The sequence below is a fragment of the Brachypodium distachyon genome, chromosome 3 (assembly GCF_000005505.3).
Source record: "Brachypodium distachyon strain Bd21 chromosome 3, Brachypodium_distachyon_v3.0, whole genome shotgun sequence".
Taxonomy (NCBI): Eukaryota; Viridiplantae; Streptophyta; class Magnoliopsida; order Poales; family Poaceae; genus Brachypodium; species Brachypodium distachyon.
This window is the reverse complement of record NC_016133.3, coordinates 34,580,684-34,647,394: the sequence shown is the minus strand read 5'-3', so window position 1 is coordinate 34,647,394 and position 66,711 is coordinate 34,580,684. Positions and strand designations below refer to the sequence as shown.

General features: G+C 43.7%; 9 protein-coding genes, 2 long non-coding RNA genes and 1 other non-coding gene across 21 annotated transcripts; 4 read left to right on the top strand and 8 right to left on the bottom strand.

Annotated features, from left to right (window-relative positions):
* Positions 1 to 10,981: 10,981 nt before the first annotated feature.
* LOC100833187 (cytochrome c-type biogenesis protein CcmE homolog, mitochondrial) lies at positions 10,982 to 12,173 on the bottom strand. Its single transcript, XM_003574240.4, has one exon. It carries the CDS (start codon positions 12,009 to 12,011, stop codon positions 11,229 to 11,231), a length of 783 nt encoding a protein of 260 aa, XP_003574288.1. The 5' UTR covers positions 12,012 to 12,173; the 3' UTR covers positions 10,982 to 11,228.
* Positions 12,174 to 13,741: 1,568 nt separating this feature from the next.
* On the bottom strand, positions 13,742 to 16,378 carry LOC100832877 (arsenate reductase 2.1). Of its 3 annotated transcripts, none has more exons than XM_003574239.3 (4): positions 16,262 to 16,378; positions 15,943 to 16,072; positions 15,715 to 15,853; positions 13,742 to 14,160 (listed from the first exon to the last, which is right to left on the bottom strand). In XM_003574239.3, the coding sequence occupies exons 2-4, from the start codon at positions 16,026 to 16,028 to the stop codon at positions 13,990 to 13,992; spliced, it is 396 nt and encodes a 131-aa protein (XP_003574287.1). In that variant the 5' UTR covers positions 16,029 to 16,072; positions 16,262 to 16,378; the 3' UTR covers positions 13,742 to 13,989. The 3 variants fall into 3 exon arrangements, with proteins under 3 accessions (XP_003574287.1, XP_010234968.1, XP_024318011.1); XM_010236666.2 differs by having other exon boundaries at positions 16,201 to 16,331; XM_024462243.1 differs by having other exon boundaries at positions 15,943 to 16,333.
* On the bottom strand, positions 16,178 to 16,338 carry LOC112272158. Its single transcript, XR_002965852.1, has one exon. It is a non-coding gene; the product is annotated as a U1 spliceosomal RNA (small nuclear RNA).
* Positions 16,379 to 16,405: 27 nt separating the features above from the next.
* On the top strand, positions 16,406 to 23,085 carry LOC100841855 (E3 ubiquitin-protein ligase RFWD3). Of its 2 annotated transcripts, none has more exons than XM_010236665.3 (13): positions 16,406 to 16,907; positions 17,778 to 17,826; positions 17,933 to 18,022; positions 18,094 to 18,138; positions 18,821 to 18,856; positions 20,418 to 20,471; positions 20,544 to 20,645; positions 21,106 to 21,216; positions 21,325 to 21,455; positions 21,551 to 21,590; positions 21,999 to 22,061; positions 22,145 to 22,326; positions 22,436 to 23,085. In XM_010236665.3, exons 1-13 carry the CDS (start codon positions 16,636 to 16,638, stop codon positions 22,929 to 22,931), a joined length of 1,671 nt encoding a protein of 556 aa, XP_010234967.2. In that variant the 5' UTR covers positions 16,406 to 16,635; the 3' UTR covers positions 22,932 to 23,085. The 2 variants fall into 2 exon arrangements, with proteins under 2 accessions (XP_010234967.2, XP_003572036.3); XM_003571988.4 differs by having other exon boundaries at positions 16,408 to 16,907; positions 17,748 to 17,826.
* Positions 23,086 to 25,377: 2,292 nt separating this feature from the next.
* Positions 25,378 to 26,455, bottom strand: LOC104584184. Its single transcript, XM_010238347.3, has 2 exons — positions 26,451 to 26,455; positions 25,378 to 26,263 (listed from the first exon to the last, which is right to left on the bottom strand). The coding sequence occupies exons 1-2, from the start codon at positions 26,453 to 26,455 to the stop codon at positions 25,627 to 25,629; spliced, it is 642 nt and encodes a 213-aa protein (XP_010236649.3). The 3' UTR covers positions 25,378 to 25,626.
* A 30-nt stretch (positions 26,456 to 26,485) lies between these two features.
* Positions 26,486 to 28,687, top strand: LOC100841547. The gene is made up of 4 exons (XR_731607.3): positions 26,486 to 27,139; positions 27,290 to 27,500; positions 28,131 to 28,225; positions 28,322 to 28,687. It is a non-coding gene; the product is annotated as an uncharacterized LOC100841547 (long non-coding RNA).
* A 1,359-nt stretch (positions 28,688 to 30,046) lies between these two features.
* LOC104583691 lies at positions 30,047 to 35,670 on the bottom strand. Its single transcript, XR_731608.3, has 5 exons — positions 34,872 to 35,670; positions 34,162 to 34,362; positions 33,967 to 34,065; positions 33,479 to 33,538; positions 30,047 to 31,280 (listed from the first exon to the last, which is right to left on the bottom strand). It is a non-coding gene; the product is annotated as an uncharacterized LOC104583691 (long non-coding RNA).
* Positions 35,671 to 35,817: 147 nt separating this feature from the next.
* LOC100832358 (zinc finger protein GIS2) lies at positions 35,818 to 38,789 on the top strand. 7 transcript variants are annotated; one of them, XM_010236663.3, is made up of 4 exons: positions 35,818 to 35,964; positions 36,428 to 36,648; positions 36,837 to 36,926; positions 37,940 to 38,789. In XM_010236663.3, exons 2-4 carry the CDS (start codon positions 36,539 to 36,541, stop codon positions 38,547 to 38,549), a joined length of 810 nt encoding a protein of 269 aa, XP_010234965.1. In that variant the 5' UTR covers positions 35,818 to 35,964; positions 36,428 to 36,538; the 3' UTR covers positions 38,550 to 38,789. The 7 variants fall into 7 exon arrangements, with proteins under 7 accessions (XP_010234965.1, XP_010234963.1, XP_010234960.1 ...); XM_010236661.3 differs by having other exon boundaries at positions 35,819 to 35,964; positions 36,424 to 36,648; XM_010236658.3 differs by having other exon boundaries at positions 35,819 to 35,964; positions 36,424 to 36,648; positions 36,834 to 36,926.
* A 348-nt stretch (positions 38,790 to 39,137) lies between these two features.
* LOC100832062 (methylsterol monooxygenase 1-1) lies at positions 39,138 to 42,500 on the bottom strand. Its single transcript, XM_003574236.3, has 5 exons — positions 42,004 to 42,500; positions 41,175 to 41,497; positions 39,785 to 39,932; positions 39,674 to 39,706; positions 39,138 to 39,496 (listed from the first exon to the last, which is right to left on the bottom strand). The coding sequence occupies exons 1-5, from the start codon at positions 42,331 to 42,333 to the stop codon at positions 39,425 to 39,427; spliced, it is 906 nt and encodes a 301-aa protein (XP_003574284.1). The 5' UTR covers positions 42,334 to 42,500; the 3' UTR covers positions 39,138 to 39,424.
* Positions 42,501 to 46,296: 3,796 nt separating this feature from the next.
* LOC100841240 lies at positions 46,297 to 50,275 on the bottom strand. The gene is made up of 8 exons (XM_003571986.4): positions 50,048 to 50,275; positions 49,869 to 49,948; positions 49,655 to 49,696; positions 49,501 to 49,542; positions 49,002 to 49,085; positions 48,747 to 48,834; positions 46,941 to 47,038; positions 46,297 to 46,838 (listed from the first exon to the last, which is right to left on the bottom strand). The coding sequence occupies exons 1-8, from the start codon at positions 50,214 to 50,216 to the stop codon at positions 46,809 to 46,811; spliced, it is 633 nt and encodes a 210-aa protein (XP_003572034.1). The 5' UTR covers positions 50,217 to 50,275; the 3' UTR covers positions 46,297 to 46,808.
* Positions 50,276 to 50,766: 491 nt separating this feature from the next.
* LOC100831758 (putative magnesium transporter MRS2-G) lies at positions 50,767 to 53,724 on the top strand. Its single transcript, XM_003574235.3, has 4 exons — positions 50,767 to 51,355; positions 51,439 to 51,884; positions 52,506 to 52,790; positions 53,098 to 53,724. The coding sequence occupies exons 1-4, from the start codon at positions 50,782 to 50,784 to the stop codon at positions 53,380 to 53,382; spliced, it is 1,590 nt and encodes a 529-aa protein (XP_003574283.2). The 5' UTR covers positions 50,767 to 50,781; the 3' UTR covers positions 53,383 to 53,724.
* A 227-nt stretch (positions 53,725 to 53,951) lies between these two features.
* Positions 53,952 to 58,101, bottom strand: LOC100831153 (probable protein phosphatase 2C 72). Its single transcript, XM_010236657.3, has 5 exons — positions 57,618 to 58,101; positions 57,056 to 57,466; positions 56,189 to 56,556; positions 55,468 to 55,704; positions 53,952 to 54,551 (listed from the first exon to the last, which is right to left on the bottom strand). Exons 2-5 carry the CDS (start codon positions 57,378 to 57,380, stop codon positions 54,294 to 54,296), a joined length of 1,188 nt encoding a protein of 395 aa, XP_010234959.1. The 5' UTR covers positions 57,381 to 57,466; positions 57,618 to 58,101; the 3' UTR covers positions 53,952 to 54,293.
* Between the last annotated feature and the right edge of the window lie 8,610 nt (positions 58,102 to 66,711).

Sequence of the window (66,711 nt, the reverse complement as noted above, 5' to 3'; positions counted from 1 at the left end):
GGGGAGAGAAATCCAGCTGAGAGCTTGGTGTGTTCTCTTCCCCTGCCCCTCCCCTCCATTTATATAGGGGGTGGTGGCCAGGGTTAGCCCCTCCTCCAAGGAGCGGCTAGGGCCGGCCAGGGGAGAGAAAGGAGTCCCGGGACTCCTTCCCACGTGTGGTCTCCCCATGTACGTGGTTTCCACCTCGTGGTGGAGTCCCCCACGGTTACCTCTCCCGAGATAATTAATTAGATTGCTCCAATTAATTTATTACGGGTCCTCTAATTAATTTCACAGGAATATTCTGGAACATTTCAGAACCTTCTGAGAACTTCCAGAACCTTCTAGAATATTCCCGGTCAATACTGAAAATACTCCGAACTTTTCCGGAACCCTGAAACAACTTTTTCATATATAAATCTTTATCTCCGGACCATTTCGAAGCTCCTCGTGACGTCTTGGATCCCATACGAGACACCGAATCAATATTCGATATCACCATCTATTTATCTCATCGAACCCTAGCGACATAAAGTGTTTAGTGTGTGACCCTACGGGTTCGAGAACATGTGGACATGATCAATATCAATAACCAATAGCGGGACTTGGATGGCCATAATGGTTCCCACATATTCCACGAAGATCTCATCGGTTGAACCACGATGTCGAGGATTCAATTAATCTGGTATTCAATTCCCTTTGTCTCGCAATATATTACTTTCCCAAGATTTGATCGTCGGTATCACCATACCTAGTTCAATCTCGTTACCGGCAAGTTTTCTTTACTCGTACCGCAATATAATATTCCCGTGACTAAACACATTAGTCACATGCTTGCAAGCTCATTAAGATGTTATATTACCGAGAGGGCTCAGAGATATCTCTCCGTCACAAATCCCAATCTTGATCAATACAACCCAACAAGCACCTTCCAAGATACCTGAAGAACACATTTATGATCACCCAGTTATGAGATGACGGTTGATGTCCACAAAGTATTCTTCCGGTACTAGGAAGTGGCATGATCTCATGGTTTAAGGTAATGATACTTGACATAATAAAAACATTAGCAATTTAAACTTATGTGACACGATCAAAAGCTATGCTTAGGTTTGGGTTTGTCCATCACATCATTCTCCTAATGATATGACCTCGTTAATAAATGACAACACATGTTTATGGTTAGGAAACCTTAACCATTTTTTAATCAACGAGCTAATCTAGTAGAGGCGTATTAGGGACACGGTATTTGTTTATTCATCCACACAAGTATTTAGTTTCCTGTCAATACAATTATAGCATGGATAATAAATATTTATCAAGAACAAGGAAATATGATAATAAAAAATTTATTATTGCCTAGGGCATATTTCCAACAAAAAATAATCCCTTTTCGTCCCTAGATTTGAAAGTTCACATTTCCTAGACGTTTGATGTGGTGTAAAACAAATCTTGAACTTTACGGAAGATCCGATTTCCACGCTTGAGCGAGTAGATTCAACAGCCAACTTCAGGACCTCTGAAGCTCTCAGCCCCTCTCATCGATTGAACAATCTTCTTGCTTGTTTCCCTCATGTGCGGCACAAGTTTTTAAAACCGGACCGACTGCGGTTTGGCCGGAAAAAACCAGAACCGATGCCTCTGCTGGTCTGTTAAGAGAAAAAGACCAGAGAACTGAACCGGAAAATATTCCGGTTTAACCAACGGTTTGCTTCGAACCGAGGAAAAACCAGGTTAAACGGTCTGCACCAACCATCAATCCACAAATTGTTCTTTGCTAAAACAAGGAACTGCCTCTACTTATTTCTTTATTTCAGTATTAAAATAAATCTATATATTAGTTTCCGGTTCAACTGTTGAACTGAGTGAACGAGCTGTTGGACTAGTGAACCAGTGAACCGACCGCCTCAGCGGTTCCGTCACAGGTCCGATTTTTAAAACTACGGTGCGGCATGGCCAGCCTAAGAGCTAGCAGATGGTGGTGAGGTGGTGTGGACGTTAGTGCTTACGAGCAAGAGCCTATTCGATTTACAAAATTTTGAAATCACGAGAATAAAAAAATAAAGGATTGGAATGTCACGCACACTTTAATCATTCAGATTTTTCAACAAGAATCCTTAGGAATTAGGTCAATTTGGACACAATCCTTAGAAATCTATCATCACTATTCCTATGAAACGAATGCTACACATAGAAAAAAAATTAAGGATTGAAATCCTGTCAATATCCTACAGAAATTAAGGATTAAGAATCATTGTAACTGATCTACAAAGTTGTTTTGTTTTGCACCAAAAGAAAACATTTTTGACGAAAATTGAACTTAGTTGGAAGCTAAAGGACCAAAAGTGAACCTTTTTCACCTTGTTCTCCGGTAGATGTTGTGTCGCCAGGTTTGTCAAGAAAATGCCATCACAGGGACATGACATGATTTGTTTTCAACCTACGCTGAATTGGATACTCATCTAAGTCTCGCATCTTTCAAAGACATAGAAACAGAAATAGTTGCAACAAACGTGATCATGTCTCTGTACTAGCACGATCTGGGTGAATATAGTTGATCTTGAGAATACTACATTGAACACACTTCGTTGCTGATAATAAATAAACCCCTGATCAGCTTCAAATGTCAACTTAATTTTAAGGAAATTGGAAAAAATCCCTGGGAAACAACAAGCCCAATCTCAATCAGCTGACCATCTCGAGAAGCTGATCTGCTATGCGGAAATGTGATGCTGCAATATCATCAAATTGAGTACCACCAGCTAAAAGCATATTCAAGCAGTAGCTAGCGGATCCAAACTGAGAAACCTCCAAAAACCATGCCTTTTTAATCCAACTCAATGTTCATGCATGGTTAGCAAAGCATAACAGATCTCCACCAAATGAAAAGATCACAAGTAAGATTTAGCAATAGATGTTCATACCACCACATTCATACTGATTCTACATGAAGCTTGGAGGAATCTATCGTGTGTTTTTGTTATAATTCAGTCTAGACACCTAGGAGCTTGTTCACAGAATAGCTCATGTTTAAATGTCCGCTCACATGTCATCAACTCCTGGGTAAACATTGTATTCAAGCAATGAGGGTGGAAGGTAGAATGAATTGAAAATATTGTTGAGAATAATTATTTATGATCAATTAGGATTAATTATTAGTTAATTAATGATTAATTAGACAGTTAGTTATGTAACTGTTCGTGTCCCAAATTTTCCAAAACTTGGGACGTGAAGGCAAAAATTTGGGACACCAATGCATGTATTGGTGCCCCTTCCCCTTATATAAATATATCTTCAATCAATGGAACAAAGACAAGAATTTCATTCTAACACGTTATCAGCCATGTTTTGTTCTACAATCAAGGTGAGGATCATGCCAATCCACAATCTGCCCATACGTTTCCTAACCATTCTTGAGTTCTTGGGCCACCACGGTAGCAACCGGCGGGGAACTTACCGTCACCGGAGCACCCCACGCCGCCGGTGGGCCCCGCGACGCCGGAACCTTGTGGGCGGCCGCCGCTCACGCCCGGACCGCCATGCGCTGTCGGCCCTCGTTCTGTCGGCTCTTGCTCCGTCGGCCCCCGCTCCGTCGGCCTCTGCTACACCGGCCGCCACACCGTCGGAACCTGTGCCGCCGGCCTCCCCGGAATACTCCCCATCCATGGAGTGGATGCTATCAGGGCCGGCGCCGCCCATGATTGGTGAGGACGACGACTTCATCGTCGCCCTAGCGCCTCCACCACCGCCCCTCTTCTGTCCCGTGCATGGATTTGGGCCATGCCCGACAAGGGACGGCACGGCGCCCCCACCTCCATCGCCCACTCCGCCAGCGTCGATCGCCCGTGACGCGCCTCTGGCCGCCCCCGGCACGCCGCCGCCCGTGGAAGCCTTGCCGCCGGCCAACGATGATGAAGACGCCGGGGAAGTGCTCGATGCCGTTCACCCGGAAGGCCGACGCCTCCTCAAGAAATTCACGGCCGCCATCGCTCCAACCACGCCGCCCCGGCCGCCGACGGGTGGGACCCGAAGGCTCTCGGCCTCTCCTCCTCCAACGAGGGGGGGGGGGGCATTCCCCTAACGGTGCCGGCAACACGGTGGCGGGGGAGCAGCGGAGGCAGCAGCATGAAGACAGCGGGAGTTGGGGAGAGCGGCGGCAGCGTCGGGGCAGGGAAAAACCCTAACCCTAACCGCATGCGCCCCCCCCCCCCTTATGCACCTAACCGCCCGCGCCCCTCCCTCAGCCCGACCTGGGCCGGCCGAAAGGCCGCCGAGGCCTAGGCTCATGCCCGCGCCCGCGCTCTCTTTCCACTGGCAAAAAGCCATTTTGCAGAAAAGCCCGATTAGTGTATCTATTTAATAGTATTGTTTTACATACCTATAGGTCCCTGCACTTATATTTATTTAGATTCCAGTGGTTTTTAGGATATATTCTTACTAAAGACATATTCCTATGTAAATGTCAATGTAAATATTGTCGTGTTCATTGTGTTTGTATGATATGCATCCCATATTACATGTGATATTTACACCTTGCAATTGAGGTCTTTATTTCTTGCATTTTTGTGAGTTTTGTTTCAACAATTAAGTCCCAAAAATGGCACCAAAAATGCCCAAATTAGACTTGATTCAAGAAAAATCTCCACTAGTGATAAGCAAAAAATTATCACCATGTGACTACCTCAGTTTAATATATGCGTATCACAAGGTACGATAGACTTTCAATAACGGTAAAATGCTATATGGCGTTGAATGTTCCGTGGGAACATACACCTTATTGAAAGCAGCGAATTATTTCACGTAGTGCTGAGAGGTCTACATTGTGTCGAATACGCACAATGACTACCTTCAACGTGCTATTCCAATATTAAATAACACAAGGTGCTACAGTCTTTCAATAACGGTAAAGTGCTACATGGCGTTGAATGTTCCGTGGGAACATACACCTTATTGAAAGTAGCGAATTATTTCGCGTAGAGGTGAGAGATATACACCAATAAATCGGCGATTATCTTCAAAGTGTTATTTGAGGTCTACACTATATGAATTTAATATTGATTAAATCTCATGCATTTTCTTGCAATTTAATTACAACAATGACCACAATATTTCGGCTTTACTTACTAGTAATTGACAAAATCCATGGTTTTTCAATCCCATGTAGGACAAAATGACCGGGAAAGAGTTGGAAGAACTCGCCCTCGACGGTCGCAACTATCCAACTTGGGCAATGGACGTAAAAGTGAGCCTTGCGTCACGCGGTCTTTCAGCTACCATACAACCTCCTCAAGAGGAACAACCGCCAATCACAGATTTATACAAATATAGTGCCTTATATACTATAAGGAACCATATCCATGCTGATCTCAAATTAGAGTATCTCATGTAAGAAGATCCATACACATTATGGCTTGCCTTTCAAACTAGATATGAACAGCAGAAGGCCGTGATTTTGCCTGAAGCCACACATGAATGGACTCAACTACGCCTACAAGATTTTAAATCCATTGGAGAGTTCAATCATGCCGTTCATAAAATTTATTCAAAGTTGCAATTTTGCGAGAAGGAACCTTCTGAAGCGGAAAGGATCGAAAAGACCTTATCCACTATGCTTCCGGCCGATAGGATCCTCCAGCAACAATATCGTGCACGCCAATTTACTAAATATTCTGATCTTATCCATGTTTTACTTCAGGCCGAAAAGCATGATGAACTTCTAATGAGGAATCATCATCAGCGTCCTGTAGGCGCTGCACCTTTGCCTGAAGTACATGCTAATTTTCAGAAAAACAACAGGTTCAATGGATCGAATAATCAACCAAACAACTTCAAAGGCAAGCAAAAGGGCAACAAGAAAAACAAGTCACGTGTACAGGAAAAGGGGAAAGGCAATTTCAAACCACAATACGACAAATCTAAAGTTTGTCAAAAATGTGGGTGCTACAAACACATTACAAAGAAATGCCGTACCCCTCGTCATTTGGTAGATCTGTACCTACAATCCGTAGGACGCAGCGACCTGCTCATCAAGGACCAAGATTTGAATCACACTTCAATTTCCAATTCGACAATTCCAAAAAAGCCGGTTGTTCGCATGATATCAAAGAAGAACCAAGCAACAACCCGACAATCCGATCGTCCGAGGATCTAATGAGCACGGAGAACATGATCATTGAATTCACTTCAAATGATATGTTTGGAGACCTAGAATAGTTCATTTATCTCCGAAATAGATATTATCTATATTTACGTTCATAAATATTGTTGTAAATAAATTATAGTGACTGTTGTCACTACACTATAATATTACATTATTGTATCAGCATTTTGATACCTACATATTTGACATATGTATTGTAAATTACGATATTGTGTTATCAATTTAATGCATAAATAAATTTGTATGTATTCTATATATCTATTAAGAATGATATTAAAATTTTTCCTTTTCCATATATAGTTTTCTACGGGAGTCAATCCAAAATGGACGAAGAACTTTGCCTTGTGGATAGCGCCACCACAAACACTATACTTAGGGAAACAAAATATTTTCAAACCCTTACTAAAACGCAAGGGAATATTTTGACAATCGCTGGACGTGATACATTAATTGTTGGTTCTGGACAAGCCATCATCACACTTCCTATGGGTACACAAGTAGTAATCGAGGACGCTTTATTGTATCCTGATTCAACTCGTACTCTAATAAGTTATAGGGATATCCGTCAAAACGGGATTCATATTGAAACACATGATGACAACAAAGAGGAATTTCTCCTATTTACAAAAAGTAAAGGATATGGCAAACAAATTCTTGAAAAAATTCCTTCTTTATCATCTGGATTGTACTATACATACATAAAACCTGTAGCCCATGTTGCGTATAAAATAATTTTTCAGAATGCCAATACATTCCAGACTTGGCATGATCGCCTTGGTCACCCTGGCATAGGGATGATAAGGAAAATTATTAATAATTCTGTTGGTCACAATCTTAATAAAGCAAAATTCACAGAATCTCAGGATTTTGTATGCACAGCATGTGCACAAGGCAAGCTCATTTTAAGACCTTCTTATCTTAAAATACCAGCGGAACCACTCCAGTTCCTTGAACAAATTCAAGGTAATATTTGTGGCCCTATCCAACCATTGTCTGGACCATTTAGGTATTTCATGATCTTAATTGACGCATCTACAAGATGGTCTAATGTGTGTCTACTTTCCGCACGTAACCATGCATTCGCAAAGATAATGATCCAAATAATTAAATTAAAAGCTCATTATCCAGAGCATCGAATTAAAACAATTCGAATGGACAATGCCGCCGAATTCTCCTCACGCGCCTTCAATGATTATTGCATGGCATTAGGAATCGAAGTTCAGCACTCAGTCCCATATGTCCACACACAAAATGGTTTGGCTGAATCTTTTATTAAGAGAATTAAATTTATTGCAAGACCTTTATTACAGAATTATAATTTACCAACAGCTTGTTGGGGTCATGCGGTTATACATGCCACTGATTTAATTCAATTGCGACCAACTGCATATCATACTACTTCTCCCCTTCAATTAGTACATGGAAATCCACCAAGTATTTACCATCTGCGAAAATTCGGTTGCGCTACATACGTACCGATCTCACCACCACAACGTACATCAATGGGACCACATAGAAAATTAGGGATCTATGTGGGGTACAAATCACCGTCAATTATCAAGTACCTAGAACCTCTCACAGGGATCTATTCACTGCCCGGTACGCTGACTGTATTTTTAATGAGGATCATTTCCCGGCATTAGGGGAAGAATTAAAGTACCAAAACAAGAATGCCAGGAAATCAATTGGAATGTCCAAGACATTTCCGCCTCAGATCCACGTACTCAAGAAAATTGAACAACAAGTTCAGAAAATTATAAATTTGCAACATATTGCAAACAATGTACCAGACGCATTTGTTGATTACAAATGTGTAACTAAATCCTATAATCCTGCACAGAATGTACCAGAAAGAGTGGAGGTACCTATAAAAACCACTCAACCTCCTGCACCTACCGTTCAAAGGAAGAGGGGCAGAAGTACGACAACTAAAAAGGATCTAGCTTCCAGCAAGCAACAAAAGGAACAAACGAAGGAACCGCGGCAAAGAAAACAGAAGAATAAACCTTTTGAACTTCCTTCAACAACAACAAATGTGAGTCAACATTTGATTGACTGAGATCAATTGGGTAATATACACCCAGTGGATAGCCAACATCCACAACCCAGCTCAATAGTGCATTCAATTACTGATGTTAGGATATCAGAAAACCTGGACTTAACCGCAACGGGAAATCACGAACAGTCACCAAAGGTAAACGAATTCCACAAATTATTTAGATACTGAAGAAACATATAATAGAAAAACTACATTCGTCGACACTTATTTCTTAACTAAGATTGCAAACAACTTTTTAAATGATCATGATCCAAAGACCATAGCTAAGTGTGAAAAACGCTCCGACTGGCCTAAATAGAAGGATGCAATTCAAGCAGAAATAGCCTTCCTCAATAAAAGGAAAGTATTTACAGAAGTAATATCTACACCTCCAAATGTTTTTCCAGTGGAATTCAAATGGGTTTTTGTCTAGAAAAAGAACGAAAACAATGAGGTGGTGAGATACAAAGCAAGGCTAGTAGCACAAGGGTTCACGCAGAGACCCGGCATTGATATCAATGAAACATATTCTCCGGTTATGAGTGGAATTACTTTCCGATATTTAATCTCATTGTCTGTTCAAAATCGTATATCTATGCAGTTGATGGACGTCGTGACTGCATATCTTTATGGGTCATTAGATTCGGACATTTACATGAAGTTTTCCGATGGAATCCAAATTCCGAATACTAAAGCAAGACGCAACATGTACTGTGTAAAGTTGAATAAATCTTTATATGGTTTAAAACAGTCGGGTAGAATGTGGTACAATCGACTAAGTGAGTTTCTCATTAAAAAGGGTTACTCTAACAATGATAATTGCCCATGTGTATTCATCAAGAAATCCAAAATAGGATTTTGCATTATCTCTGTATATGTTGATGATTTAAACATCATTGGCAACAAACAGGATATTGATGAGACTCGTAATCATCTAATGACGGAATTTGAAATGAAAGATTTGGGTAAAACCAAGTTCTGCTTAGGTTTACAACTTGAGCAATTTTCTTTGAAAATATTGGTTCACCAAGCTACATATATCTAGAAAATCTTAGAGAAATTTAACATGGACAAATCTTATCCAACTATCTTGCAACAAAATGGGGAGATAAATATCTTGCAAACCAAATCATGTGATAATCTCGTGGATTTGTTTACTAAGTCCTTACCCAACTCCACATTTCAGAAATGTGTATATGGGATTGATATGCGACAACTTAAAAATTTGCAAACATCAAGGGGAGTATTCACCTGAATTTAACCTGTACATAACATCATATTGCACTCTTTTCCTATTATGAGTTTTACTTACTAATTTCTCATGAAAGATTTTTAATGAGACAATATTAACATGAGATTATATGTCATATTTTCTATTTTCCCCACCGAGGTTTTTGTAGACAATATACAAGACATATATGTTGTCCACATAATTCAATATGAATTATCATGAGACAATATTCAAAATATGTTATACCATTTTGTCCTTTATTTTCCCATTGGGTTTTTAAAAGGAGTTTTCATAACATATCAATATTATTATTATTTCCTCAATATTTTTCCCACAAGGTTTTTGGAGAAAATTATATGTTACAACATTCCATGAAGATTCAAGACTATATAAATCAACGGAGCAAATTGATCAAGGGGGAGTGTTGAGAATAATTATTTATGATCAATTAGGATTAATTATTAGTTAATTAATGATTAATTAGACGGTTAGTTATGTAACTGTTCGTGTTCCAAATTTTCCAAAACTTGGGACGCGAAGGCAAAAACTTGGGACACCAATGCATGTATTGGTGTCTCTTTCCCTTGTATAAACATATCTTCATTCAATGGAACAAAGACAAGAATTTCATTCTAACAAATATATTCTGCAGAACAAAGCTGAAATTGCTGTGACCAAATATTTCTGATCTTTATTCAGGTTGTTATTTGCGCAAAAAATAAAGCACACGTTATAACATTATCAGGTGAGATGTGAGTTAGACTAAGTCATTTCCTGCCAGCCAGTACATTGGTACCAATTCAGCAATTCTTGCAAGATACCCTGACTTTCCTGCCAGCATATTGGTAGCAAATGCTTGCAAGAACAAGGTAAACCCTGATTAGACAAGTCAAATACTGCTTCTTAACATTACTTTTTAAACCAAACCTTAAATAATTGTCCACTATGCGAATAAGGTGAAATGAACATTGGAAAGTACAATCTAGAGGTCAATTTGATTCTAGTACTAGCAAGGATTAGGATTGGAAAATACAGTCTACTCATGTTATCCCAATAGTACAGAAAACAACAAAGTAGTCGATTCACTTCTTACCCTGAATACTTTAGGTACGCAGTCGCAAACCTAGCAAGCTGAATTACAATGAAAAGGTCAGCTGTGCAACATAAACAGACATGGACACCGTGTAACTATGTAAGCTTTCTGTGTGATCTCATCAATCAGTTACACTGGTCCTGGTGGTTCAAGGTTACGAATGAACTATGAGGTACATGATCATTAATACAAAGAACATATGGCTCAACTATCACATACTGAAGCATACGTACAGTAACACACAATGCTACCATTGAACAATCTGTCGCAAATTCACAAGCCAGAATGTAGGGCTCACTTGCAGCATACATACCAGCTTTAGTTTAACCCTTGAAGGGCCCAGATGGCACCAACATGCACATTTGCATACAGTCAATTAGAATTTCACATTAACCCAACAAAACTGCATAATGGGTTCTCAGTTCTCACTACAAAGTAACCCAGTAACTGCATTATAAAAATCTACAGTACATATAGCAATTGTTACCAAAATAATAAGTATAATTGCAATTGTTACCAAATTTCTTACCAAAATATCATTTCATCAGTTTTCATTATTCCCCTAGCCAAAATTCCCTTTTTCAGGGCTCAAAAGTACTACTTTCAATTACAACAGCTTCAATTGAATCATGCTGCAGAGAGTCCCCAACTCATTCGGACAATCAAATCTATCTATGCCTCAATCGCACGCACTTAAGATCTAAATCGTAAAGCAGAACGCAAGATCTTACGAGCTTGCCTTGGTTCCATCGACCGCAACCGCTGCTGCGGTTGCTGTCTCCTCAGCTGCCGCGGCAGCCGCCTCGGCCTCGATCTGCTTCTTGTTGCGCTCGATGGCCTCGCCGACCTCCTTGGGCATGTACTTCTCGTCGTGCTTGGCGAGCACTTCGGTGCCGCGCAGGAAGCACTCGCCCTCCCGGGCCTTATCGGAGACCTTCCTCCCCGCGCAGTCTGCGCGAAGGTCGTCGGTGAGGGGCTTGAGGAACCCCTCGACGACGACGGAGTGGCCCTCGCGGAAGAGGTCCGGGAGCGCGCCCTCGTAGCGTACGAGGACGTCGGTCACGAGGTCGGTGACGACGAACTCGATCTCGGAGGAGGAGGAAGAGGGGTGCGCGACGGAGCCTTCGAGGACGAGCCCGCCGAGCCGGCAGCGGGTCTTGGACGGGTCGCTGGCGAAGCGCGCGAGCGCGTCGGTCGGGGTGAGGTAGAAGACGAGCTGGTCCTGGAACGTGGCGAGCACGGTGACCACGAACCCGGCCGCGCAGCCGAACGTGAGCGCGTAGGTCCAGAGGCGCCGGCTCTGCAGCTGCCGCGCCCGCGCGCCGATGTCCGCCGCCCGCTGCCGCGGGGCCGCGCCCCGCCGCGTCGCGGAGAAGAAACGCGCCGGCTGGAGGAAGGGGGCGAACGGGGCGGCGCGGGTGACGTGCGCGGCGGGGGTCGGGGTCGGGGTCGGGGTGTGGAGGAGGGCGGAGAGGAGGCGGCGGGAGGGGAGGAGACGCGAGAAGGCCATGGGGGCGTGGAGGGATCTGGAAGGCGCGGGGCGGGAGGAATTGGGGGAAAGGCGTGTGTGCGCGGTGCGCTCGCCTTTGGGTCCGGATGGGTGGTCGGCGGCTGATCTTCTTGCTGCGCACGGCACAGTGCGCCACTGCGGCGAGGTCAAAGGGCTGTTGTTGCGAATGGGTCATGCGCTGCCCACATTTTTAGGCGCTATGCTATCGTGCAATTCAGTAACCGCAAAGCTTTGAAATGTTGTGAATTTCTTTTGCAAAATTCTGAGATGTATGTGCTACACCATGACAATTCTCACTAAAATCCAATATGCAAAAGAGACAAATTTTCTAGGAATTGTACAGCTTACGTTACTACTCCGAGAAATTTGAATTCCTTACTTGCATTGCAGGCCTGTATTTTTCCCCATGCGACAGGTGTTCACAAATTTAATTGAACTTTTGTGTAGGATAAATGGATATGTTGTTGTCATAAATATTTACGCTTTTTCCCCTCACATTTTTTAATACTTTATCTTTTGTTGGTAGCGCTTAAGGGCATAAGCAAAGGTCGATTTTTAGTTGACTCTTATTTAGAACTTTTTTTTTAGGAAAAGATGGTCGATTCCGTCATTCGATTAGAAAAAAAGCACTGTACAAAGGGAAACACAAGAGTTTCCCAAAACGAACAAGAAAGAAAAGAAAACTCCAGGGGGCTAACCCCCCAAATCACACCGGAACATAGTCCCCTGGGTCGTCCGAACATGCACGCACCCTACCACTATACTCATCCCACACCGAGTAAGCCACCTGAAGAGCCGTCATGGCGACGCCGCGAAAAATCCTCCTGTTGCGTTCCTTCCATACACCCACCAGGTGTATATCAGTCTGCTGCTGAGCTCCTGCTTGGCCTTCTTTGGGATGCCAAGGATAAGGTCCTCCCACAGAGCATCAACCGAGTCCGCCACCGTAGCGGGGCAGGGGTGGGGGGTGGCGTCCCAGTCGTGGATGAGGCCCCAAACCTCCTTAGTGAAGGTGCAGTCCCGGAAGAGGTGTAACACCGTCTCGGGGTGAATCCTGCAGAGTTGGCAAATGGGGTTGCAGGGCCAGTTCCGGATAGCGAGGTTGTTGGCGGTGAGTATCTTCCCATGCAATACGGTCCAGTATTTAGAACTTTTTTTATGTGCATAAAAGAGAAATAACGTATACAAGAAAACTGGCGTTCCATCATGAGTCAAATTCTTTGCCGAGAGTCGACAATTATTATACAAATTCACGTCACTTATTTCTGAACGGAGGGAGTATTGTCTTATTGCCGACTCGAGGTAACCGGAGAGAGACTCTACTGTTGTGGATGCCGAGGCAGACATGAGCACGAGCTGTTGAAGTGACGCAAATAGAATTTCTGTGCAAAAAATTGAGTGGAAACAGTCACGCGGAGATGGCCTTGCATAACATAACAAACCCTTTAGATTTCATAAAGTACATTTAAGAATCTTGCCTGTCTTTTTTTTAAAGAAAATATGCTTATTTTTAGAAGAGATTTAGAAACTATAAAACTAGTTTTTTTTTGCGAGGAAAAAACAGCTTAGTAAAATACTGTTCATCAACTGCAAAGTAAGCCCAAATGATTAGAAAATGTGTTAGAGTTGCTTGTGTCCCCTTTCGACTTTTGAGAAGTAACAAATAAAAATTTCAGACTGATTCTTTTTGTAGACCCACATCTCATCCAACTATGTGCATCTACAATTTGTTTAGCGAGAAGATGCAAATATTTTAGGAAACTTTCCAGTACACTGTGCACTGTAGGAATACATATATCAGCTCCAAAAAAAGGGTATTACATATATGCGCATGTATTGTTCCAAGACATGCCATTGCGAAATCTAATGGGACTGTAATGTATGATCATCTCAACGAGGCGATATACGAAAACTGTACCAACTCGTCATTCCAAATCGGGTAGAGCTGGAACAGTTGGGTGACCCAAATCATCAAGACTCAAGAGCATGTGCCTTTGCAAGGAGCATCCTTGCAGTTGCAAACGTGCTGCCCTGAAATCTCCCATCCATTGAACCCACGTTCTAGCACCATGATGTTCTTTATCCCTGAATCTTCCTTGGACTCTGATAGATAGTCCGAGAACATCCGAGCGCAGGACGGACCACGCACCTGAGATGTGGTGATAGAACAGTTTGTAAGAACAACACACTTGCATATAAGCAAAAGTTATGGGTACAAATAAGAGAATTACTTTTTTGAAAGGGAAAATAGACAATTACTATGAACAGCAGATGCAAAGATTTGATTTTGTTTTATTCTTTAGCAGACCATGTAACAAGTATGATAATAAAATGCTGTTGCAGAATCAAAGGAAGTCACCATATCATGCAACAAAGTAAGTTCCAGAAGCAAAAATGACACAGCACATTGGTACTAAATCTTGGTAAACAAATGCCAAATTTAACACTAAATCTGGGTTGTGAGGTGGCTAGACGAACAATGTTAATTATTAAACACCATTTGTGTTAGAAACACTAGAAATTTCAGGGTATTGGCCAGGTGTTTGGCAAAGCATTAACCGTAGAAAGCAACAAAAGAAAAGAAAAAGTTCTGCTGAGACATGTTTTGCATTCCCACGACTAGGGTGGCTCAGGCTTCATCCATGCTCACCTGATAATAGTTTGAGTATGCTCATTGTTATCTTAAGTTTGGTGATGTGTGGGTCTCAATCTAATGTTTTACTTTCTTTCCAAACTTTGTAGTTCTTATAGGCAATTTTTGAAAAGAAATTAGTGGGATGTAAGTGAAATATCATATGATTGAATCATAAAACACATGTCCTATATACAAAACCACATCAAAGCAGAAATCAACCCCCTACAGGTAAACTAAGCCATTATTCACAGACTGATTCTTGCGAAGAGAAAAAAATCCACTGAAACATATATTCAGACACTCCAACATCAGTAACAAAAACTAATTTATCCAAATGTCTTGAGTTAACTGTAAATTCCTGCATTGAAAAGGTGGGGAATATTTTTCGAACGAACTGGACTCACAAGGATGCTGTAAAGCACAACCAATCCAAGGGAGATAGAAGACCTCCTTTTTATTTGATGGAGAGAACAAGACCTCCTGATAACATTTGATCCAAAACCTTATGGTTGGCACCAGGTAGAAGATTTGAAATCCTTTCCAATCGAAATAAAGCTCCATCGATAGATATGTCTATCCAAATCGTTGAAGATAATATTGGACAAGCTATGACAGATACTGATTATTCACACAGGTTGTCACAACAACAATTGGGCATAGCCTGATGACCTGATTCTCGATTGCAATCTTGAAATATCAAAAACTGAAATTAAGGTTTTACAAGTAGCATTTGAGACGACCGAAAACAAGTACGGAGTACAACATAGGCTCAAACGAACAAAGTCATAGGGTTCGAACTTCAAAATTAATGTCCAACTAGCATGGAGAACAGATCAACAGAAGGTCAGAAGACAACAAGGGCCAGATTTCCCAAGACACAATCGATTACATAAGCATAATCTCACATGAACACATGCTGTGACAATCGTTAAATCAACTACGCTCGGTGGGTGAGGCGACCGCGCAATGCTGTGTCGGGGATCAGATTCTCGTGGAATCGCAAGAGTCGAGCAGAGAGGCATATGGGAGATTGGGGGCTAGGGATGAGAGGCGGTGAGGGATCTTCACCTGGCTGAGCGCGCAGTGGAAGACGAGGGTGTCCTTGCCGCTAGTGGCCCGCACGAGCTCCGGCAGCCGCGCCGCGAAGCTTCCGCTGGCGAAGTGGTGCGACCCCGCGATGTGCGCCTGGTAGCTCCTCTCCTCATCCCTTCCAATGATCCAATCCCCCACAACACACAAAGAAAAATAACAATGAGCTCCCGAATCGGCAAAGGCGCATGGGTGAGCTCGTCTTACCTGACGTCGATGACGGCCAGCCTGTTGTTCCCCCGCGTCATCGACACTAGCTTCGCCGCCGATACACACGACACGCTCCGCGCCATGCCCCTGAATCCTCTTACCTTGAGACGACGGTGATTATGCCTATCTGACTTAGTTCCAGATAAAAGAGTTAGCAATTTTATTCAACAAAACAAAACAATAAATTTAGACATTGGGCCTCCAGGGACCAAGATTTAATTCAAGAGATTTGGCAGGGGCCGCGCGAACGCGTACCCCCTCTACCACAAATTACGACGTCCACTCTCCCACTTGGGGAGATGGTAAGCCAACGCACCCGCCAAGTGCAATGCGGGCCATTGACCTAGGCCACGGGCCTTCTTGATCGCCTGTCGACCCCGTCCAGGTAAGTATGTTGCAACGTGGGCAGGGGCGCTTATTATATAGCTCTCCTCGCCGGTACCTACTGCCTCCGCTAGCCGAGGTGGTACTAAAGGTCCTCGATCTTGTGCGCGGGGCGCGCTGCTGCATAGCCTGGCGAGGCTGCTTCTTTGGGCTGGGCGTTTCTCGGGCGGCCCATGACAAGGAGCCCGTGCGCACCAAAACTTTGCTCCCTTCCACGCGCGGGACGATCTTTTCGCCGCCGGCGCCATCGCGTCCAAACATTTTCCCCTCTCTCTCTTTCCGTGCCACTCTCCAATCCCGTTCCTCATGCCGGCGTCGGGGGCCATGGAGGGGGCGGGCGAGGAGGATGGGCCGGGGCGCTCCCACGAGGCTGTCGACCTCGTCGCCAACGGCGAGGCGGCGGCTCGTGAAGAAACTGCTCCCCCGGTGGTGCAGGTGAGCTCCTCCAGCTCGGGAGAGGAGGAGGAGGAGGAAGAAGAGGAGGCTGCGGGCGGGGATCAGGAGGCTGAGGGGCCGTGCGTCCCCAGTTGCCCTGTGTGTATGAACGCGTGGACCGCCGACGGCAAGCATCGCGTAAGGTGAGGGGGAAATTGTGCCGCGATCTGGTCGATTCTGCTGGGTAGTTAGTCGTTGCCGTGTGTACTTCTGAGCTTCTAGATTGGCTGGTATTCCTGCTGCGCTTCGCTAATTTCGTTGCTCTTTGGGATTAGCAGAAACCATATGGTCATTTTGCTGTGTCCCCCCTTAGAAAATGGGGCTGATGTGACTTCAGTGCATTGGATGGAGTTCATGTTTTAGGTGATAATGTATGTGTGCTGTGGTGCCTTTCTGAATCACGAGCTACCGCATAGTCATTGGGTATTTGGAGCGAGTGTCCACGAATGTAGGATCGCTATGTTGTTTGAACCCTCTGGATCTAAACATATAACTATATCAGTGTTGAAACTTGCGACTCGTGAAGCATGTGAAGCCAATGGTCATGGAACTATTCATCTTTGTCTTTTTTTCTTGTTGTGAAAGTTGGAATGTGTAATCCGATAGCCGTGAACCAGCTCCCTTCTGTTACACCGTGTCTTGCTTGTTGAGTACTAGATGAAGAGAACCTTGACTAGTTTAGATTAGCTGCGATTGTAAACATGCGACTTATATTCTAGCTATCTAATAAAGCTGGGTGCTGACCTAAAAGGACCATGGAATTTGGTTACAATGCAAATGGTCACTTACCATGCATTACTGTGACTGTTTTCAATTTTGTGTTCAAGAGCACCGAAGTACGTTTTCTCTGTCTTTTATTTTTAACTTTCTGGTTTTGTGGCATAGATCTATGTTCAACTCATTTTCGGCAGTCCCTAAAGCTGTAAAACAACTCATCATGGTGTGGCTTTTGAATTGCTAACTCTGTGATAATCTACTTCTAGTTGCATTCCTTGCGGGCATGTCTATGGCAGATCTTGCTTAGAAAGATGGTTAACACAGTGTGGGAACAAAAGTGCCACGGTATGTTGGTCAATAACTGCTAGTTCGGAATCACATATTCAAGTGTAATATGCACTTTTAGTGGGAGAAATAATTCTGATGATATTTATTGTTATTATGTAATCAGTGTCCTCAGTGTGGCAAGAGATATAGACAAAAGAACATTATCAACCTCTATGTACCAGAGATTGTTGTTCCAAATAATGATCCTGAAAAGGTAATTTTTCTTCTTTAATTTACCTTCGATGTATTTCTGACCATGTACTGAAGCTTGTTTGATTTATGCAGCAAGTATTGTCATTGAGAGATAAAAATAGATTTCTTGAGAACCAAGTAAGCTACTTTCTCTTTACAATCCACATCTTTTATTTCTAAGTTCTAACTGATATTAGGACTACTCCTTTTTCTTGAGGGGGATATTAGGACTCTGTACTGGTAACATGTTCACAACTTCTCATGAATCATGATTGTAATATCTTAGAGTACTCAATATCTTATGAATCTAATCACTAAGCTGGCTATTTGACTATTTGTTCTTCTGTATGAAGATTAGCTGCATCTTCGAATCAAGAGATTTTGGTAATACGACTAAATGTTTTTATACAAGTACACATGGTGGCTAAACTAATATATAAAAATAAAAGATTAAAATTTAACATGGACAACAATCCACTAGCAACATTGCGTACTGTGTGCCTACATATTCATTTCAGACATTCAAATAGAAGTTAGAGGGATACTAAAAGGGAAACTCAAATGAGCTCAGAGTAAACCACAAACCACAGGGATATGCCCCTTTTTGCTAAACTGATCTTCCCTGCCTGGTTCAGCAAGTGCCATTGTTTATAAGCTTTTGCATTGTCGTGAGAAAGATGTAAATTTTCTGTTGATGGTCTATAGGCTACTGCCATATTCCTTTATTTTAACAATCTTATACAGGTATTGAAATCATCAGAAGGTACACATTGCATATAACATTCACGTAAGCTTATGCTTTTTTTATGTTTCAATGCAGCAACAAACATTTGTGGAGGAGATAAAAGAGTACAAGGTACATGCATAACTTCGATATGGTATCACTATTAAGGTGTGAACAGCATTTTCATTGTGCAACCATGAACCATGCATACTATCTCTTCTCTACTGCTATAAACACACAGTTTACCCATGTCTCACCGTTCACTTACTGTAAACCGTCCGATCCAAACACTATCGACGTCGCAGATCCCCCCCTTCCTCGGGCGGCCCCAGGCCACCAGATCCCCCGACTTTTATGCCCACCGGAAACCAAACCCCCCGATTGATTCACTTCTCCCCATGCGGCTGCGGGTGCGAGCCAGCGGTTCCACCCCCCAATTCTTCTCAGAGCAGCGGCGGCGTGGGGTGATGGAAGGGCAGATTCGAGAGCGCAGAACCGCCGGTGCCTCGCCGAACGACGCGATCCATGCGACGCGAAAGCAGCGGCGGCGCAGGCCAGGCGGTGGGTCGCAAGAGGTCAATGACGGAAGCGCAGCGACACAGAATCGTTCGCCACACGGAAGCAAATGGTGGAACCTGACTACCTGAGGGTCAGTGGACGTCGATTTGGGAGGCTGTGGGTCAGTGGCGTCGCCGGCCGCCGGCCGGGCTCACGGAAGCCCGTCGCCCCGCTGATCGCCAAGAAATCATTCGGGGAAGCAGCACAGGGCTTAAAGATGCCGGTTTCAGGTTTTGGATGAATTGGAAGATGCATAGCAATGGCTTGGAGATGCAGGTTTGGAGAAGGGTTGTGAGTAAGAGAGAGAACACCGCGGCGGCGTCTCCAGGTCTAGCAGACACGTGAAAGAACATGAATCAATTTTTGTTGCACTGTGCTGGTCCAGCTGCCCAGGTCTCATCGGCTTCTTATTCTTCTTTTCCAGTTGTGCAACAATAAAAATCCAATGATCTTGTGTAACAGAGGTCCTCTCTAAATTATGCTTCTCTATGCCATGTTTTTTTTAATATGGCATAACTGTCTTTAGTAGATTTTGGTTGTCATTTCTTTCGTTCAGTTACCTATTGTGGTCCGTGGTTTGATATATGACTGTAGCCGAATGCAAATGCTTTTTGGAGATGATATATACTTATGCAAAGCTGAATTTTGTGTAACATTGCTACTGAAATTTCGTAGTCCCACAATCGCATCACATCATGACAAATTAATTCTTTAAAAACTAAGAAATAAGAAATATGATACCATTGGGTTTGATAGGCCACCAGATATGTGATTTTGATTTTTGCGGGTGGCTTCAAGTACTTGGAATTAATGTTCTTGAATCATAGTTTTGTAATCATATTCAAGTATTTACTCTGTGTAAGACCAGATGTTTAACGTGTGTTTCTACGTTTTGTTGTTCCGTAACATCGTGCAGGCTCTTTGCTAGTTTAAGTTGAAAAAGGTAGTGCACCAGTTGTTCGTAGTAGTATTGTGTATATTAAAACTTATTGGCAGTTTATTCATCTTAACAAATGCCTCCCTTGTATGTCTCCTTGTACTAAATTGCTAGTTTCTGATTAGCCTCGCAGAAAATAGACCTTTATGTTCAGTAGAGCCTCATATTTATTCCTTTATGTTTCCGTACGTCTTGCAGAGGCAGATTTTGTTGCAGCAACATTTAATAAAGGAATCAATCTCAAAGAGACAGGTAACATTGCTATATTTTTTAAAATTATTATCACGATTATACAGTATTTGATCTTAACATTCAATTGTATAGAAACTGGCGGAACAATCATCAGATGGAGGAGGAATGGTTCCAGAGTCAGTTTCACATAGAGCAGATGTTGGCAGTGGTGATCCTTGCAAATTTGTTCTACAGGTCTATTATTTTTTAAGTGTTGCTTGATTGTCTCATTCTATTATATCTTGCTTGGTATCCCAACTACCAAGCCATATAATCTTTTGATCTAATCAGTTTGTCTGCTCCTGACTTCGTCCTCACCTCGTAGACATAAGCACTGCTTCATTCATTTCATGAGACAAATGACATCAAATTTGTACACATGTTGAAGACTAGCAGGAGGAATAAATCATTTTACTCAATCTTAGGTTATCATTTCATTGCTGGCTATTATCTCCATGCATTTCTTTATAAAACTGCATCCAGCCAAAGCCAAATACTGGTTTGTTAGACGTAGTCAGTATGCTCGTTGGATGGTACAATTATTAGCTACTGTTGACCGGTTTGGTCCTTGATAGGCATTCCTTCCTAGATTTCCAATTCTCCTTTATGAATCAAAGGGGAGCCATGTTCTGAAGTTGGCAACTATATGTTGTAGAATGAGTATTTCCTTGATGGAGCTCGAGTCATGGGTATAGATGCATCCAGCCAGATTATATTAGCTTCTGGAAGGGCAGCTGGAGTTAGTGCTGAACATGTCATTACTAAGGTACAGAGCCAGTTTGCCTTATGATTTCAGGCTAGTTATTCTTCTTGCCACACATTTTGGTTGTTTATTCTTATTCACCTTATGTATCTCCACTCATTATTTCTACAGATCAGCATGTTTTCTAGACAAGAAATGAAAGTCCACCTTCCTCCCAATACTAAAGCTGTCAGGGACATTTGTATACTTCCTGGGGGCCTTGCTGTTTTTGCATCTCTAGGCAGGAAATTGTTGCTTTTCAGGTCTATCTGTAACATATGCCAGTTCAATTTCTCATTGTTTTTTTAACAATTTTTTGAACTAACTTTGACTTTTGTGCAATATGATTATATCACAGCATGACGACCAACAATATCGTCCTTCAATATGATCTACCGGTGATTCTTTGAACTTGAAGTTAACAAATTCGCAAGTAATTTTGTGTTCCTTCACATAATTATTTTTGCGATTAACTTCATTACAAGTACATATTTTTAGAGGAATGCAAGTATAATTTTCAAACTATAGACGGGTGTGCTTCCTTGAGGGTGTGGGTGTCCAGCAGGCTTTCGTTTTCTGTTTGGTTCTTGTCATATCTCTAGTTCTTGGATATTGAAAATGCAGCATGTGTTCACCACAGCATACGTTGTGTTTTTAAATCAGAAGATTTACATCGTGTGGCACTTGTTGCCGGTAGTGATGCATATAAGTTTAAGTTTTAAAGGTATTGAACATGTATTTTTTTTATGAACTACTCACATAGTTTATCCTGGCCTGTTAATCTTCTGTATTTTAATACCATGCAGGCTCCTGGCTGGTCCTGTTCAGGGGTTTCATCTGATCCAAATCACATCTATGCTGGATTACAGGTTGCCTTGTCGAAATCTCTCATGATTATTTTCGAATCTTTGCTGTTTGAAGGTTGACAAGAAACCTCTCTTCAAATTTACAGAATGGCATGCTTTTGGTGTTTGACACCCGTCAAACTAAAGCACCAATGTGTTCCTTGACGGGTCTATCAACACACCCAGTTCATACAGTCCACTCCGTGGTAGATGACAGTGGTTCCAGGAAGGTCATCTCTGCTTCTTCCATAGGACCCTGCATTTGGGATGTAGGTGGCAGTGAAAATAAGTATGTAGCAGGTTTAAAAAGTTAATGATTTGGTTGGTGCTCATGGTATGTGCAAACGTCGATATTGGTTCTTTGTGGTTCACATATTAAAACTGGGTCCTTTTTTCAGGCCCAATTTGGTTACTGGGATGGAAATCCATGGGGTCTGCATATCTCTTGCATGCACCGCTCCATCAAGTGATCTCCTGGTGGCTTCCTTCCGGCCAAAAGTCGAGCTATTGGGCGTTGGCGCTGCATCTCAAACAGCTATATCTCAATCACCGACGCTCTCGGGTTCAGGAAAGCTTGGGTGCCACGCCTTCATAAGGAGGACAAGCAGCACGTCCTTTGTCAAAGACGGCATCTGCAACGGCAATGTAAGCGAGTTAAGGATGTCGAAGTCCGTTATCATACCCTGCAGCGGAAGCAACCAGCACCTCTTCGCCTACGGTGACGAGACGCTGTCTGGAGTCCGGACGTGGCGGCTGCCTTCGTTTCAGACATTTACTGATCTCATCCCGCACCGCCGACCGATCCTTGATCTGAGGTTTGCAGAGAGCTCCACCGGCGACAGGTACCTTGGGTGCTTGAGCGAGGAGAAGCTGCAGGTTTTCAGAATTAGGTAGCATACAAATTGACTTTATCCTTCGTTGTAGTACTCCACTTTGTTGTACAAGCACAAACAAGCCTTGCTCTGTACAGTGTTTTCTCACACACACTTCTAGTACGTAAATCCATGCATGATATTTTGGGGGTAATATCCGTTTCTACCTCTATTTCTTTTTACTTGCATTCGCTTTCAACTTCTATTCTTTGTACTAAATCTGAGACTTATTATGCATCGGAGGAAGTTTTTCTTTTCTTTTCCTTGTAGTTCACTAATTATTATTTTTTCTAGAATACACCAAAAAGGTGTATTATATATTGGAAAAGAATACCGTTATGCGGCTACAAGCCCGTAGGCAAAGTAAAATTACTCCTCACTTACAACCCACTCTGGTCCCACTCTACGACCAACACAAAACTTAGTTCCTTTGAACAACAACGCTCTAGTCCAAGCATTCCCTTCGATTGTTAAGTTCTGCATGACTTTGATGAATTGAGTGGAGGCAGCATAAAAAACAATCGAGTTCCTATGTTTCCACAAGCACTAGCAGATCAAAGTTATACTAGGGTTCAGATTCTTGCAGTCTTTCTTGTTACTCACCTCCAGCCTTGTCCACCAGAGAGTCGTCAACCGAAGGCATCCAATTAATCTTTCCCCAAACCTGCAAACAAGAAGCCCAAACTTGTCTGGCAAAGACACACTGAAGAAGAAGATGGTCCACAGTGTTTCCTGCTCCTGGTCACAGAATGGGCACTTGGCCGGGTGAGGCAAGCCACGCCTACTCAACCGGTCCGACGTCCAACACCTATTCCAGATGGCAAGCCACATAAAAACTTTACACTTACTGGGAGCACGCGAGTCCCAGACTTCCGATGCCCCCGGCCTCAGCTCACGGCCATGGAAGGAGGCATAAGCCGACGCAGACGTGAAGTTTCCAGAGCTGCTCCACTTCCATCTGAAAGCATCCTCCTGTTCATTTAAGTCCACACCATGCAGCAAGGTGGCCATTTCAGTGAGCTCAACAAGAGCAGCCAAAGGAAGCTCAGGGTTCATCACTCTCAGCCAACCATGATTGTCAAGTGCTGCAGCCACCGTCATACGCGCAGCACGCTGAGAGACTTCCCCAAAGAGGTTTGGCGCAAAGGAGCTGAAGCTAGTGCGCAAAAGCCAGGGATCAGTCCAGAATCAAGAGGACTGCCCATTTCCAACAACAATACCAATTGCCGCTTCACAAAGGTCTCGAGAAGTGTTTGGAATGCTGATATCAAAATCAGCCCAAGGCTTTTCATGGTCACATTTCTGTAACCAGAACCAACGAGCCCGTAGAGCTAAATTTAGCAACTGAGGTTGGGAAGGCCAAGACCTCCAAGCTCCATGGGAGAACAAACCGATTGCCAGGCCACTAAGCAATGTTCACCTCTGACGTCTGTCCTCCCTTTCCATAAGAAACCCCTACAAATTTTATCAATGCCATCAATTGTCTTCATGGGCAGATCAAGAGACATCATGGAGTATACCGGAATGGCACACAACGTGGATCGCACAAGTGTTAATCTTCCACCCGAAGAGAGCATTGAGGCAGACCACAATTGTAATTTATTCGCCACTTTATCAACCAAGCACTGTAATTTGGTCGCGGATAGCTTTCGCAAGCCCAACGGCAAACCCAGATAAGTGCATGGGAATGGCTCCACTCGACGCCCAACATCTGGCCCATCAAAGCCTCCTCCTGTCCAGTGCATCGGATTAGGTGTGCAGATGTCTTTTGAAAATTGATGCGCAACCCAGATGCAACCCCGAAGTCTTCCAGCAAGATCATGGTGGCAAGTAAGTTCACTAGTTATTGAAAGTACTGCAAGTATTTCTTTTTTGTTCTCATCCCGCACCCTGCATGTCCAGCATACGCAGCGGAAGGGCGACTTCAGCATGGCCAGACATTTCTTACTGACGCGTCTGTTTTTATGATGGTGACAATAATATGTTCCTGCATGCCATGAAAATATGTAATGGGAAATTCAATTTTACTTATTCCGTTTTCGGATTATAGCAAACTAGCTCATCACAAATTATCTTCACTAAAAACGAAAAAAAGTTGATGAAAAACAATTTTAACATCATTATTTATTCAATCTACTATTGGAGTCTAATCATTTTCTTTTGTTGCCATGTTATAGAATAGTGGCTATGACCGGTAATTTTGACATATCTACATCTGACAATGCAGACCCATAAGAAGGATGATGCCCCACGATATTCCTTAAAATAGAACCATGTAACTATGTAGTACCATTTTGCTAGACATGCGATGAAATTCTCGTTAAGGTAAAAACGGGTTACTGCCTTTTATGCTAATTGTAGCATTGTTTTTTCAAGTTCATGTCATTGTCAACAGGATCATATCACCGTAGCTGTAAGAACACTTGTGACTTGTGCATGTCTTAATGTCCCCCGTATGTGAGCAATCATGCGAAGAAGAAATAGTTTCGATATTCTTTCCTGGTATGGAATGGTGGACACTGCTATCGACAGCGACAAGCTAAACCATTTATAATCAGATAAATAAAAGATAACATGCTCATGAGAGAGTTCGACCCTAATCTGCCAGAAAAGGAGAGCTTGACAGAGATCATCGACGAATACAGAACGCGCCATAAGATGGAAGCGTTTCATCGAACACTTAGAAGCCATGGCGGCGCGGCGACGAAGGGGATCAGTCAGCCGCGCGGGTACAACGTCCTGAGGGCATCGACGAACGGGCGGAACCCGTCGCGGATCATCGGGACGACGGACACGGCGGGGAGGTGCTCGCCGCCCTTCCCATTCGCGGGCTCGCGCAGCGCCATGCGGCACATCTCCCCACGCATGGTGTCCGCCGCGGCGAAGAATCGGGCCAGCTCGTCGGCGTGGCACCCGATCAGCGTGCGCGCGGCGCGGTCGAAGAGCATGACGGGGAAGACGAGGTCGTGGGTGGCGACGGAGAGGAGCAGCTGGCACACGCGCGCCGCAGGAGGAGGCGTCGCGTGGCGCGCGGACGCCGCGGGCCGAGCAGGCGAGGTACGAGAAGTCGAGTGTGTCGGCTTCCACGATGGTGCAGAACGCCGGTGTCCACGTCGCCGCCGCGCCAGAGCCGCTGCCGCTGCCGCTGCCGGCGAGAGACATCCTGGCCCATCGTGATAATGCTTTTTTTTTGTTGAGAGAGCCCAATCCTGAGAGTTGTCGGTCGTTTCCGGCTCATGTGGACTAACAATTTTCGGCGCGTCCACGAGTGGCTCGTTTTTTCTTGAGCTGTCCAATGTAGATCGGACGGCTAAGCAGCCGCGTGCACGCTCTTGAAGTCTGGATCTGCGTCGTCTTTACCGACGACTAGGAAGTCTCAGGACAAGAAAGTTTAACCAATCTTTATCTTTACTATTCTTTTAAGCCGCGAAGAAAGGGGCTTCGATGGGCTAGGCCACGTCGTTGTTTACTGTGTGTTTCTGTCGCGGTGCGAGCGGAAAGCGGGAGGTGAGTGCGGTTGTTGCGCTGGCAGCCTGAGGGCCCCATCTCTGCTGTAGCTCTGTGTGGCTGTGTCAGGCTTCTTCGACGTGCGGTGCGATTTTGGTTTTGGTTGCTTTGATATGTTTGGCTGATCCGGCGGGGGCTTCAAGACCCTCGCCGTGACCCTGTGGCCGTGGTCTACGAGGTGCGCCTCAACCGCCCGGCCAGAGCAACGCGCTCAGTCCGGACTCCTTCGCAGAGATCCCGCGCGCCATGGCTCTCCTCGACCGCCTCCCCGCCGCGGGCCCCCGCTTCTGCGAGGTCATCGAGCTCGGCGGGCCTAGGAACACGCTCACCGCCTCCTCACGTGGCACCGACCCAGTGGCCGCCGCTGCGCGATCCTAGAGATGCAGGCGGCGATGACCCAACAAAAATCAAAGGGAGTAAAAATTCTTGCGGAACACCAATTTGTTTTCCTTCAGTTTGATCGTACAAACCACACGAATTTTCACTTGTATGGTTTACCTTATTCATTGCCAAAAGGCATGAAAGGCTAAGAGGCATGACAGCCATGGAGGTGAACGCCGCAAGAGCAAAGAATCTCCGGTGAATTTCTCAGCAAACCGAAAATCCCTGCACCGGCAGCAGGGTCCAGCTTCACTCTGATTCTTCTCGGCTGTCGACAGCAGGTAGAACCTGTAGTTTCTGATCAGAAATAATTTCTCGCCAGGTCTGAGAAACACCTTTAAGGTAATTTCTTGTTGTATTTTGTTTCTCAGAACTCTGAAGTCTCAACTAAGATTGAATTGTTGTCCATCATGTCTACCATTCCTATGCACTGGCCTACCTCGTGGCCGCCTGTGACATACTGTACTAATCCAAGGACGCCTATGACACCAGGGTGTTCGTGCTCAAGGAGGTGGACATGGCTGTCGTTGCTTACCTCGGCACGCTATAGCGGCCGCCGCGGATCATCAGCTATGGAAATGCCACGGAGCTCGTGCTCACGAGCCGCAAGACCCCGCCGTGGAAGCCAAGGAGATGGGGCTCGTCATCAGGGTGTTCGATTCCAAACAAGAGATGGATGCCGCTATTGCAAAGATCGCGAAAGGTACATCAATTTTCTTTCTGTTTTTAGGTTTCATAGGTGATGTTGCTTTGCCACCCCATTGAAATGTTTCGCATGGATTGCAAAGCTTATTTTAAAAGTGAACAAGGAAGTCCTCTCTTGAGTATTTGTAGTCAGCCCAAAATTTGTTGCCAAAACTTCATTGTGCTCTAGCTACAGCTGATGTACCTAGGGACTGGTAGATCCATTTTACTGCAACCTCTGCTTGGCTTTTTGGTTATTAGAATCAGAGGTCTTGTATCATTTGATCGGAAAAAAGAACACTATATAACCATCATCGACAGACCATTGATAGCAGGTTCCATTCAACGCTGGTGGAGGCAGGCTTTGTAGCTACAAGAATTTCAGAAAGGGCCATTTCTAATTTTTACTATCATATGAATATCCCAACTTTCAGATGTGTAACTTAATTGTTCAGGATCTTGTTGATGTATGACAGGTAGCCTTCTGTATTATGTTTGTGAACCCATTCGTTTTAATTTTATCCTAAACATATATTTAGTGTCGAATGCACTTTCTATTGGTTCCAACTATATGTACTATGTTCAGCTCTAACGTTGGTTTACTGCATTGGTTAAGAACCTTTTTTTTTTCATCTGTTGCTCGATGCAGGTTTTGATTGCATCACTGGAGCTCAGATCTGCATAGGAGTTCGAGGTCGTGCTTGATCTGCAGACCACCTGCGTACAGTGCTAAATCTCAAGCAGGTAGCCACTTCTTTCCGTTGTTGACGATCTGACCAGTTCCTATTGGTTAAATTTCCTTTGTCCAAACAATTTTGAATGCACATCAACTCTGTGTAGATACAAGAATGGAATAACATATCCTGGAGCAAATATTTGAGGGGGGCATGAAGCCAACTAATCTGCATTGATTTAGAATTTTCTTTTCCATCTGTTGCTCGATGCATGGTCGTGCTTGATATGCAGACTACCCACGTACATGGCTAAGGTTTCCTTCTTTTCGGCTGGAGCTTCTCCAAAAACCAGCTTCAGCTTAATTTCTGGGAGAAACAGCTGTCACAGGAAGCCCTGAGAAGCTATCATGTTCCCTTCTTTTCAGCTTTTGAAAATGCAGCTTATTGTCTGATGTATGTGTGAAAGGATTATGTTGCCCCTGAAACTGAATTGTGAATTGTGAATTGCAGCTTTGCCATGTTTCCCTTTTTCCATCTCTGATATACACATGACATGAACATTAAAATGGGTAATTCCTTGCTGCCTAAAATGCCCACAGCATGCAAACATCACACATACAAGAAAAAGTGCCTATTTACCCCTAAATCCATCACTCCGCACCATGAAAACATCACACATACAAGAAAAAGTGCCTATTTACCCCTAAATCCATCACTCCACACCATGCAAACATCACACATATTTGCAAACACCACACAAGAAACAGTGGCTACTTCATTGCAAATTGCTCACCTTGTTACCGGCGACGACCTGCGGAGGAGATGGGGAAGCCGGAGCTCCTGTGCGGGATAGGGAGGAGGAAGGCGGGGTGGGGGATGGGGAGGAGGCGGGCCGGGGATGAGGAGGAGGAGGGGCGACCGGGGAAGGGGAGGAGGAGGGGCGGCCGGGGATGGGGAGGAGGCGGGCCGGCGGTGGGGAGGAGGAAGGCTGGGTGGGGGATGAGTGGCGCGCCAGGGAGGCAATCCCGCTAGGGTTGAGCGCGGTGATTTGCTCGCAAGGCTCGTCTGGAAAAAACGTTTCGCGAGGGAAAAAACTTGGCGGTGGCATTTTCGTTGTAAATATGGTTCGCCGTGTGTGCCGAGAAGCCTAAAAAAACTGCTCGAGACCAGTTTCTCATGGAAGCCCTTTTTACATGTGATTTGGGGTGGGCTTCCTCCAGCAGCTATTGAGAAATTTTTCCTTCTTTTCGGCTTCAGCTGCCTGGAACCCAGAAGCTGTTCTAGAAGCCCAAAAGAAGGGACCCCTACTCTGTGTGGTACAAGAATGGAACAACATATAGTGGAGCAGATTTTTTTTATTTTTTTTGTGTGGGCGGCGGGGGGGGGGGGGGGTGTCATGAAGCCAACTAATTTGCAGTTCTAAAATCGGTGAGGATGGATTTGGAACAGTATATAAGGCTAATCTTGAAACTTTACGGAAAATCACAGACGAATTTTAGATTGATGGAATAATCGGTGAGGGTGGATTTGGAACAGTCTATAAGGTAAATACATTCTGCTTTTAGTGAAAGTTTACAGTTCAGTGCTTTAGGATTTGGCATTGGTCATGCTCATGTAAAACTTACATATCCAGGATAGATGTCATATGTTGTGCTTGAGTCTCGTTTGGATTTGTCAATATACCGACAATTCTGATGCGCCACCAATTCTGTTCGAGCTGAATGTTATCACCAAACTGATTGGTCGCGCACTGGTTTCCATTTGTGAGATGACACGCGACCTGGAGAGTATGAATCCTGTCGGAGGGCCAGGCCCATAGATGCCAAAACGGTTTGTAAAAGAAAATTTAGCCTTTTCTTGTTATTTGTAAAGTGATCTAATCTAATGGTTATATCATTGTGAACCATTTACTCACAAGCTGTGTTTATATATATATAGTATGTACTGCAGTATCATGTTCGACATCCTTCCATAGTGAATAACAGGCAACTGATACAACAAAGAAGAGTCTATTTGTTGGCTCATCACATCAATTTTTAACAGCGCTTTGTGTTTTTCCCCTTTTGCTCTTATTTTGTTTTTCCAAAGAGCAACCTGCAGCTAATTTCTTCTTCTCCTAGCAAGATAAACTGGACCAGGTTTAGAGGCAACAACAGCGGCGATTCAAATCTCACTACGATTAATTAAAATCAAGACCGTCTCAGGAGGCGCGTCTCAACCCCTAGTCGAACAGCAAACAGCAACCGCTATCCCCGTTACCCCCCGCCACCGCGATTAGCACAATCAATCAAGAGAAAGTCTATTTTTGACCCTGATCTCGTACAGGAAGTCTCTGAATCAGACCTTACCTTTGAATTCCTAAATTTCGAACCCCGACTTTACCGAGATAGGCAATCACCCGAGGAGAAGGAGGCCATTAATGCCCCCAGAAGGGAGCTAGACAGAGCATCCCGGGATAAGCAATCACCCGAGGAGAGGGAGGCCCAGCAATGCCAGAAGAAGGACCTAGACAGAGCATGCCAGGATAAGCTCATTTCTTTCTAATCTTACCCACAAACTCACCTCTTCCCGGCTCATTTCTTTCTAATCTTACCCACAAACCAAGGTGATGCCATACCGTCTTTTTCCTCTTTATGCTGCTCCTCTGGTTCGAGCCCAAATCACTCTCCTTTCTATTTCTTTTTTTTGTTGCCAAACCAAAACGACTGCAATCACCTATTTCCAAGCAATCTTCCCTAAAATTGTGCTACCCGTACGAAAGAAGTGCGGGAAGAAACTTGGGCAGGAGTGCGTGACTTTAGAGCCGACAATTAGTAGCACGGGCGGAGCTCTCGGTAGGGCGCCCGCCTTACCTTATTTCGGCGCAAAATTTTAGGTATAGGTGTTAATTACTGTTAAATCTGACTGTTTGCATGAATTGAGGAGGAAAATGGGAAAATCGACATGATTTGTTGGAGTTGGGCTGTCCTGGCTTGCCTTTTGGGCCAAGGAATCGTTGAGTGGGCCTGGACTTGCAGGGAATAAATCGCTTCGTTGCGCTCTTGGTTGAGATGATCGAATCGTCGTCTGTGCCTTACGTCTCGCCCAACTCCAATCGGCTACGGAACGCCTCTGCTCTTCGTATCCTGCCAACGGCACTAGAGATTAGATAAGTACAGAGCGTTGGTCGCCGGAGCAAATTGTGCTAGAAATTTTTGCTTCAATTTAAAAAACTTTCATGCAACAGAATGTCTGATGCTTAAACCAATGAATTGATGGCGTGTTACATCGAGCAGGAGACATTTAGAAGTCTCAATCTTGAACACCTATTAATAAACGAAGTAAGGCATTGATATAATTGGAATTACAGAAACAAATAATCTTTTCGTAAAAAAGCAAACGAAGTACATAATCGAGATAACTTATATTATTTCTTGTACTAAATAAACAAAAGGGTTCGCCAAAAGACACGTTAGAATTTGGATTAAATTGCTACCAATCTAATTTATTCAGAGAGAACCATAATGGTTTCTTTGACTGATATAAAGGCTCAAACTGCCATTTTCTCACCTTATAATCTATTTCCATCAAGACGTGTTCGTCAAGGCGTGTCCATGCACCAGAACCCACGGAAAACATGTTTCTTCTTTGCAAATGAGTTTTTTTGTAAGATTTTTCCGACAGGCTAATTATAATGTAGTGCTGACAAAAAACAAATTATAATGACCCAGTCGGAAAAATCTTACGAAAAAACTCATTTGCAAAGCAGAAACAATATTATTTGTTTTTGCCTGCCGAAAACATGTTCTCCGTGGTTTCTGGTGCATGTACATGCTTTGATGAACATGCCTTCATTGAAACAGATTATAAGGTCAGAGAAATATAGTTTGAGCCTTATATCAGTCAAAGAAACCATTATGCTTCTCTCTGAATGAATTAGATTGGTAGCAATTTATTCCATATTCTAGCACCCTTATTGGCGAAACCTTATGTTTATTTACTATAAAAAAACAATATAAGTTATTTCGATTATGTACTCCGTTTGCTTTTTTACAAAATGGTTATTTGTTTTTGTAATTCCAATTATATCAATGGCTTACTTAGTTTATTAATCGGTGTTCAAGATCGAGACTTTTTAATGTCTTCCGCTCGATGTAGCACGCCATCAATTCATTGATTCAACCATCAGACATTATGTTGCACAATTTGCCTATGCTGATCAATTAAGGCAAAGTGTTTTAAATTGAAGCAAAAATTTCTAGCATGACTTGCTCCGGCAACCGACACTATGTACTTCTCTAATCCCTAGCGTCGTTGCCAGGGTACGAAGAGCAGAGGCGTTCTGTAGCCGATTGGAGTTGGGCGAGACGAAAGACACAGACGATGAATCGATCCTCTCAGCCAAGAGCGCAACGGAGCGATTTATTCCCCGCACGTCCAGGCCCAAAAGGCAAGCTAGGACAACCCAACACCAACAAATCATGTCGTTTTTTCCCATTTTCCTCCTCAATTCACGCAAACAGTCAGATTTAACAGTAATTAACACCTATACCTAAAATTTTGCCTGAAATAAGGTAAGCCGGGCGCCCCACCTCGCCTTACCAAGAGCTCCACCCGCGCTATTAACTGCCGTCTCTAAAATCACGCGCTCCTGCCCAAATCTCTTCCCGCACTTTTTTTTCGTATGTAGCACAATTTTAGGGAATATTGCTTGGAAATAGGTGATTGCAGTCGTTTTGGTTTGGCAACAAAAAAAGAAAATAGAAAGGAGAGAGATTTGGGCTCGAACCAAAGGAGCAGCATAAAGAGGAAAAGGATGGGCAGGCAGCAGATTCCTACAGCCACGACATAAAACGGAGGGCAGCCAGCCTAGGGTTCGTGCCAAAAATGCCAACACAATCCAACGAACCATGACCGACACCGGCAACACCACCATGCCCGAGTCTGGCAACACCACCATGCCCGACTCTAGCAACACCACCATGCCCAACTCTAGCAACACTGCCATGACACACAAAGACTGTGTGGACACACAAGGTACATATTCACTTTCTTAGCGACCTTGCTTTGATTGAAAAGTTGTGGGCATTAATTGCACGTTTGTGTTATTTATGGTTCTGAAAACTGTTTTTACAAGTTTTGTATATCTCTGTATTTATAAGTTTTGTATATCTCTGTATACAAATCTATGTGTTGTTCATTAATTGGTTCGAGATAAGGCAGGAAAACAATGCAAGTTAAAATAGGATCAAGCTAACGTGACTATGCAAACAATTTGAACAAATCATAACAAATAGCAGCTTATAAAGAAACTGAAGTAGAAAGGGAAAATAGCCTGACATACCCTTCCTAGGAGCTGTGTACATATTGTTGAAGGGGTCCAATGCACCACTTTCTGAACAAACTTGGGCAAGAGACTCATCAACAAAACTAGCCAAATATGCAACATTTTGAGAGCATAAATACAAGTTGGGCAGTTCACTCAAATGCAAGCATTCATGATACGAGATTTGTTCTACTACTCATTTCCACTATGGTTCTTATATGCACATTTATACTGATTGAGTGATAAGGCTAATTTGAATGGGTCCCTAACTTGCAATGATTTTTTTATGCACTGGTACAGGGTTATGGTTTGTATGACAAAAGCAAAATGATCTTAGTGCTCTTAACATGGAAATGCCTGTTACATAATGTTTGGTTTTCATGATGTTCTTCCTTCTCAAGCACTCATATGAGATGAATAAAACTTTCAGTTTTATCAATCAGCATATCAATGAAACTATGCAATAGTACTTTTTAGGAAACTCTTTCATCTCATCATAGCCTTACCTTGGGCATGTCATCGCCGGATAATTTCAAATAGCTGGCTCTGTTCTCTGGAATCTGTGGCTTGTGTATATCATATTATTTCTTTCGATTCATGATCACCTGATCCGAATTGATCTCATAAAATGCTGGGAAAATATTCTACAAAACTATTACCCAAAGAAATAGTGACACAATTAGCAGGAACATATAGATTACCTGGACAATCCTCCCACATAATATTATGGCAATAGCATGGGATATCTTGGAAGTGGATGCATGGATGAAAACTTGCTTTTCATCTAGAGTGATACTTTTAAGCACCATTGCAGTTGCCAACGCACTTTCATCGACAAGTTGAACCACTAATTTTGGATACTTTTGTCTAAATGATCCTCCTGCTACCTTCAACTGTTTTGTCTGGAGGGAAAATAAAAGGAAATGGATCAATTCATCACTGCTCATGCGAAGAAATACGAAGTTCGAATCATACTTGAGATGACTGAAGAGAAACCATCAGTGCCTGCCAGCGCACGGCATTGTTCATCTACTCTTTTTTTTTCCGGCATGTTCTCTTATGATATCTTCAGTATTGGGTTGATTCACCAGGGTGACAACATATGAGTGTGCGACCTCAGCAATATAAGTTTTGTTTTACGAAACTTTGTAACAGGAGTTTTGGATGTAAGAATTACATGCCCGATTTAATTACATTGATATGTACTTGCTTATAACACTTCAATATAAGCTATTCCCATATATTACAAGCTTCTTGTTTACATGATTCTGCCAATTTGGGCAACGGTATGATCAAATGAAAATGCAGGATCTACGGTTACTTCTACCGTGCCTGAAAAGAAAAACGACTCAAAGCCCCTTCAGGTTACCATCAAGCCAAATGTAGGAACGATGGTTTTATCAGAAGGTACCTATTCCCTCCGCCGCCCGGGGCTTGGACCGGAGATCACCACCATGCCGGCATCGCCAACTTACCCAGAGCGCGCCGCCGCGCAGCTCCGTGGTGTCCTCCGCCGCCAGCGTGGGCCGCCACGACTGCGGTGAGCGGAGGGCGCGAGGAAGCGGCCGAGCAGGCAGTGCCCATGGCTGGCCGAGGCTCGAGGAGGCGACAGCGGGGTGAGAGTAGGCGGCGCGGCGGGCGGAGGGGAAGGCAGGAGAGGCGACGAGCGCAGGGGAAGAAGGGGTACGACGTAGGGGGTGACAGGCGGAAGGGGAGAGAAGACGGCGACCGCCGGGAGAGGATGCGTGCGGTGGCTGGTGGGGTTCAGCCGTTCAGGAGGCGGGGTGTTCGCCGGGTGTTTTTTCTTCCAGCGGAACTCGCAAAAAAAAAAAAATTCGGATATGGGGGCGACGGGTTTGACGAACAACGAAAGAAGTGGTGAAGGGAAACGGTCCCTGTCTAGACTACACGACTAGGAGTACATGGGAGGGAGGGAGGGAGGGAGCAGGGAGGGATCGCGGAATAAGTAAATCTCGTCCCCTGGGAGTAAATTTCGTCCACGAATTTGGAAGGAGAGTAAATCTCGTCCGTGAATTTGGAAGAATTTGGAAGGAGACGAGATTTTGAAGGGGTAAATCTCGTTCTGAATTTGGAAGGCGACGAGATTTGGAAGGAGAGTAAATCTTGTCCTCAAATTTGGAAGGGGACGAGATTTATTCTCCTTAATCTCGTCCTCGATTTTAGAAGGGAGAAAATTATGGGCCTCGGTTCTTCCCTCAGATTTTTATGTGTTTTTGACAGCATTTATGAACCGGAGAGTGAACCGGCGGTTCGACCGGTAAGAATCCGAACCGAGAGACCTGTCCGGTTTTTAATATTAGGGCTGGCCGGATATACCCCCCCTCCCTCCCTGTGCCCAATCTCGTTGCCGAGCGACCCAGCCCTCTCGCTGGCTCGCTCCTTGGATCTTCTTCCTCCTCGCGCGTGCGCCGCCACCCGTCCCGCTGCCGAGCGCCCGAGCCCCCTAGCTCGTCTTCCTCCTCGCGCAAGCGCTTCCACCGCAGGTTGGTCTCCACTTCGATTCTCTCGCTCCCGACCGTTTCTCCTCCCATCACCCTACGAACGGATTCCGCCCTTTAGCTACCCGTTTCGTAATCTTCCCGAATTCCTAACTGAGGCAAAAATCAAGGTAGGGCGGCCGCCCTACTCGGTCGTCCGCCCGTAGTTGTAGTCGTCGTGGGATGGTTGTAGGATCAGGTGGTATGATAGAATCTAATGGTATGCTGTAAATTGGTCGGTCGTGCTGTAAGCGGGTGTGGGGCGGGGGGCGGGGGCGGGCATCGTAGCGATAAACTTAGATGCGTGGACGGGGTTTGTATGCCGTTAATCGATGATGGCAGAAAGTAGAGGAGCGTTTGTGCGAAGGTGTGACCTACGTTGGAATTCAACCATGTGCTTAGTAAAGGATGATGGTTGTTGGCCTCATGGAGTTGGATTTCGGTCTGTGGTTTTGTTGTGGACAGGAAGGAAGGAAGAAGGGTTGTTTGTGGTGATTTTGTGGTTTGGCTCTGTGGTGTCGCAGTTTGGTGGGAGCTTGGAGGGGCTTGGAGACAGGAGATTTAGAAGGAAGGGTTGACAATGAGCAGCCGAAGCCCGCCGCCGAGGGACCGAAGGATGCGTACTGAACGCACCTCGTACCGTGACGCACCATACCGGAGAGACAGGGACAGTCGCCATGGTCGAAGCAGGTTTGAGCTGCCTTATTTAAATGAAACCCACTGAACACTTGGCATCGTATATCCAAACGTTGCTGCTCCCTCCTAATCATATGTGTAGGCCGTAATGCTACCTGGAGAGGCCTTGCACCTAATCTTAGTTTATACGGTGGTAGGAGGGAGTTGTGTATCCTCTAATTATTTCCTCTGTTCTCCAGCAGGTCTGATTTGTGCAACAACTGTAAGCGCCCTGGGCATTTTGCTAGAGATTGTCCAAATGTGGCCGTCTGCCATACCTGTGGGCTTCCTGGGTAATGACTACTTGCTTGTGCAGATTTCAGTCTTGTATGTTAGTGCATGTTAAGATCTTCTGTTATTCAGTAACTTCTTATTGTGGTTTATAGTGATTTCCGTGCTTCAAATATTTTTAATAACCTCTGTTTTATACTACCATATGTCCATAATGCAGTACTAGTTATACCATAATCCATGCTTTTACAGCTTTAATATTTTTAGTAACCCCACTGATTTGCACCGTTACAGATGTGTCGTCTTTCTAGAACATTGTGTCGAGGTGAATAAATTTTGACATTACGTCACCATTATTTATGGATGAGTGGCTGTTTTGAGGCGTCTATGTTCCTGTCATGTTTGATGATAATTCTACTATCAGTATTAATGGATAATTATTTGAGATTTTTTTCTCAAGATCATGCTTCACTGCTCTTTAAGTCATTTGTTGGCATCTTATATTATTTGTCTTAGCACAAGAGACTTGTAAAATGATTTGGTTCACTTTTAAGATGGTTATTGAATTATGAGACTTGAAGCTTGAACTACACAAGAATCATAAGCATCCATTGATTTGCACCATTGTTTCTAGAACACTGTGTATAGGTGGAAAAAAAAATTGACATCGCGTCACCTTGATTTATGGTTGCAATTATTTGTGGATGTGTGGCCATTAGGCATCTATGTTCTTGTCATGATTGATGAGAATTCTAATATCAGTAGCAATTGATAATTATTTGAGATTTTTTCTCAAGATATGCTTCCCTGCTCTTTAATTCATTTGTAGGCTTAGCACAAGAAACTTGTAACGTGATTTGGTTCAGTTTTAAGATGGTTATTGAATTATGAGACTTGAAGCTTGAGCCATACATAAATTGTAAGCATCATAAAAATGATCAATAAGCAGTAAACTGTCAAGCTTAACTTATACATATTTTATGAGTAATTCTTCTGTGTGTCCAGGAATTCTACACAGTACATACTACAGCTATCTTTTGTGGCAACATTACTCATTCACCTTTTACTTTTGCAGCCACATGGCAGCTGAGTGTTCTTCTAAAGGTCTCTGCTGGAACTGCAAAGAGCCTGGGCACATGGCTAACAGCTGCCCGAATGAAGGGATATGCCGCAACTGTGGCAAATCAGGCCACATTGCAAAAGACTGCAGTGCTCCGCCAATGTTGCCTGGAGAAGTGAAGCTGTGCAACAACTGCTACAAACCTGGGCACATTGCCGTGGAGTGCACCAATGAGAAGGCCTGCAACAACTGCAGGAAGAGTGGCCATCTTGCCCGTAACTGCACCAATGATCCTGTTTGCAATCTGTGCCATGTTGCAGGGCATTTAGCCCGTGAGTGCCCCAAATCTGATGAGATAATTGAGAGGGGTGGGCCTCCCCTCCGTGGAAGCGGTGCTCTCTTCCATGGTGGTGATATTCCCTTCCGTGGTGGTGGTGGTGCTCCCTTCCGTGGCGGTGGCTACAGTGACATGGTCTGCCGGATCTGCAACCAGGTTGGCCATATGAGCCGTGACTGCATGGATGGTGCCTTCACGATCTGCCACAACTGCGGTGGCCGTGGCCACATGGCTTACGAGTGCCCTTCTGGGAGGCTGCTGGACAGGTTCCCCCCTCGCCGTTACTAAATGACTTCCAAGTGCCCTTTCAGATGTTTTCCGTGGCCCGATTCTGTGTTATGAATCATCATTTTCATGTGTTTCATGTTTCTGAATGTCAAGCACTCCAGTTTTCTGTAACCTTTAGTCTCTCGCTGTTACTGAATGATTTCGGAAGGTTCTTTCATATAAGATTGTACCTTGCGATATGAATAATTGTTTCCATGGGTTAGTGTATCTTTCAGCTATTTAAATGGGGTATTCTGCTGAGATTGACATTTCTTTGGAGACAATTGTTTCAAAATTTACCGTGCTGGAAGGTTCAGGTCTACATTTTCGTTTGTTATTCCTGTAAAAGTTACCAGGCGACGCCCTCATCTTTAGACTGCGTAACTGTAAATGTTGGTTTGCTTAAACCACTAGGTGAGGAATGCATATGGATTATTTGATTTGGGTCAATAAACAAATGTACAGCAGTCTCTTTCCGTAGCATAATTTTTAGTCCGTGTGAATGTGCATGTACTGTTAACAAAACATCTTAAGTAGTATTCCATGGTAATCATCTTTAGGCACCATATCTTGTTTCAAAGAATCAACAAAAAAAACAGTGAATCAACAGGACAAGTGATTGCAGTGACGCTTTTTTTATTGAGCCCATGGACATCCTTCGGCCTGGATGAATCAACTCAGGCTATCTGAAAAAATATTATTTGCCAGCGTAGCAAGTTCCACGGATTTTCACGAACACTAGGCACTAGCAAACAAAAAAACAATCACAGGACAGAAAAATCAGAACACTGCACATGCCCAAACTACTCAACATATCTCCCATTTCACAATGACATACTGAACAAGTTCATCACTGAGGGACTGAGGGTGCCCTTATACTGGACCTACTGGGCCATCTAATCCAACTTCGCGTAACTGAATCCGTTGGCACCTTCTTTCTCACTGTAGCTTGGCGCCAGGTCCTTTAACTATTTCATATACAGGGGCAAGAAAAGAAAAGAAAATCAGCAACCTAGACACTTTAATAGCGCAATTGGCAGATGGTGCTTTTGAGAATTGAATTTTTTTATTTACATTAATATTTCTTAGGTGACATAGCAAATAGCAAATGAGAGAAGTTAGGAACCATTAAAGAAAACAAATACCTTCGCTAGGTAAGCCTTATGGAATCTGTAACCCTGAAAGACAAACGATGTCAATATTAGAAATACTAAGCTTCCAGATGTTATGAATAAAGCCTAAAGTGGAAAACTTACCTTGTCCGTTCCATATAGATAATCACAATACGTGAAAACAGAAGCAAAATTGCTCTGGCTTTGTCCTCCAACATAGTGATGATAATCATGGTATTCTGCTCCTCCATAGAACGGAATATACTTTGTCAGGCTGAATGGGAAATCAAAGCTGCAAAATGGCGAGATAAAGGTCAGAAATGTCTTGGGAGTACACCATGGACAGCATCACTGGTGACTGCAACAACTGTATACGAAATAAAACAAAGCCTAGCCCTAAAAATAAAACAAGGCCTAGCCCCTACAATTTAGATAAAATGTGGCATCTTGTAGCTTACCTGTTGACACATATTTGGAAGTTCACATACTCAAAAAAATGAAGATAGAAACAAGGCTGAACTTCATAGACTATTATCCGACCGCTGTAATTTTGGCATGGATCACTCTTGGCAACATGATTTTCTGACATGGAATCTAAGATCAACCATATATTGACAAGAGTTTTTCTTTTCGCCCAAAGGGAATGTACCAATATACTAATTACATGTAAGCAAATTTTTTAGAAGAGGAATAAAAGGAAAAATGGGATAAAACTTATACATTATGCACTGCAAGACCATATATTCCAATCTCACGGCATGAGTTCAGACAATCTTGAGATGGCCAAATACATACTGCATGGCCCATTCAAGTCTACTTTTGTTTATACATGTCAAAATCAAGTACCAAACAAGCAACTTCCCTTCCTTTTAAGATATAAATCAAGCAACTTAATTATTTCTTTACGACCTGCTGGTGCACATAATACGGGTGTCCGTGCGGCAAAGTAATGAATCAGATTGAACTGCAACCAATCAGTCTATTACCTTTCCTAGCTTTCCATTATTATTTTTTAGTTATCCTACCTTTCCATTTGTATCAACTAGTAAATATGTACTGTACTATTATTTTGGATTTCTAAGATACTCAGAAAAATCGCCTCAATCATACACCATTTGTAGGGTTGTAACTTTTTCTTAGCACAGTAAATTTGTAATATAAGACACAAGATACTTTTGCTTAATTTTTCAAGTCTAGTATCTTCATTAGCAGTTTCTTTCATGGAGTACAGAGCCAGTTCCGGCTTTTCTAACCAATACCTCAATCAGTCTACACGTCAATCTCAGAAAAAGATGGTGCTTTTGCAAATCAGCCCCACGTCCTCAACAATACCATTTATTGGAATTTTTAGCAATCCACTATGGTTTGTCATGTATTCCGTAGCTAACATCTCAATCATCCAGAAACCCCATTTACAACAAAAAGTAATCTTTGCCAAATCACTACATCATTGCACACATCATGACAAAGGTATGTTAATTAGTTGGTGCACATTTTTATAATCTCGTAGCCAGAAACGACAAAAAATCTTTACCCGCTGTGCGTATCGATGGCCTCCATCTGGCGTAGCATAATCCAGAGCCAGAAAGTGATCATGTGACCTGGAGCAATGGCAGGCCCAGCAAAGGAGGGAATGCCAAGTATGAGCACCTCTGCCCAGTGTGCGTACGGCGCGGCAAAGCCAATGGGCGCCGTGTACTCATGGTGGATCCGATGGATCTTCTCGTAGCCCCACTCCCCGTGCAGCAGCCTGTGGATCCAATAGTTGAGGTAGTCCTCAACCAGGAAGTACACCGTCAGTTGCGCCGCCATCTCCCCAAGAGACGGCAGTGGCAACCCCGTGTGAATTCCCACCATCTGCAATGATTAAGAAGATCAATTTATTCTTATTTGATATTAAGTACAATGAGAGAAATCTAACGGGCATGCCAGGATCAATCTTTCTTCTAATTGCAACAGAAATGCGTGAAAAAAAAGAAATCTTTGAAATGTTGATTACTTCTACAGGGTTTTGGAGTAGAACCCAGATCACAAAAATTCCTCAAATCTGATACGTGCATACAAACAGATAGATCAAAAGGGCACTCGCATGGGAATCTAAATAAGTACTACTCCCTCCGTCCAACAAAGGATGTCTCAAGTTTGACCAAATTTAAATTCATCTATACACTAAGTCATGTCTAGATACATCCAAATTTTGACAAAAACTTGAGACATCTTTTGTTGGACGGAGGGAGCAGTAACTTGTAAGCGCGAGAACATGCAATCTTCCCCATGGAATCTGCAGTAAACATGTCCCAAATCTCCGTTGCAAATCGAACGCATTGCACAGATTCATTCGACAAAGAGTCGAGAGGACCGACCTTGACGGCGGGGTAGGAGACGAGCTGGAGCGGGCCGATGACGAGGAAGAAGATGCGCATCACGTCCCCGTAGCACTTGAGGAATTCGGCCCGCGAGAGCCGCACCCGCGGCTGCAGCTTGTAGGGCTCGACGGCCCGCGGCGCGCGGAGCTCGAGGAGCGCGACAGGGAGCGGCGCGAGCGTGAAGACGACGAGGAGGAAGAGGATGTTGAGGCAGTAGAGGTAGTAGTCCGGCGCCGCCGCCGTGTACCGGAACCAAAGCGCCTCCGCTGGGGTCATGGCCCGCCCCAGCGCGGCCTCCGCCTCCGCCGCCGTCGCCCACGGGAGCATCTCTCCGGCCGCGAACCCGAGCCGAACCAAACGGACGCAAATCTCGTCTCGGCTCCTCCGCCGCTTCTCCCACTCCAGTTACCGAGGGACGTGTCTGTAATTTCGAGTTAACGGGGCTAAGCGTACATGTGCCACTCACCTCTCTCTCCAGCGTTCCAGTGGCTTCGTCTGGCGAGTGAGTGCCCAAGAGGTCCCGCGCCCCTTTATTCTCGGCTGGCTTTCACTGACTTGTGGGTCCATCGGCGTCTGCACTTGGGGGCCCCAGATGTCACTGAGTTACTGGGGGTACTTGTGGCCGCACTTCTTTGTCAGGTACTAATGACTCGTGCGTCAGGGCACACAGTAGTCAGCCTCTAAGCTGAGACCTATACAATGCCTCTATTCTTATCACCGAATATTGCAATGTTAGCTCTCTTTTCATCTCTAAGCTGGGTCCCACCATGTAATTAAAAACTATTTTCACCGTCAAGTACTAGTCCTCCAACCCCACCTTTCCAACTCCAGATGAAGCGGCACTTCCTAACTTCTTTGCTTAGAGGCACACTCTTGTAGTGCTTGGAGGCAGCCTCTAAGGCTTAGAGGTGTTTATAGAGGTGGTTTTAAAAAAAAACTGCGGATGCTCTTAGATACTTGAGATCTCACGTGCCATGTGGGGCCTGTGTTGCTGTTGTTGGCTCCATTCATGATCTGGATTCCATGCTCCGGTCTGTCGTGCCGTGAGCCATTTGATCTCGAGACCGGATTAGTCTAAAAACCATGGAAAACATGGCAGCAGTTTAGAGAGATTTTCTCGTCAAGCTGCGAACTGGGCGTATCTCAGTTGGTTGGTTCCTTGTGGTGGAACCAGCCCACCCAGTTCAAGTCTCCGAATTGACATGGATGTTCGCATTTTTCTGAATTTATTTCAGAACCTAACCGATGTTGTGCTTTCAGTGGGAGTGACGTACCCGTTAACTACGAGGCGTCTGTGATGACTTCATCAATCTCAAGATGATGTGCCGGACCAGTCTCTCATAGGTGCTCTTAGGGGTAGGGTGTACGTGCGTGTGTTCATAGAGGTGAGTGTGCGTGCGTAATTGTGAGCGTGTGCGTCTGTACCGTGTTTCTAAAAAAAAATCTTCTCGTCAAGCTCTGTGTAGAGACACACGATGGAGACTTCGCTGGGAACTATCTCTTTCTCCTCCCTCCTTTGTGCTACGCAAAAGGATCTGGCCGCAAATAGCTACCCAACGGAATGGGATCGAATATGGATCTTCGACGATGTGTGTTCGGATCGGGAAAATGGCACCACGAAAATGAAAACAGAGATTCTTGTATGATCCATTTCCAGATCGAGGGAGACGTATCGTCTATATGTCGTAACGGATCTTCGACCATGTGTGTTCGGATCGGGAAAATGGCTAACTGCTTGATTGCTTGTTGATCGAAAATGCATCCATTTTCCCGGAAGGCGAAGCGCGCGGATTTTATGCTCCGTATTTGGAATGCAGCTTGTCGTCGTCGATCGGCTCGTCTCGTACGTTCGTCCTGTTATGCTACCAGCAGTACTATTCTATTTCTATTTCTATGGTACCGGCCATCTTTTGATTATTAGTCCAGCTTTCCTGATCAGTACGTACATGGGCGTGCTACGAGCAGTTGCGTTTAAAACTGTTTTTTGATTTTTGTTTATAAGTCAAAAGCACATATTTAGTTGCTTTCGATTTTGGCTTTTGACATTTGACTTGATATTGTTAGATGATGGTATAAAAAAAAGTTAAAGTCAAAATCACCTATTTAGGTCCTTTTGTGGCTTATAACCCAAAAGTCAAAAAACAGTTTTAAGTCCGACCAAACAGGCCATATATATCATTGCAAGAAACATATAACCTCCGTTTCTGAATTTCTTCAAATTTGGTTTCTTTTATAAACACATATATACTCCACAATATATATACTCGCTCCATCGAAAATAAGTGACTTAGATTTGTACATATTCTTATACAAATTCAAGCCACTGGAGTACAAGATTTTCTTTATGTACAATATCAAATAAGTATGCTACGAAGATATATACCATAATGACCAATTTAGAGTTATAAATGTTGATAGACTATTTATAAATTTGATCAAATTTTAAACTTTTTGACTTAGCACAAAGATAGAACGTGTCATCTCATATTTGAGAACGGAGTGAGTACTATAAAAGGATGTATTACTACAAGCTATATGTGTACTACATATTATTACTGGGACTAGTTTTGCTCATTTTCTGTGTCTCTCTTTTGTAGGAATTCAAAAAGATTTCTGAGTGGAATGAATTTTTAAGGCCCTCAATTACAGTACAGCTATAGTACCTGAGCTTACGCACTAACACACATCACACGCACATATCCTACCCCTAGTGCGCAAGATAAAATTACAATCTATACCTATTACACGCACACTAGATTTCCAGACGTAAACAAGCATGTGAGGTCAGAACAACAAGCAGGAAGTGAACTGAGCCTATCTCAAGTGGTTTGGTTTCTTGTGGTGGAACCAGCCCACCCAGGTTCAAGTCCTAAACTTGACATGGGTCTCACATTTTCCTGAATTATTCCGTCAAAAGCGAGGCGCCTACGGTGACTTCGCCAATCTCTCAAGATCTGCCCGTCCAGTCTTTCGGAGGTGCTCATAGGGGTAGGGTGTGTGTGCGCGCGTTCATAGGGGTGAGTGTACGCGCATGTTGTGAGCGCCTGCGTTTGTAATGTGTTTCTAAAAAAAAAAACAAGTAGGAAAAAACCCGGGTGAGACAAGCAGATTCGTCCCAACAAGAGATCGAACCTGCGTGGGCTGAATGGACACCCCAATGCTAGCCAATCAGCTCAGTTCTGTTTCTGAGTTGAATGCTACTTCCTCTTTTTCATAATTCTTGTCGAAATATTATATGTATCTAAACGTTTTTTATAAAAAATTCATCCATTTTGAAAAAAAGTTGAGACAAAAATTATGAAACATAGTTCAGTTCCTACGGTTTTTCTTCCTACCCGTTTCTTTAAACCAAACGAGTGGATAGTGCCATCAGATGAAAAATTCCTATCCTACACTTCTTCTCCACTTTTCATATGAAATCAAAGAGGCTCTAGAAAGGACCATGAGCGTTTAGTCTCGAGTTGAAAGAAAAAGACAGGGACGGCTGCACATGGTGCTGTGCATGCATGGATGGACTTGGATCCCCTGACTTGACTTTATGGTCGCAGTGACTGTGAAGTCACTGACTTTAAGTCAGGGGATCTAGTTCGTGCATGGACATGGCTGCGAGTTGGCGTCGACTAGCTAGCTAGCTCGAGCTGTGCGTCGTGATCTCTCGTTACTTTCCTCCTCTCATCGTGTCTCGTTATTTTTGACAATCCTGGAATTCCCTCCGACCCATATTACTTGTCTCAAATTTGTCTAAATATGAATCTATTATGTTTAAAAAACCGTCTAGGTACATGTAATATTTTGACAAGTAATATGGATCAGAGAAAGTAGTACTATTTTATCGAGTCTCAGTAATATGGGTCGGAGGGAGTAGTACTGTTTTATCGAGTCTCTCGTGTGATCATCTTTTGTCAAAATTTGAACCGGTATCTCATAGTACTACAAGTTACTCGGAGTAACAAACAAAAAATGTGTTAGGCCAACTAGTTGTACTTATAATACTGGAGTGCTACTTTTTTGAGACTGGAGTATTGAAGAGGAAGCAAAAATCTGCAGCCCGCAACTGATAGTAGTACAACAACCTTACACGGATGCATCCAAACTTGTCACATGCCATGATGCTCCCACGCATTATTATTTTTCGTGGACACAGAATAGTACAACAACTTTTGATTAATTGAATAATGCTGTGTGAAACAAGTGGATCAAGAAGGTCTGAAGACTGGTGTGCCCTGACCAATGCAAGAATTACTGTCGAAGGGCTCAAAAAAATAAAGTGCTTAGTTGCATGACTGTATCTGGAAAGGCTCGCAAAAATATCAATCTCGGTTTCACTTGTGCACTCGTCTAATTCAGTAAAACTGTAGAAAAAACTCCGACAGTATAAGTATATACTCACTCCGTTCCATAATTCTTGTCGAAATATTACATGTATCTAGACACTTTTCAGGAATAGATACATTCATATTTGGACAAATTTGAGAGAAGAATTATGGAACGGAGGGAGTATTAATAAACAACATAGTTACAAGGAGAAATAAGGGGGGAAGCAAAGGCAAAAAGAGTAAGAGTACAAGGGCCCTCATAGCACGTCTAATTCAGTGCGTTCTTGCAGCTAAATGTATGGAACAGTGGCTCAACTTCTGCAAGGTCGGTATTTATCAGAAGAGGCAACTGAAGGATTCACATCTATCCGGTAGATCACTTGGAGCTGCCAATTTCAGGAGATCATTTCAGGGTCTGACCAGTGCTGCCAGAATATATTCTCTCTCAGAACCTGTCATTCTGCTTAGCAGAATTGCCACTCGAGATTACCTTCGTCCTGAATTAATCTTTCCTGTCTGCAGGTAGTAAACGAAGGAAGAAAGAAAAAACTCAATCTGTGTGTGCAGGTAGTGAAGACAGAAGAAAACAGAAGTTGGCAACAGTCAGAAACAACGAACCAGCATCTCGTGATCACCCATTATTTCTTCGATGACCTCACCAAGAACCTTCTCTGCGCTGTTGGGAACAAGGGCTGCGAAAGCAGCTGGTTCCAACCCTGAACAATAATAACAACCCGTCAGTTTGATGAGTCCATACGGCTGAGTTAAAGCAACAAGTGTTGAATTTATCGCATCGCAGAAACTCTTTCGGAGCATCTGTTCATTATATCTCAGTTGACTGTAACTGCTGTGGGCGTATTATAATATTTGCCTAAGTAGTATTAGCTTGGGGGTGCGTGCATACATGAGCATACTGTTGGAAAACTATAAAATTGTGTGCATTTTTTCTATACTTGGACCGTATGCAACTGTGCAATTTTACTATTACCGTTGGAGGCCTATAAAACTGTGGGCAACTTTAGTCTTAACACTAGAGTTGCACATATTCATCCCCATTTCTTGCAATCCATCTTATGATATGCAACTTATCCTAATTGCACAATCTTAAAATTACAGTTGCACCCATATAATTTGTGCAATTATGCTTTTCAAAGTGCACAATTGAGCAGTAAAAAATAGACATACAAAAAAGAGAATGAAAAGTTTCGATTTTAGAGAATTGTTTTGGAGATATGATTTAAATGAAGTCCACAATAGCCATCACGAGGAACACAAAAAAAAGGAGAGCATGAAAGACAAATCCAATATAAATTGTCTGAAATTTTAACCTTAGGATCTACAACCTGCGCAAATTGCATAATCCTTAAATCAGGTTAATTTTTTTTGTGCAACTATGCTATTCCGATTCTCGAATGTGCAAGCGGGCCATAAAAAAGAGGAAAAAATGATGACCATAGAAAGTTTTGGTGGTAGAGAAATTATTCTCATATGATTTAAAGTCCATATCAACCATGACGAGCAACACACACAAAAAAAATAGCACGAAAGAAAATTCCAACAAATATTCTTTGCAATATTATTTTAGGGTCTACAACTTGTCCCAATTGCACAATCCTAAATTAGACACCTGTATATTATTTGTGCAACTATAATGTTTCAGTGTTTTTTTTGTGGGGAATATGATGTTTCAGAATAAGCAATTGGTTTCTATAAAGATCTATCAGAACGATAGTAAACAATTTTGACCGTACACATCAATAATTATAAGGAACACCATCGAAGAAAATGCCTAAAAAACATGTCTATGCTTCTTATCACACTGGAACATGGAAAACAATCAAACAAATAAAAGCCCAAAGAGATGGACTCACAGGCCCACTCAGAGCACTACACACAGGTCCTAAAATTAGAATCACCTGTATATTATTTGTGCAACTATGATGTTTCAGAATAAGCAATTGGCTTATATAAAAATCTATTAGAACGATAGTAAACAGTTTTGACTGCACACATCAACAATTATAAGGAACACCATCGAAGAAAATTCCTAAAAAACACGTCTATACTGCTTATCACACTGGAACTTGGAAAACAATAAAAATAAAAGCCCAAAGAGATGAATTCACAGGCCCACTCGGAGCACTACACGCAGGTCAAGTTAAAACAGACAACAAACAGCTACAGCCAAGCCGCTGGACATGAGTACATGACCCAACAAGTGAAGCCCATGGCCATAAAACCGCAAAACAAGATCAGAGTATTGTAATTAGCACTTAAGTTAATTAAATTCTGTCGTGTTAATTAAGACTGAGCAATAGCAAAGCCGAAACTCTTTTATGCGTGTGGAAAGAAGCTATTTTTTCTCTTCCAGTTTCATGATTCCTTTCAACATAGGACTTACTGACTTTGGAACTACAGTACTACCTGTTTCTGGGAACGCATTGATGAACATCATCATCTCCTCGCCGGTCAGACCAGAGAAGATGCAGATTCTTTGCGGTGATTTTGCAATCTGTGAATTGAACACACACGTTAAGTAGCTGTCGACGGCCGACGACCAAGTTTAAGGCTAGGAAACAAGAGACATTTAGTCATCTGGTAAGCCTGAAATTTCAGCATCAGAGATTCAGAGTGGTAAGTAAAGACTGGAAATATTATGTTTGCAAATGCCATTATTACCTTGACAGCTTCTACATTAGGCTGCTCGGTGTGCATGGCATCCCACAACGTTTGTTTTGTCATTTCTTCTGTACAATGAATCACCTAACACACAGACAAGTTTGCTGAACTATCAGGATAGCATTGCAAGGCATAGCCTTTGTTCTTTTTAAAAAATGCTGCAAAATTAGTACTCCCTCCGTCCCATATTAAGTGCCGAAATAATACATGTATCTAGACGCTTTTTAGGTATAGAACTATAGATACATTCGTATTTGCGCAAATTTGAGTCACTTAATATGGGACAGAAGGAGTACAATAGTTTCAGCTCATATGATTCTTTCTGAATCAGGTGTAACCTTAGGCTACTCTTTTTCTAGACGTACCTTTCCTGATCACAATACTTACTAGAGAAGACCCCTATTTGTTCAATCTCTGTTTCTTCTGCAATAACATGTACCAAACCTGTTCTTTTCTCGATAAATTGCAGCTACAGTAGACGTAAGAGTTAATTGGTTACCTTGAGGAAATCACCGTCTAGCTCTTTCAGGAACTCCTGAATCTGCACGAGTTATGAAATTTCACAAAACACATTACTTGAAAATTAACGTTCTATCTGTCAATACCGGCATACAAATATCACGCAGGTTCAAACAATCCTGCGAAACGAATACCTTGCCGGTCTCGCCTTTCTCGAATCCTATGAGCAACAGTGCCTGAAATAGGGGCACGGTTCAATGAAATCGTCTCAGCATTTCGGAGTAAAAACAGCAATACATATCAGATACCACAGACCACAGTAGTAAGTAGTAACAGGAGTTAACTAAGCAGCAGAGGCTTGGAAGACCACGCGGCGCTTCTCACGAGTTGCAGCCGGCGGCGACTCACCGGGGGTCCGTACATGGGGTCCTCGGCGTTCAGCGGCACGAATTTGGAGTCCTCTCCCACCAGCTCGGCCGGCGGGGCTCCTGAGATGACGACGGAGGCGCGTCAGATGCGCGGAACGAAACCTAGTAGGCTTCTATTTGCAACCGAATGGAAGCAGATGCATGCGCGCCGACGCGCACCTTCGGAGGGCAGCGACGACCGGGCCGGGAGCAGGCGCCATCTCCTCCTCGGTGACGGCTGCACCACAACGGTCGCGAGGGCGCGGCGAGAGAATCTACGGGATGGGGCGGCGAGGATGGGGAAGATTGGTGGGCGTTGGAGAGCGGGGCCGGCGGGCGGAGGAGCCATCGGCGGCCGCGGCGATGTTATCCTCTTCTGGTTCTTTTGCGTGCTCTCTGTTTCCTCACCGTTTCGCTTCTGTAATGTGCTGCCACGCAACGGCAGCCGTCCGATCAACATCGTAGGGCCTTCAACCCAACTTGTTTTCAAATAAACGGGGGGGGGGGGGGGGGAAGTGATTTTGTGTTTGTAACGAACAGAACTGCCTTCAACCCAAAATAGATAAACATATGGATTGAGACACTGGAATTCGTGCTGATAAAATAGCTGTTTGTTTAAGAACCTAATGCTGTAGTAACATAATACTCCCTCCGTTTCATAATTCTTGTCGAAATATTACATGTATCTGGACATTTTTTAGAAATAGATACATCTAATTTTGAGCAAATTTGGGACAATGTGTACATATGGGTATGGCCATGTGGATTGACACAACTACATCCATCCTACAGAAAACCTTGATGAAGGGACATGGTTCAGTCCCAGGAATGCAAGTGTTTTTTTTTTTGGACTGCCTCAGGGATGTAAGTTCAGTTCCGTGGCGGGTAAAATAACGAACCGTAACCCGTCGTGAATGGCCGCGCCGATTCAGCTCCAGCCCAGAACTCAGCCCAACCCAGCCTGGCCCAGCCCAGTCGTCCCAGATTGGAAGCGGGTCTACGCGTCTCCTCCCCTCTCTTTCTCCTCCGTCCGTCTCCCTGTTGCCGAACCACGCAACTCCGCCGCCGACGCCATGGGAAGGCGATCCAACAGCGGCAAGAAGCTGCCCTTCTTCGGCTCCGCCTCCGGCTCGACCACCTCCAAGCGCAACCGCTCCGCGCGCCGCATCCCCTCCCTCCCCAAGCAGCAATCCCCGCATCCTCCCTCCACGACCTCTCAGCTCCCTGCGCCGCAGACCACCGCGTCTCCGCTTCCCGCTCTCGCTCCCGGGGGTGGTGGTGGCGGGGGTGGCGGCGCCACCCCCACTGCCGTGTCCGGCAAGGTCGGCAAGAAGAAGGCCGGCGCGCGCCTGTGGATGCGACTGGACCGGTGGGGCTCCTCCGAGGTCGTTGAGCTTGACAAGGCCTCCATCATCCGCCGTGCCGGCGTGCCCCCGCGCGACCTCCGCATCCTCGGCCCCGTCTTCTCCCACTCCTCCAGCATCCTCGGTGAGCGCCCAGCCAATTAGGACAGAACGCCACCATTAGGGTCTCACCTTTCGTATACTAACGTTCAAAGGCTAATTCCGCAGCTAGGGAGAAGGCGATGGTGATCAACCTAGAATTCATCAGGGCGATCGTCACGGCCGATGAGGTCCTCCTATTGGACCCTCTATCGCACGAGGTGATCCCTTTTGTCGACCAATTGAGGCAGCATCTCCCTCTGAGGAGCCTGGTGGGTGGGGACGGTGAACATGGCACTGAAGACCATGTGGAAAAGCAGGAGGGCTCGCCTGGGGATCAGGTGCCCTGTCTTAATGAGGCAACCGGGGCAGAGCATGAGCTGCCATTCGAGTTCCAGGTGCTGGAGGTCGGGCTTGAGGCCGTCTGCTCGACGTTGGATTTGAGTGTGGCTGATCTTGAGAGGCGCGCTACTCCTGTACTCGATGAGCTGACCAAGAATGTGAGCACGCGGAACCTGGAGCGTGTGCGGAGCCTCAAGAGTGACCTTACCCGATTGCTAGCCCGTGTGCAGAAGGTATCAATAACGAGATAGATATACCTGTGAAGTCCCTTTAATCTATCTCTAATTTAAATATTTAACTGCCACAATTCTATTTGTTTGTTTGTTACCATTTGCACCTTAAATTTTGATGTCAAAAAAAACAATTATGCAGTTCTGTTAGTAGTTGAGTGCTTTTAGACCGTTTCATATAAGCAACAGCTGAGGTATAAGTTATATCTGAAGTTTTAGTGACCATTAGTAGGTTTTCAGCTGAGTTATAAGTTGTATGCAGCAATCATATGCAGATTTAACTTACACCATCTATCGCCTCTCACCATTAGTATGTTTTTATGGTTGTGCACGTAGTCACCAACTGAAGTTTGTTCTTGTTCTTATGTATCCCTGAGGACATGTAGGAATAACTATTTGCGGACACCCAGAGAGATAGATAGAACAAATATGGTCATAGGCAGTTATTTTTTCCTTATTCTTGTTGTTGAGTTTCAGTTTTCTCTTATTTTTAATTAAGCTTGTTGGTTGTATTGTGTTACTGCTAGATATTGTTATTGTGGTTTTGACAACCTTGATGATAACACATATGCAGCTCCAAACCGAATATTCTGAAACTATTTATCTTCGCTGTTATATGTTTAGGTCAGAGATGAAATAGAACATCTTCTAGATGATAATGAAGACATGGCACATCTATATCTAACACGGAAACAAGGACAGAATCAGCAGGTTGAGGCTATAATGACATCTGCTGCTCCCAATAGCATTGTTCCTGTAGGAGCAAGTCTGCCCAAGCTGAACTCTAGTTTTCGGCGTAGCGCGAGCATTGCTACCAGTATATATTTGGATAACGATGTGGAAGATCTAGAGATGTTGCTTGAGGCGTACTTCATGCAGCTGGATGGTATTCGCAACAGGATTTTATCGGTCAGTCCTTTTTTCTGGCATAGCCTTGTTGCTGTTTCTCTTGAGCTATTTAACACCGTGGCTTGTCTTAGTTATTCTGTATTTATTTGGTATTGACTTGTCATGTAATGTTTAGTTATTGTTTCATTGCTGTGAGTTCAATTGAAACATAAAAATGGTCTTTTGTTCTATGAAACACAGAGCTCGGTAGTGAAATCATCAAACTCTGAATTATTTAATAATCAAGCATCATATTTTAGTTGAATATTTTGGCATCTTATTTTCTATCTTCATGTGGACTAAGGTTTCTCATTTGGAAATGGAACAGGTTCGAGAGTATATCGATGACACAGAAGACTACGTCAACATTCAACTCGACAACCAGCGTAATGAACTCATTCAGCTTCAGCTTACGCTGACCATCATATCCTTTGGCGTAGCTATCAATACCTACATAGCTGGGGCATTTGCAATGAACATCCCGTGCTCGCTTTATGTCATCACTGATGGCAGCTTCTTCTGGCCGTTTGTCGGGGGTACCTCGTCTGGCTGCTTCATGATCTCGGTCGTTTTGTTAGGGTACGCCTGGTGGAAGAAGTTGCTCGGTCCTTGAGCACAGACTGGATACCAGTCATAAAATGGTGAGAGGGTCTCATCATCATTGTGACGGTGACAGCCTCACATTCGCTTGCATTGTCCTCCGTCAAGGGGGCAAGCATTTGAAGTACAGGAGCACCGGTGTTAGGGAGAAACTCTGATGTTTCATAGTTGTATAGATAAGATAAAATATGCTGTGACTTTCCATCGGCATAGTATACGAACGCTTCATATTGAAAGATATGTTGAGCTTATTTTTCTTCCTTTTCACCAGATGTGGCTGTGCTGCTGTAACAGAAAATCTTGACGAAATCATGTTCATCTTAACTTCAATTATTGTGCACATAACCTTTTTTCACATGTTTTCCCATGCACATTTAAACGTGTTACCGCCTTGACTAATGTTCAAAGAATTTTTCAATACGCATGGCTGCTGCGCTGGCTTTGGCACAAACTTTGCAGTGCTATCACAACAAAAGGATTCAGGTACTGCGTACTGAGACCTGGTGCGTGTTGTCTACATCTGACCAGAGCCTTTCAAGATGCCCAGGATCACATGTGACATCGGTTGTTTCATCATGACAATAGAATAATTTTGGAGATCATGTTGATATGATCTCAGCAGATTAAGCATCAAGAAAGCAACCTGCTACATGTCCATGATCAGCCTTGAGATGGCAAGATAAACATCACTCTGTAAGGAGCTAAACAAAAAGAACCGGTGATGAGATGAACTATTACCACAAGACAGTCCAGAGAATGTACACTAAGAATAATCTAATCTTATACCTTGCTATCAGTACACTAGTAACCAGGTTGAATCTAAAATGTTTTTGCAAGAACTCGAGAGGAAACACGCTACAGTTGACTGCGGCTGCTGCTCTTCTTTTCTTCTTTGGTTTTGGTCTCCTCGACAGCAGAACGACTTCAGAAAGAGCTTGGAACTGAGAATGGAGCAAGGGAATTTGCAGGGAGGGTTACGCCGCCACCTCGGAGAGAAACCGTAGGTCTGCTCCAGTTGTCTGCAGCCACGGCATTTGAATCGAAAAATACCACAACAACGGTTATGTCGTCGTGGAAATGGCGCCTTACCCCACGGTCGATTTTCTTGAGGTCCGAATAACGCATCTCTCTCTTCTTTGCTGCCTCCTGCATTGCAGCCTTCACTAGCCTTCGTGCAATCCCCTGTTGCATATAAGGTAAAATAACATTAACAATAGTTGTTCGATCAGATGAATAAATTAACACAAAACCAGGGAAGATATAAGGTAAAATAACATTACACATGATGAGGCTGGGTCCTACTACATGGATTGTTTGAAATAGTACGTGATATTTTCTAAAATGTCAACATTAACGAGGTGGGTCTATAGCCATTACGAGGTGCCATAGTTTGGGCAGGTGTGAGTAATAAAATAACAGTTGTAAAAGTAGCGCACTCACAATGCTTTCCATCTACAATGCAGATTGAAATAGATCTATGACAACTGCTATTGAATATCTCCTCGATAAGTGAGCAACCAGACAGAGGTGAGTTGAGAACAGTTTAAGTTAGCATGCAACCTTCAATGCAACAACTAGAGACTCCAATGAAGCGACATGAAAAGGGTTTAGACATAAAATAATTAATAATAGAACCTGCCAGATTAGCAAGACCATGACCTAATCCAAAATAGGGACACAAAAACTTCTAGGGACTAAACCATAGTGTTGTTTTCCTGAACTAGATTTTACTACATACAAGTTTATACAAGTTCAAATACATAAAACACCAACAATTGAAGAATTTGCTACAACCTTGAGTACTTGGTGCCATATATTTCAGTTGTCAACATTGTGGCATTGAACAACCTAAGAAGCCCTCAGATTCTCAAGAAACTGGTAAGGTCCCTTCATATGATAAAATATATCTAATATGTTCTTGCAGAACTTCTGTTACATCCTAAAGAAACATGGAACGAGTTTAAAGATGTACTCTATTTCCTTTGACAACAAAACCCATCCATTTACACCGACAGAAACATCAACCAAAGCATGAATTAGCACTTAGCTTTCAAAGAACCAAGTTATAAAAAACTAATCATAAGATAAGAACACATACATTGCGAGGGCTACTGTGGACTAGCTCAACTGCTTTCTGGTTACTAAGATGCTCCCAGAGTCCATCAGATGCAAAAATGATGAACTGATCAGTTAACTGTATTTGATGCACAGTAATTGCTGGCTCAGAACTAAGAAGTGGTCTCCGGAAAGTTTCTGGAAGTCGAAACTTGCTATGCAAAGGTTCCCTGTTGAACTCTGGTCTCTTCAGATACACATCTCCGATGGACCTTGTTATCTGCAACACATTATTATATGTGAGAAGCACAGAAGAAGTAATTGGCATAGCATTTGCAAAACAAATACTAATCATTAATGCTATGCAAGAGAACAACAGAATAAAGTGATTCATCTCGGAGATACAATGTCAATATCTACATGATTAGCACAACAAACATCTGTTTATTAAACAAAGGCATAAATAATAAAGTCATTTGGGGAGATCGCCTTAAAACGCATTCAATAGCTAGATATCATGTTTTTGTCTTGGCTCATAACAGCATTCATATTGTTGGATTGTCATAGATTGTTTACACAGGAAAAGCAATAACCAATAAAAAAAACCTGATACAAAAATGCAACAACAATTCTAACAAAAGCAACTGGCTACAGCATGTGAAGTGCAATTGTGATTATAAGTTCATAACAATATAGGCTAAGGCAAATGCTTCACTACTAAATATAAACTACTTAATTACAGTTTCTGAACTCTGGAAACTTACCTGAATAATACCCTTCACACGCCAAACATTGTGCTTCAGGACCACAATGTGGGGATCATCAGGATGCATTGCATGCATCTCCCGCCTAACCTCCTCAAATGATGCATTATGTTCAGCTGAGAGCTGCATTGCCAGAACCTCTCCAGTTCCCTTGACAAGTCTCCCAAGAATAGCACGGGAGTCCCCAACATTTGCAACATAAAGAGTTCCAGCGCAAATTACACCAACTAGACAGCAAGATCCTACAGCCGCTAGTTGAGGCCTTACTGACCATTGGTTACTAACTACAGAGAGAAATCCTTCCTCAGTCGCTCGGAAAGCCTTCCGAATCACTTCCACTGACATGCATTTTTGCTCAGATGCAAATCCTGAAAAAAGGAAGTTCGTCAGCAAAGGAACAAATGGAGATCAATTACTTCCCAGATCAAATAAAGATTGAAACTAGTGTATTCATAACAGAATATGACCAGAGGTGAGTAGAAGATACTATCATTTACAGTCATTAATTACTTCTTCAGTTACCACACTAAACACAATGGTTTGCTTCCATGCTATTTGGAACAAAATAAATGAACTAAAGATTGAAACTAGTGTAAACATGGCCACCAGTATAAACAAACCGGTCTTTAAATTGCATTAGTCGGTTTTCTGTAGTACTGCAAGTGTAGCCATATCCTGTGTAACGCAAGCATACAATAACTATCTACTTAAATAGGAACTTTTTTGGTTCGGAGCAATCAGCATCAACTCAGACACTTGCACTTGCAAGTCATAGCAATTGGAGGAATCAACTACAAAATCACATGGCATAGCTAGATTGGCATTTGATCTTAAACGTGAGGGCCTCATAAGCAGTTGTGGTCTCACCCCTCAGATGGTTGAAGAGGTGGTCATTGATGTAACGTGCCGTCTCCGGACCACCATGCCCATCATAGACGCCGACGAAGGTGCCCTGCAGGTCGGGATCCGTGGTGCTCAGCGGCCCAGATTCCACCTGGCTGTGGTCCTCCAGCAGGTTATTGGCCTGGACAACGGCCATAGAGAACTCGCCGGCGACGAGCTGCCCCGCGTCCTTGTACCACAGGAGCCCGTCCTGTCGGCCGGCCGCATCCGCCCCCTTGCGGGAGCGCCCGTCCGGCGATGACGCCGGGCCCCAGCAAGATCTCAGATACTCCATCGCAGCCGATAGCATCCCTCATCTCCGCCACCTCCCCATCGCTCGCTCTCTCACAAAAGCCATTGATTCACCCCTTTTCCCCTTCCGTTTCCTCGTGAAATCTGCAGCCGGAATCAACCCACACAAACACCAAGATCAAGAAACCGCGCATCCAGAGCAGAAAGGCGCGCGATCGAAGGTGGGGAGACCGCCAAGAACAAACCGCCACACTCTACTTGCATTGGAAGACGACGGACCAAACCGAGAACTCACCTTTCCTTGGATTGGATGGCTAGAATCGCACTCCCAGATTCCTACGATCTCGCGGCGAGAGAGGGGAGGCCTTTCGGATCTGGGAATCGATTGATCTCGAGCGCGCAGAGGATTGGGTTTTGGTGGAACCGGTGGGCTCCTCTTCGGGATCCAAGAAGAAGCAACCGCGAAGCTGAGACGAGAAGACTAAAAAAAGATGCGCTTTTCCTATCTGTCTCCCCTCCTCTTCCTCTTCGCGCTACCAAATCTTGCAGGCAGGGCAGGCAGGCCGGCCGGCTCGATGGACAGAACAGATCAGGGAATCTCTCTCGCCTCCACTCTGCAGCAAGCAAGAGAGAAGACGAACAAGGCAACCAAGGAGAAAGAGGGAGGGAGGGGTCAGGGCCAGCAAGGCAAGGGCTCGCTGGAGCGATGGGCAGGAGAGGTCCTAACTTGTGAGACGGAGGGATTTGGAGGTGGCGACTGTTTTGTGGTACGGCTCCATCGATCCTTCTCTGTTTTATTTTTCTCCTTGCGCCTTTCTTATCTACGAAGAAAAGGCGTCATTCATTAGAGTGTCTCACTATAATAATTCATCTTTTTTTCCCCTTTTGTTCACATATCTACATGATCTGCTGTTTCGTAATTTGTTTGTTGGTCTCCACTTCATTTGATCTGACTTATTTTCTTAGCATGTTCCTTGGGTACAAAAGAACATTATGTTTTAGATATTGCAATGGTTTTCTAGATGTAAGTTTAAGCACTACTGGTCGTAATATTTCCAAAGAGTATTTCCACTCAGATTCTTCTAATTAATCAAACACCAATTTTTTACTTACTTAATTAATAGACCTAGGAAAAATTGCCTTTCGGGTATAAAGTAAATCTTAGGCTATGTAAACAAAATCCAACAAAAGCATTACGATAAAATATTTAATTCTTCTTTTAGTTGCCCGCGAACTTACAACGATGACGTTTCACTTTCACACAACATCAGTGCAATACATATTCACAGGCACATCTCATAAAACACAAATTATGGCTAATTTAGGAGAATGGTGGTGCATGCTCGAGAGGCCTGCAAAAGAGTGAGCTGGTGTGGAGAGAGATTAAGGCCCCGATCACGAGCCATGCCGAGCTAATTGTGGATCTAGAGGTTGTTTGCACTCGAGGGCTCAAATTTTACGATCGCTTATAGTCATGGTCCGTCGGCCCCTGCTTCTAGGTTAAATTTACACTAAAAACCCATCAAAACCTCTATACCATAATTTGCGAAATTGATTGATCCCTTATAATGTGGTTCGAGCTTCGACCAACATTTGTTGTTTCTCCTAGTTCCTCCGACATCTAAATACATTAGAAAGTTGTTGTACTTCATCTATTGCAAAAATGTACTTCCTCCTATTCAAATAAATTGTCGCATCTTTGTCTAGATACAAGATACGTCTATTGAAAATTCATGCTTCAATCACAACGCTTAGTTTGGACTGTGGAGTATACGATAATGCAGGTACCTTGATACTACTATTGCATTCATTAGCTTCCCCGTGGTTATAGTTTTGTAATAACTATGAATAAAGTAGGAGTATTATAGCAGGGCAGAAATTCAAAACCAAACATTCAAAGCACTGCTCGCGCTTTGGCCAAAAACGGAGTACTGCTCTACAACAAAAATCCATTCACATGCATCCACTCGATTCCAAATTCCCGGCCCTGTGGTGCCGATCAGCTGCGGCCTGCGGGCCACCACTTGATCAGTCCTGCCGTACTCCTTAATTACCCCCCTCTTTTCTTTTGAAACTCTTCATTACCCCTTGTTGGTTCGACCACCTACGGAATTTAATATTTCACCCGCGATGTTCCAAGAAACTTCCGGCCGTGCCTCGCGCGCAGGGAAAGAGACGACGATGACGTGGCGTGGCGGCGGCGGTGCGCGCGGTACGTGAGAGGCCGCTACACGACGTCGGAACGTAAAGCAAAAGCTACGAGGGCCAATAATTCTTGGTCCATAATTTGTTTGTTTATTTCGGCTAAGGATTGATGAACGCGTTGATTTGTGTCCTCGCTGACCCCCGTCCGCGCAGGTTCAGACGAGTGATTACTGTTGCGTGCTTCGTTGCTTTCAGTATACCGATATCCTCGTATAGACAACACGCAGGCCTAGAAATGGATGGGTGGTTCCATTCGTTTCTGCAGGACGAGATATGAGAGGAAGGTTCCAGTTACACGTATGGATTCTTCCTATAAAAAATTTATACGGGTTTAAACAAAGTACTCCGTGCAAACGCAATAAAGTTTATGTACAATCAGTATACTACTGTAGAAGGTAAAACTCGAAGAATACAGCTATTTACATTGATGAAGTAAAACCGGAGGCAGCGACATGCATCTAAGCCATGCTTAAGTTGCTACACACAGATGATCCGAGGCAATGAGAGCGCAATTCCAAACTGCCGGGGTATGGCTAAAGTACCAGTTATTTAATTATTTTGTGGGAGATGGTTAATGATTTTGTGTTGGTTTGCGCGAAGAGACAAAAGATTCATCATTAATCGTGTGTGTCACGTCAGCAAAATGTCTAAAATCACGTGCTAAAGGCTCGTACTGTGATATGTAAGACCTCTCCCAACGCATAGGAACAGTCTCTTAGCATACTATCTTAGATGCTGATAATTCATAAGAGACAAAAGCCACAATGCATTGCCTCTTAATTGTTGTCTCTAAACAAGGTTGTATTGATTAATTTAGGAAGTGTGGCTGCATGTGATCGGAGAAATGGATGTTTTTGCCTATGTCGACGTGCAAGAGCTGCATCTCTAGTAGGAGACATCATTCTTTTTTTCTTCATTTATATGTCATGCCATGTCGGCAAAAAGTAGCACGCTCGGTAATACTACTTCCATTCGGGATCATAAAACGTGTACTGAATTATTGCCAAACTTTGACCAGTTAACAATTATCCAAATAATATTTAATACTCCATTCCATATTAAGTGCGGAAATATTACATGTACTTAGACGTATTTTAGTATATAGATACGTCCATATGTAAACAAATTTGAGTCACTTGGAGCGAATATATGTATACAAAAATTATATCATTATAAAGAGTTTTTCAGCAGGAATCCGAAGATATCTCTTTTGTGCCACCGTTACATCCCGAGCAAGTTAGCTGTTCCTTTTTACTAGTAGAGTAGTATGCTACACATCAGGATCCTCGATCCTAGTCTGTGTTTGGGGATTACTTCGCAGCGAAGATAATTGAAAACCGGTCATTTTCTTGGAGTGCAATTTACGGCAAGAACTACGCTCCCACAAGTTTTGGAATATTCACTGACCGTTAGTTTGGAATTGCGCGGGCGACGACGGTTGATTCTATACAGGATTGGCGATGCGTGACGTGAAGCACTTAGCAGCATGTCTGTCCAACGGAAACTGTTCCGTGCGTCTCGGCGAGCACGAATTTTTGCACTGTCCAAATTAGCACGCTAGTATTACTTGGTTATGCAATATTCATATGTGATAGTAACATTGGATAATCAATCAATCATCAGTTACCCGTTCTCAAACTAACCGATACATTCTAAAGTGGTTAATTACGATAACGTAGTGCATGCATGCACGGTATTAACGGTTGCATGGCCATCGATCTGTCATAATCCCGAATTCCCGATTGCATGCATGTTAGTTGACTTGGCTAGCGTCCGGCCGTTCGGTTAAATTAGTCCGAGACTAAATTTCTCATCTCATAGTTAATCAGTATTCGTTACATAATTCTTGTCTCAAAATTTTACAAAAGTGGATATATCTATTTTTAAAAAACGTGTACGTACATGTAATTTGACAAGAATTATGACATGGAGGAAATAGTTAAGAGAATGACTCAGCTCATTGTTCTGAGATGCACATATCCTGCAGTCCCCGAGAGTTTTCTCTTATTTTTTCCCTGAGGGTTGATCACCCGTACGAGTGGGATCCAGTTAATTAATCTGCACTCGGAAGAACTTTCTGCAGAGATGGACGTTAGGATGTCTCATGTCTGCAACTCCGGCGCGGTTTTGTGATCGATGTATGTCATGCGTGAACTCACTGCTACTCCAGGCGCGCTGATATGCCGAATCGACGGGTCAAATATACTCGCTCCAGATCAAAAGTTACTTATTTCCGGTCGAAGGAAGTATGAGGTGCTGTTGACGGTTTAAATTCTAAAATAAATTCAGAAAATGTGAGCATCCATGTCAAATTTAAAACTTGAACCCAGGTGGTTTTGGTTCCACCAGAAGGAATCAGACCATCTAAGTTAGGCTCAGTTCACTCCTTGTTCCAACATCTAGCCCTACAGACACACAAAATCATCCAATCCCTTTAGCGTCTGATGGTGTCAGATTAGCTTGCAACTTGGCGATCAGGTTTAGCGTAAGAGCTCGCTTCTTATCCAGGAGGAGATTCTTCCAGTGACCCAGAAACGCCATGGTCTTGAAAATGACCTACATAGGAGAAGCACATACATTGATTGAACACACCATATCGTTCCAGGTTAGCCACAGGCCACCAAGGCCACTGCCGCAATCAAAGACCACATCTTGAGATTAATGACATGCCCCCTTTTACAAAGCGCGGGGGAATAGAAGTCATCCCCAGAAAGAGGAGAACGTTCCCATCTCAGGCAATCCCTGATATAGCACCAGCAGAAGAAGGCAACGGGGCAAGCAGAGGAATCGATCGAATTCGAACAGTTTCCCATCCATATGCAATTTCAGTAACGAACATTCCTCTCCTAGAGTTGCGCTACATAAAAAGAGTGAAGAAAAAAAGGTTTATATATAAAAAAGAAGAAAACAGGTTTCTATATAAAAAGAGTGTGGTCATATGTCAGGCACCTGGTTTTAACCAATAGTTTTAAATCTCAGTTGTTGTGTAACATCCCAAAATTTCCAACCTTTCATATGCATTGCATCCGTGAGCATCATGCCACATTTGCATGTTTGAATTCAAATTTAAATCTCAAAAAGGTTTTAAAAAGGTTTTTATTTCATTTTAAACCCTAGGGTTTCACCTATTTGAGTTTTGGACTTTAAACCATTAGGGTTTATAAGTAAAAGGGGTTTATTGCATATATAAGCTATCCCATAATTTTTAATATTTATTGGAGTTGAGAAACTATTTTATTTAAATAGTTATATAGCCCTAAAGACATTTATAGGGCAAATGTATTTTTATATATTTTATTTGGAAGGGAATTTTGTCCCAAAAGTTGAATCATGATAAAACATGATTTTACAAATTTTCTGGAATTTATTTAGATCAATTTGGAGTTCAAAATCAAAAGATATCAAAGAAAACAGAAAAAGGAAAAGGAAAAGGAAAAATAAAAGAGGAACGTACCGGCCCGGCCACTTTGGGCCAAACCGGCCCCTTCCTCGCGCGCGCGCCCGCAGCCCAGCAGGTCAGCGCCCGCGCCCGTCGCTGACAGGTGGGACCCACCTGTCAGGCGCTTCGTCCCCGAAGGAAGGCGCCGGCAATCACGCGCGCGTGAACGCCGCCGCGCCGATCTCGCCGCCATCCTCGTCCCCGGCGATTCCGGCCTTCCCGAAGCTTCCCGTGCGCGTCCTTATAAAGCCCCTGCCCTCCTCTCTCATTTCCCCCTCTCCTCCCTCTCAATTGCGCCCCTAGGCTGCCGCGATTTCTCGCCGCCGCATCTCCGCTCGCCGCCGACGCCGCGGCGAGACATCCTCACCGCCACCCGCCACTTTCTCCTCCTCTCTTCCTTGCGGACAAACTAACGTGCTCCGTTTCGTTTTTCGCGCACCGCAGCACCTCGCCGTCGCCGCCTGAAGCTCCGTCGCCGCCCGCCGCCTTCGCGTCGTCGTAGGCGTCAACGCCGGTGTCCCCGAGCCTCGCCGACCCCGTCCCCGTCTCCGCCTCGACGAGCCGCCCCCCCTGCGCAATTCCCCGACCCGAAACCTCGCCGGAACCTCCCGCCGCCGCATCCCCGCGCTCGCCGGAGTTCACCGGAACCCTAGCGCCACCGGTAATCTCCCATGTTCAATCTCAGCCGTCCATTCTTCATCAATGGTTAGGATTAGATCCTGTTAATTCTTTTAAGTGAACCGGTACCGGCCAATCACGACGTGACACGTGGCACTGCTTAATAAAAACGAAAATGTAATTTTAATTTCCCGGAATAATTAGAATGACACTTTTGCAGAAAAGCCCCTAGGACTTCAAATGCTTATAATTTTTAAACCCTTTGGCCAAATTTGACAAATTTTACCTTTCTGGAAAGCTCTTGACCTGTAGAATCTTTTAGCACTCTTTAAATTTAAATTTGAATATTTGAATCACAGTCAATTTACAGAATAGGGTTTAATGCCATTTAATTCATAACTAATTATTTAGAAAAAAATTTAATTGAAAGCAGTGCCCAAAAATTTGTTTTATTGTCCTTTGTCCATTGGGACAGAGAAATAAATATTTTGAATTAAATTATTTGGCTGATGCCAATGAAACTATAATTTAAGGTTTTAATCAATTGTTTTGCCTTTTTGTTTAAACCCTAATGCATTTGTTTTAATTACCAATGTTTTGGAGCAGTTGGTTACCCAAATAAAATAAACCAAATCATGTCACATACTTGCATTGCATCATAACATACCTTATTTTGTCGTGATGTGAATTGTGTGTTTATGTATGTGTTTGTTTGTTTGTTCGTATAATTTTCTCGGAGAGCGAACCTTGTGATTGCGACGAGTGTTTGAACCCCAACTGCTATCAAGGCAAGTTCACTTTGACCATCATCCTATTATTTTATTATGTACTAGTTATTAGTTGTATTGTTAGGATTATTATTGTATCTATGGTAGCTATGATTTCTCCTAATAGTATAGGATACCCTTGCCTTGTCCTTACCACCAATTGCCACCGTAGTAGTAAAATGCTATGCTATGATATTGTACGAGGGTGATATTATTACAATGTGATATTATTGAATTAAAGTATGGTTTTTCTAGTGTATGGCAAAACAAGTAATTCAATGAACCGTCATGGGTGGTCTGCTTTGAGTATTTGAGATGTATGTGACATCAGGTCCATTTCTATGGGTCCATTTTTATGAGTCGTCTCGCCATTTCTATGGGAGCGCCTGCGTCGCAAATGTGGGATGCCACCCGGGGTAACCAGAGACTGGACTAGTTTCCTGTTTAGTAGCTTCCAGTACAACCACATGGTATTATGGGCTCTGTCAGGATGGATGTAAGAAATATGAACCCGGATCCGAGGTGACATCGGTATGTAGCAGTGTAGGTGGGGGCGCGTCCCTCAGGTGGTCTGGGGGATTTTGTTCTGAAAATTCCTGTAGTCGATGCCGTTGCTACTCTACCCTGAGGACAGTAAGGGATTAACACGTCGATTTCTTGTGGGGAATGTGTACAACCTCTCGAGAGTGTCAAACTAAGTACTTAGCCGTGTCCCCGGTTACGGACAATTATGAGCAACTAGATTTGGGGGCTGTAAGGAAGGTCTCACTCATTCCAATTTCCTAATAAAATGAATGGATTGAACTGGGTAGGAGCATTGATGTGTCTACTCAATGTGCCTAGGTTAATAGGAGCATGGGTGTTTCTACCCCGTGTCCAATAGAATTGTTGTTGTTCTTGACAACAATTAGAGTAAGGGGTGCCAATGATCGATGGCACAAGTGCGGGTATAAAAGTAGGGCGTGCACGCCGGCCTTATAGCGAAGGTCGCCGTACACTTGGACAAGTTGACACGTCGATATTTTTTGAATAGGTTCGGTCGACCCTGCGGGTGCGACTTAATCCTAGTTAGGAAAGGCTTCGAGGGGGTTGTTAGACAAGGGCTTGGGCCGAGCGGATCTTCCCAAGACACCTTTTGGCGAGAGGTTCGTCGGGGCCGCCTCATACTTGGACCGAACGCGTCTTTCCAAGTATCGAGGTTAGGATACCCTCGGAACTCTAACCCAACCCCTTCTCCCTCGAGTCCGGGCCGAACGCGTCTTCTCGGATCTCGAAACTAGAACTCTTTGCAAGAGGCTCTAGCCCTCTCCTCTTGAGTTTATTCATGTTGAGAGTGAGTGATACATGCCCTCATGGGGGGTATTTATAGCCTAAGGGTCCATGACAAATGACCATGGCTACTCTTGAGGGAGAGAGAAAAGTGGGGGCTAAATGGTAAAAGTAGATCTTTTGATCCATAGCTTTTGTGTGCACCATGTGAGAAAAGTAGGGCTTGCTCCATGGTCCACCATGGACTAAGGGCCCCCTCCTCTCACCTTTCTTACCCCCCACTCTAGCTCATTTGACCCTTTGACCATGGCATGAGAGGTTTGACTCGTTGACTAGTCTTCCTTTGCCACGTAGGATTGACCGTGCCACGTAGGCGTCTTGACTTGTGCTTGCGAAATGTTGACTTGGTTGTCGCCACGTAGGATTTACGGCCCGGCCCATATAAGGGTTTTATTTTGGTACAACAAGAATTAAAACTATTTGATTAAAAATGATAGGATTGAACAATGATACTTTTATGTAAATAGCCAAACCTCTTGTAGCCAAAGTATGCATGTACTTGGTAGGTCCTTTATAACTCTGGTGAACTTGCCAATACATCCAATGTATTGACCACGTAGTGGCTGCAATTAATAATGCAGGTGAATCCGACGATGAGTGAGGTTCGTCGTTATGTTGTGAGTCCTGTGCTTACATTCCAACATGCTCTCACCTTGGAGTAGTTGTGGCCCTTATGTTCTATCCTTTTCCGTTGCAGTTTTGAAAACAATGTTTTATGATGTTGAAACAGTATTTGTTTATGCTGGCCCAAGAGGTCATGCGAGGTTGTAAATAGTATTTAAATTCTGGATGATGTGATGTAATAAAGTACTTTGACCTTGGTATCTGGATATTTCATCATGAAACTGTGTGTGCTAGTGAGTCGATCCAGGGAGTAGCACAGTAAGCACAGAGATCGAACCCTGTACGGGGGCGGTCGCTTCATGTTGTGTCAAAACCGCTGGTTTAAGATCTCGATGCCATCCCCACTCTCTCATCTCTCACAGACTGTCCTTGGATTAAGATCCGGCGACCAAACATGTCGATTTATT

Excerpts from the sequence above, each read along its gene's own strand:
- LOC100833187 (XM_003574240.4), bottom strand. The coding sequence starts at position 12,011 with ATGGCCTTCTCGCGTCTCCTCCCCTCCCGCCGCCTCCTCTCCGCCCTC.
- LOC100832877 (XM_003574239.3), bottom strand. The coding sequence starts at position 16,028 with ATGGCGCGGAGCGTGTCGTGTGTATCGGCGGCGAAGCTAGTGTCGATG. Across the intron at positions 15,854-15,942 it reads CTGGCCGTCATCGACGTCAG|GGATGAGGAGAGGAGCTACC; the intron begins GTAAGACGAGCT and ends GATCATTGGAAG. Across the intron at positions 14,161-15,714 it reads TCCACTGCGCGCTCAGCCAG|GTGCGTGGTCCGTCCTGCGC; the intron begins GTGAAGATCCCT and ends ACCACATCTCAG.
- LOC100841855 (XM_003571988.4), top strand. The coding sequence starts at position 16,636 with ATGCCGGCGTCGGGGGCCATGGAGGGGGCGGGCGAGGAGGATGGGCCG. Across the intron at positions 22,062-22,144 it reads ACATCTATGCTGGATTACAG|AATGGCATGCTTTTGGTGTT; the intron begins GTTGCCTTGTCG and ends TCAAATTTACAG. Across the intron at positions 22,327-22,435 it reads GTAGGTGGCAGTGAAAATAA|GCCCAATTTGGTTACTGGGA; the intron begins GTATGTAGCAGG and ends TCCTTTTTTCAG.
- LOC100832358 (XM_010236658.3), top strand. The coding sequence starts at position 36,539 with ATGAGCAGCCGAAGCCCGCCGCCGAGGGACCGAAGGATGCGTACTGAA. Across the intron at positions 36,649-36,833 it reads AGTCGCCATGGTCGAAGCAG|CAGGTCTGATTTGTGCAACA; the intron begins GTTTGAGCTGCC and ends TCTGTTCTCCAG. Across the intron at positions 36,927-37,939 it reads CATACCTGTGGGCTTCCTGG|CCACATGGCAGCTGAGTGTT; the intron begins GTAATGACTACT and ends TTACTTTTGCAG.
- LOC100832062 (XM_003574236.3), bottom strand. The coding sequence starts at position 42,333 with ATGCTCCCGTGGGCGACGGCGGCGGAGGCGGAGGCCGCGCTGGGGCGG. Across the intron at positions 41,498-42,003 it reads TCTCCTACCCCGCCGTCAAG|ATGGTGGGAATTCACACGGG; the intron begins GTCGGTCCTCTC and ends TAATCATTGCAG. Across the intron at positions 39,933-41,174 it reads GCCATCGATACGCACAGCGG|CTTTGATTTCCCATTCAGCC; the intron begins GTAAAGATTTTT and ends GCCATTTTGCAG.
- LOC100841240 (XM_003571986.4), bottom strand. The coding sequence starts at position 50,216 with ATGGCTCCTCCGCCCGCCGGCCCCGCTCTCCAACGCCCACCAATCTTC. Across the intron at positions 49,086-49,500 it reads TAGACGGTGATTTCCTCAAG|GTGATTCATTGTACAGAAGA; the intron begins GTAACCAATTAA and ends TCTGTGTGTTAG. Across the intron at positions 47,039-48,746 it reads CAATGCGTTCCCAGAAACAG|GGTTGGAACCAGCTGCTTTC; the intron begins GTAGTACTGTAG and ends ATTATTGTTCAG.
- LOC100831758 (XM_003574235.3), top strand. The coding sequence starts at position 50,782 with ATGGCCGCGCCGATTCAGCTCCAGCCCAGAACTCAGCCCAACCCAGCC. Across the intron at positions 51,885-52,505 it reads TGCTAGCCCGTGTGCAGAAG|GTCAGAGATGAAATAGAACA; the intron begins GTATCAATAACG and ends TTATATGTTTAG. Across the intron at positions 52,791-53,097 it reads TTCGCAACAGGATTTTATCG|GTTCGAGAGTATATCGATGA; the intron begins GTCAGTCCTTTT and ends GAAATGGAACAG.
- LOC100831153 (XM_010236657.3), bottom strand. The coding sequence starts at position 57,380 with ATGCTATCGGCTGCGATGGAGTATCTGAGATCTTGCTGGGGCCCGGCG. Across the intron at positions 55,705-56,188 it reads GTGTGAAGGGTATTATTCAG|ATAACAAGGTCCATCGGAGA; the intron begins GTAAGTTTCCAG and ends AATGTGTTGCAG. Across the intron at positions 54,552-55,467 it reads TCCACAGTAGCCCTCGCAAT|GGGATTGCACGAAGGCTAGT; the intron begins GTATGTGTTCTT and ends TATATGCAACAG.